General features: G+C 40.6%; 2 protein-coding genes across 2 annotated transcripts; both read left to right on the forward strand.

Moving 5' to 3' along the window:
* Nucleotides 1-5,454: 5,454 nt before the first annotated feature.
* LOC139310273 (keratin, type II cytoskeletal 7-like) lies at nucleotides 5,455-15,567 on the forward strand. The gene is made up of 9 exons (XM_070934434.1): nucleotides 5,455-6,048; nucleotides 8,488-8,699; nucleotides 10,139-10,199; nucleotides 11,036-11,131; nucleotides 11,998-12,162; nucleotides 12,285-12,410; nucleotides 13,731-13,951; nucleotides 14,413-14,441; nucleotides 15,137-15,567. Exons 1-9 carry the CDS (start codon nucleotides 5,455-5,457, stop codon nucleotides 15,565-15,567), a joined length of 1,935 nt encoding a protein of 644 aa, XP_070790535.1.
* Nucleotides 15,568-45,341: 29,774 nt separating this feature from the next.
* On the forward strand, nucleotides 45,342-59,383 carry LOC139312800 (keratin, type II cytoskeletal 7-like). The gene is made up of 9 exons (XM_070937893.1): nucleotides 45,342-45,824; nucleotides 48,456-48,667; nucleotides 50,024-50,084; nucleotides 51,604-51,699; nucleotides 53,211-53,375; nucleotides 53,957-54,082; nucleotides 55,683-55,903; nucleotides 57,330-57,358; nucleotides 58,650-59,383. Exons 1-9 carry the CDS (start codon nucleotides 45,342-45,344, stop codon nucleotides 59,381-59,383), a joined length of 2,127 nt encoding a protein of 708 aa, XP_070793994.1.
* Nucleotides 59,384-72,089: the final 12,706 nt, after the last annotated feature.

Genomic DNA, 72,089 nt, shown 5'->3' on the forward strand with positions numbered 1-72,089 from the left:
TTGGTATTGTATGAAAGTGTTAAAAAGAGTGGGGTTAGTTAGTGTCATCTTCATGCATGTTATCAACTTAGCAATTAATAATGTTTCTGAAACACTATGAGACCCTGGAAACTTCTAAATTGGTCTTCCACCTTTTCGCTTTCTGTCTCAGAACATGTTGCCTATTCAAGGCAAACAAATAATCTGGAAATTTCACACACTATTTCCCATGGAAGATTTGTGCTCAATATCAATTCAACACTACCTATAAGTTCATAATATCAATTCATTTTCTAAATTTGATGAATAAACAAACAAGCAAACAAGCAAGCAAGCAAGCAAACAAACAAACAAGAATACCATGTTCATCCAACACTTTTGGGAGCATATTTATTATTTCTAACATATTATTATCCCATCAGAGTGTAATATCAGAGAACATGCAGCCAATCCTTCCAAATTCAGTGTGGAACAATGAGACAATTTTTAAAGCAGCATTCAAAATTCTACCACTCCTGCCAGTCCTTTCCTCAGCCAGTAGAAGACTCTTATCAATCTTAAGAAGTTCTCCAACTCTGCAAAACTGCATTTGAGTGGTGGTTTATTATTTGTTAAATCTTGGCATGTTATCAAGACCACTTCCACACATGTTTCAGTATGTTGGAAAATCTCTTTGAGGAGTCTTTGAGGATTCTCTTTAAGGAGTCCCTTACTTTGATCTTTCTTTCAGTCTAACTTAGCAAAGCTATAAATATGAAAGGAAGAAGGAAGCTATGTACCTGCCTTGAGCTCCTGGAAGAAAAGTGGATATAAATGTAACAAATTAACATTAAGAACTACAATGGGGGAAAGGCACGACCCACATTTTAGTGATTTTCTGATGAACCTGTTTGATGATGATGATGATTGTCATTCAAAGAATATCAGAAAGCAAGTTAATCCTCCAAGAACAATATGGTGCTGCTCTTTGGAGATGACCTTGCAGTATTCCAGGGATTCTACACAGCAGTCAATCATTTGTTGTGGTTAGCCTACCATGAGCTGAAGTGGACTGGTGTGTTCAAAGTGACATAGCATAGAAAATGTACTCTGGACATGGAGTAGAAATGTACGCAGAACGGGAGTTTAATTGGGGACAATATCATCCATTTTGGTCCTCCAAAAATGGTTGTCAGGCGATGCTGATAATGGGGCAACCGGACATTCAGGATCTACTCTCTCAAATATCAATTTCATGTGATGTCAAAGGATTTTTGTTAAAAAGTGATAGATATCCAAGCCATTGCCTGAGGTGATGTTACATCACTTGGAACCTGCAAAAGTTGGCCATCAAAGCTATAGTGTTGCTACCTAAAACATCTTTGGTAGGATGTGAAACAAATCACGTTTCGGTGGTTGATATCCTGGATCATGGGAGACATGGACAATGGGATCAGTCTCTATTTTAAAACATAGGTGAGAACTACTGCACAGTATTTGGACAAGGCAATTCATTAACATGACTAGGTCATTGTGCCTCCTTCTGATCCCACTCTGGAAAATTTTAAATACAGCAGTTAAAACTCTAAACTAAAGACTGGCTTCATTCTCTGAATCCTTCCTATATAAGCAAGCATGGAAATAATGTAGGACATGACTTTTGTTGCTGTTGTTGTTGTGACGGAAGGAGACAACCATGATAGATTTTAATAATTGCTGGATGGCAGCATCCATTTTCAAAAAAAAAAAAAAAAGTCCCAGGCCAATCATACATTTATGCATAAGTATGAGACTACCCTTTACCCATCTACAAGGTAGTCTCTCCCTACTGAAATGAGAGTCTGGAAACTTTACTAGCCATAAACAATATAATATTGCAGTGGATGTTGGTTCCTCCTGCAAGAAGTTGGTGAGCCTGGCAGTTCTTCTCCATCGCAAACAAATTAACCCATGCAGGCATGAAGGATTAACATGGCAAATGAACCCTTGTCTGCAGACATTGAGGAAAACAAATGCTGCCTGGGGCAGCCCAGAAGGGAAATATCCTTTTAATAGTGGGGAGTTGCCTGAAACAAGGTGTGATAGAATCACAGAACAACTTCCTCCTGTTGCCCCAGAGATGCTGGACTTGGTGGCTCCAAAGCAGGACATGTGCCTTGAAAAAAAAATAATGGCTGGGGAAGCAGCAACCGGCCCCTCATGGAAAATTGCCCCTCCAAAACCAAAACAATCAAAACGCTTCTTCTGAAACAATGATAAGGAAAAAAATTACATATAGTCTTGTGCCTTAAGTACTACCAGATTTTGCACCATGGAGCTACCCTTATTATGAAAAGAGATTGACATGAAAAAAAAAATCCACACTACAAATTTGTCACCACGAATAAATGAATACGGTTGACTACATACAGATTTAAACACAGATGGGGCTCTACACAGATGGAGAAAAACTATATAGTTCTCAGACTGATTTTTTTTTAATGTGCCATCAAGTTGGTGTAATTTCTTAGTGGCCACATAAATTGATTTTTGCCATGATGTTGCTTCCCTAACTTGGTTTTCCTTTGGTATGCCAATTGCCATTGTAATTGAGTCCATCCACATTCCTGCTGGTCATCCTCTTCTTCTCTTTTCTTTGGCCTTTCCCAACTTGAGATCTTTCTCCAAAGAGCTAAGTCAGGGGTCGGTAACCCATGGCTCTGGAGCCGCATGTGGCTCTTTCATCCCTTTGCTGTGGCTCCCTGTTGCTGGCTGGCTCCACAAGTGATAGGGCTTTCAGTTAGGACAGTAGAGGAAAAAGGATGTCGCGCTAGGAGAACTCTCTATGGTGGAGGAACTGACTTCCAATCGGCAGAGGAAAAAGGATGCCATGCTAGGAGGAGACTCTATGGTGGGGGAACTGGATTTCTGGTCAGCAGAGGAAAAAGGACACCTTGCTAGGAGGAGAGTATGATGGGGACTTCCGGTCAGCTCCAGAATTGAATGGGGGCTTCCGGTTAGGATCTTTGTGACTCTTTGAGTGTTTAAGGTTGCCAACCCCTGAGCTAAATGCTCAAATATTGTGTCCAAAGTAGGATAATTTGAGCCTGATCTTTTGTTTCTTGAGTCAGCACTCTGGGAGTTGAGTGGTTCCATGATCCATTTGTTTCTTTTCTTGACTGTCAGTGGTATTCTCAGAACTCTTTTCCACTCCAAAGTTCAAAAAGCATCAATACTCTTCCTACCCTTCTTCTTCAAAGACCAAACCCAAATTTTGCTTCCATAGAGCCACAGGGAATAATATCATGGCTTGCATTATTTTCATGTTTGCAGGTCATGGGATATGAATATCTTTTCCAAGGCCTTTATGACTGCCCTATCAAATGCTGGTCTGTGATGTAATATTTCTTAACTGCATGTTCTTTTACTATTGATGGTTGATCCTAAAAGGCAGATATTATTTGTGAATTTGGGTAAACCATTATAAAAGATAAGACCCAACCCAAATCTTCATTCTGTTTGTGACTAAAGAAGTGTCCTTTTCCCTGTCCTACAATGCAACAATTTGTCTTTTCATTCTACATTCTGCATACAATAAGTTGTGTAATGAAAGTGTACCTGTGTATGTATGTATGTATGTGTGTGTGTGTATGTATGCATGTATGTATGTGTATATATATGTACCACATGCAGGGGAATTTTCTCTAAATATTTCACTTTGCAAAGTGATTTTTGTGGAAAAACTGTGGAAAAATCACATCTTTTAAGTGGTACTGATTTCTCATTTTATGTTAGTGAATAATTAGCTTGTTGGGCTTTAGATAGAACGTTTCAATTATCTTGCTTATCTGATCACCAAAATCCAATTAATGGTCCAATTCCTGAAAAGAAGATGAGACAGCTGCCAAATTGTGCAAGGGTGTACATTGTTGTGGCACACTATAGGTTCATATGATAACATAGAAACAAATACCACCTCTGCTCAGTTTCCAATCAAATAAGTCTCCAGACAATTTATCTGGAAACACTTCACTTACCTTCAATATCACTGATCATTTGTCAAGGATCAGTTCATGAAAATCAAAAAAGTTCAAAAAAAATATATGGTGAAGCTCTAGAGATGAAAACAATTTGATGAGAGCATGAAGGCTAAACCATGTACTTGTGGGAGGTAGGTATGTCTAGTCTAGCAAAGAGAAGGACTAGGGGATGACATGATAGCAGTCTTCCAATATTTGAGGGACTGTCACAGAGAGGAAGGGGTCCACCCATTCTCCAAAGCATCTGAGGACGGGACAAAAAGCAATGAATGGAAGATTATTAAAGAGAACTCCAACCTAGAACAAAGGAGAAATCTCCTGACAGTGAGAATAACTAATGTTGCCACCAGAACTTGTGGGTGTTCCATCACTAGATGTTTCAAGAAGAGATTGGACAAGCATTTTTCCAGAATGGTAAGGGACAAGAAGATTTCCAAGGCATCTTCCAACCCTATTATTCTATAATAATCAAATCATTAAAATTATTACAAATTTAAAGCGAGGGATGTAAGTTACTATGGCTCATCTTTGAAAATAAATTTCTTTTGAAAGAATTGGAAAAAAAAAAACTACTTTCCTTCACAGATAGTATCAAATTATCAGAATTATCTCCATTCAAGTAGTATATAGTAATTTTGGCTAAAATATGCCATGGAATTGCTGGGAAATTCTAGACATCTTGTGGAAATATTTATTTTGCTTCAATTTGTTGGCATAGGCAGCCTTGGTGGTGGTGGTAGGGGCGAGGCAAGGGTCACATGTGCTTTACATCACTGTAGCATAAACTGTGTGTCTTACATATTTCCAAGTGACATCACAATGTAAGATGGTAGAGCTTGCATTGGGACGTCATAATGCAAGTTTCAGCATTTTGGCATCATCGAGGTTAGGAACCGATGCCTTGTTGGGTTTGTTTGGTCCAATGGGAGCGTCACTGATTTATGTAACTTTGAACAGGAAGCCCTAAAACTGAAAGCTGGGTAATCTTCACTCTTGCCTGAGACAAGGTGCTGAAATGTCGAAGTTTCAGAAGGCAAAATGCAAAGGACTTTTCTGAAATCATTTAGCCCAGGCCTAATTGCCATATGGAAAACAGTTTAATTAGGTCACTCAAAGATCACCATCAAGAGCCATGCAAGCCAAGCAACATTTTTCCATTTCAGATTATTTCATCCGCATCACGTTAGCTTTTCTTTGAAGTCTTTTTCATTTGCACATTGGGGGGGGGGGAATAAAAATAAAATGCGCCTGCATGTTGACTATTTATGCTTCCTAAGGAAAGGAAGCATAATCTTCCTAACCTGATGGCTATTTTGTAGCCCAGCCCAGATCCCAGAAGGTATATATAGAATAATTCCTGATGTGAGCAGGAAAAGACTTTGCTTCTCTCTTTAAGCCTCTCTCTTCCTCTTTGGCAGCTCTGTTGGCAGCTCACTTCTTTTTCAACCGCTTGGGTTCTATCTTTTCCTTAGCCAACATGATCCGGCAATGCTGCACCTCTAAATCCCTTAATGGGAGACGGAATTATATTTCTAGCGGTGGGCTCCATGCAGGCAACAGTGTGTCCTCCTTCCGCCACCTTGAGCATAGCAGGAAATACTCCGGAGCAAACCTGAGTAGTGGGCAGGGCTATGGAGCTGCGCCTTTTGGCTACAGTGTTGGGCCGGTGGGCTTTGGTGCTGGAATTGGAAAGAACGAGGGATTTAGCAGTCAAAGTGCAGGGACCAATAGCCAAACCAGAGCAGCTGGCAACCAAAGCAGCGGCCATCACAGGCACGAAGCATTCAGCAGCCAGAGTCTTGGTGGCGGGAATAGTCATGGCAGACGCTATCGGCCAGAAGACTTCAGTTCTCGAAGTCTGGGTGGCAGTGGCAGCAGAAGTGGTCTTGGTGTGAACTACGAGTCCCTTGGCCGCTTTGGGGAAGGGAGGGGCATCCACACAGTCCGAGTCAACCAAAACCTGTTGCAGCCTCTTAGGATCCAGATTGATCCAGAGATTTCTCGAGTGAAGGAGGAGGAGCGGGAGCAGATCAAAACCCTGAATGATAAGTTTGTCTCCTTCATTGATAAGGTGAGAAGAGTGAACGGTAAGGCTGGTCTGTCGTGTTCTGATACAAAGCTCTCTTTGGGCATTCTAATTAGAGAATGTTCTTTATACCAAGTGGACTAAGTATGAGCTGTGGTGGCGCAGTGGTTAGAGTGCAGTACTGCAGGCTACTTCTGCTGACTGCCGGCTGCCTCTAATTTGGCAGTTCAAATCTCACCAGGCTCAAGGTTGACTCAGCCTTCCATCCTTCCGAGGTCGGTAAAATGAGGACCGAGATTGTTGGGGGCAATATGCTGACTCTGTAAATATGCTTAGAGAGGGCTGTAAAGCACTGTAAAGTGGTATATAAGTTTAAGTGCTATTGTTATTGCTGTGTACTGAATGACAGTGTTTGTATCATTCAATTACACCAAATTCTTTTTCTTTTTGGAGCTTGTGTTGTTTTCCTCCGATGGCATCTTCCCTTTCTCCAATTTTGCACACACGAATATTAGCACCATCTAAAATGGCAACTGCGCATGCGCTAGCCTCAACATTAACCTAATCCATTTACAACTTGCACTAAATCTAGAATCAAATGATTACAACTTGCACAAATCGTGACTTACCTGTATATGGGAAAAAAACAACAATGGACCACTTGTTAGAGATCCTTTTTAAAGCAATGACCTTTTTTGGGGAGGACATGCATATGGCTTTTGAGTGATGCACAGTCCTATTCACCCATACATAGGATTTTTGGAGGGTTATTATTATTTTTTGTATGTATGTCTTTGAGTTAGTTTTTTGATGGTGACTGCCTTAACCAGTCTCTCCATCTTTTTCTCGTTGAGATTTTTCAGAAATAGATTGCCACTGCCTCCTTCTTAAGGCTGAGAGAGAGTGACTGGCTCAAGGTCACCCAGTTGGTTTCATGTCTAAGGTGCGGCTAGAATTCACCATCTCCTGGTTTCCAGCCTGGTGCCTTAACTGCTACAGTAAACAGGCTCTTATCCATAGATCTGGAGAGTTTCAACTTTTAAAATGCATTTACTATTAAATTGATTTGAAATTGTGGCTATACAGGTAGTCCTCGACTTACAACAGTTCGTTTAGTGACTGTTCCAAGTTACAACATCACTGAAAAAAGTGACTTATGATCATTTTTCACACTTACAACTGTTGTAGTTATCCCCATGGTCACATGATTTACATTTAGATGGTTGGCAACTGACTTACATTTATGACGGTTGCAGTGTCCAGGAGTCCTGTGATCCCCTTTTGCGACCTTCTGATAAGCAAAGTCAATGGGGAAGCCAGATTCACTTAACAACCGTGTTATTAATTTAATAACTGCAGTGATTCACTTAACAAATGTGGCAAGAAAAGTCGTAAAAGGGTCAAAATTCACATAAGAAATATCTTACTTAGCAACATAAATTTGGGGCTCAATTGTGGTTGTAAGTCGAGGACTACCTGTATTTCTCCTTGTCCTGTCAAGATGTATTTCTCAACTCCTTTTTACAGCTTTTTGGTGGATTAACCAAATGGAAACAGCTCTACAATATCTTTTGGGGAGTTATTCTACATTTGTCTATGTGTCGACTGCAATTGACCCATCGTCTCACACACACACACACACACACACACACACACACACACACACACACACAGATCAGAGTAGTTCTACCAGTAGAAAGTGTTCAACAGAAAGTCACAGCTAATCCAGCTTTGGTTAGAATCCTGTATGCGTTAGTTAGGGAGGAAGGCGTTGCAAACGCTGAGTATTGCAAATTGCCGTCTTTTTCCAATGATACAGTGGAAATTCTGCCCTTCTCTAATTCATTGCTGCAACTTTTAAGTAAATTATTCTCAAGTAACCTGAGAATATTTTTAGGGGTTGATTTTGCATAACTGATGCTCAGAGCAGTGATGTAAACATTTGGATGTGTGTTCTTTCTTTCTTTCCTTCTTTCTTTCTTTCTTTCTTTCTTTCTTTCTTTCTTTCTTTCTTTCTTTCTTTCTTTCCTTCCTTCCTTCCTTCCTTCCTTCCTTCCTTCCTTCCTTCCTTCCTTCCTTCCTTCCTTCCTTCCTTCCTTCTTTCTTTCTTTCTTTCTTTCTTTCTTTCTTTCTTTCTTTCTTTCTTTCCCGATTTCAATCCTCTAGATCAGGGGTGTCAAACGTATGTCATCATAGCAGCGTCATGTGATGTATCGCAACTTTCCCCCCCTTCGCTAAACTGGGCGTAGGCATGGCCAGTGTGTAATGCATCCGGTCCGCGACACCCCTGCTCTAGATCATCCAAGACATGAAATTGTAATGCCTAGTTTTTTTCCAAAACAATAATATGAATAACAAGAGGAAGAATAATCCTTCTTTCAGTCAAAGAGTAGCTCCTTTATCTTCCTCATGTAATATAGATCCTAAGAATCTGTTGATAGTCTGAAACAGTAGAAGATCATCTAGACACTTTCCTCATTACAGGTCAAGCACTTGGAGCAACAGAATAAGCTTTTGGAAACCAAATGGAACTGCCTGCAGCAGCAAGAGCCTGTGGAAAAGGCCAACATTCAGCCCCTCTTTGAAAATTACATCACATGCTTGAAGCATCAACTGCACCGGCTGCTAAAAGAGCGGGAACAGCTGCAATTGGAGCAGTCAAAATTCCAAGATATGGTTGAAGAATTCAAAAGCAGGTAATCAAGCGAGAGGCTGAAGCAGGTGGGAAGAAGGTAAGCTTCCCAAGGCCCACCCATGTTAAAAAGTAGTTGGGGGGGGATCCTTGAAAAATGGAATTGTGTTCTCTCTTCAATATGGATCTGCCTTTTCGTTCTTAGTAGCAAGCATAGACACGGTCTACCCATGGTCAGGTGGACTCTGCCGTTCGTATATAGCTGTAGGGTAACAGGAGTTCCTGCCTGAATATAGATCTTCTTTTTCCCACCATGGGTGGGTGAGAGAGGGACCTCATTATCTATTATCTATTAGAGTCGTGGTGGCGCAGTGCAGTACTGCAGGCTACTTCTGCTGACTGCTGATTGCCAGCAGTTTGGCAGTTCAAGTCCCACAGGCTCAAGGTTGACTCATCCTTCCATCCTTCTGAGGTTGGTAAAATGAGGACTCAGATTGTTGGGGGCAATCTACTGAGTCTGAAACCACTTAGAGAGGACTGTAAAGCATTGTGAAATGGTATATAAGTCTAAGTGCTATTGCTACTGCTATTATAGCACAGTGGCTATTATCTCTTGCATTGTTTCTAATCTCTTTAAAGCAGAAATCCATAACCTGGGGCCCAGAGCAATGTGTGCCCTCCAAAAACTTGAGGGTAGTTCTCAGGTTCCCTCCCCAAATTGCCATCTGCTAATAATTGCTAATGTGACAGCAGAAGAAGTTAATTGCTACCTGCCCTGGGGAAGTGGGAGGGGCAATCATATCCAATGTGCTTAATCGTGTTAATTTAATTCAGTGCTAATTTAAAAGGAGAGGAATCAAAGTTAAGTTTGTGTTGGTTTTATTTATTTAGTTAGTTATAAAATTTATTCTCGTAGTTGTTGTTGTTTTTTGGTCAAAGTCCCATTGACTTAGGGTGAAAGGCACACTTTAAGTCTAACCAACCCAAAAAGTCTGGCTGGTAGAGCAGACTTGGGCAGCATTAAAAATTATTGCACATTTTGCACCACTCTCTTTCATACAGAGAAGGTTGGGGTGGAGCACTGGCGGAAGGTCATAACAGGATTCCCAGCTTTTGAGGAATGAAGTTCTACATTTCTTTCCCCAAAGCATGCTATGTGTTTGTCCTAATATCTCCACATCCTTCTTCAAATCTGGAAACTGTTTGTAGACCTAGTGTTAGACGGAGTCTGTCCTTTTGAGATAATTGAGATTCTTTGAAATAATTCATTATCTGTACAATAGCCAAGAGGATCCTAATCCAGCCAATGAAACCTCTCCCCTCATTCTGCTCCAGACATCAAAGGTCAGGAGGCAAAAGTTTCAAGCTCACACTCTGCCCCACAATCCTGATATTCACTCACACAAAATTTTGCAATTCAATTGATTTGTGTATATCTTGTGTGTATATTTGTTTGTTAAAGCTCTTCGATATTTCCTTCCCACCCCACCTCCCCACCTCAAGGTATGAAGAAGAAATCAACCATCGGTTGGGTGCAGAAAATAATTTTGTGCTGTTAAAAAAGGTTAGATATTTTCTGGTTCTCAAAACAGTGTAATTAAAATGATTCAGCCCTCACCCAATATGTTCACACTTGTAAGCATTATAATGCTGAAACAGATGGAATGTAGGTTTATTGCAATAAAAATAAAGGCCTGTGGAATTTACTTGAGGTCAATATGAGCCCCTTTGCAACATTTTTAGACAGGGTGCAAATTGATTTCATTCATTCATGCATTCATTCATTCGTTCATTCATTCATTCACTCATTCATTCATTCATTCATTCATTCATAACATACATACATACATATATTTTGGTGCTCTTCCGTCATTAATCCCTGATAGCATATAGAGTGGAGATCAGGAGTCATGCTCCTTTCCTATCCCTTCCAGCTTATCATTCCTTGTTGATGGTGATATGCTCTGTCAATTTTGAGAGTTCACTAGAGGAAGAGATACAGAACAAGCAGCCCAATCCTCTTTACTGGTGTTCAAATTTTCAGTGCTTGGAAATCATGTTTGGTTTTTCTCATGATAGGTCCCAGGCTGACAAAAGCATTTCCAATAAAGCAGTTGACCAGTGAGATGCCAGTCTACTGCAAGAGAAAACCACCTAGCCAATGCTGATTAAGAGGCTTAATGGGACTAATTGTCCAATATATTGAGGGGGGACCAGACTAGGAAAAATCCTCTATTGGACAATAATAATGAGAAACTAAAGGTTGATTTGATCACCAACCACATCAATTTCATGGGTAAAGAATGTGGAAAAGATCTGTAGGGGACACGTAATAAAATGTTTTGAAAAATGAGTTTTGTGCTGTTAAGATAAATGGTACTTTCCTGTCATGCTTTTCAGGATGTTGATGTTGGGTATAGCAACAAAGTTGATCTAGAAGTGAAAGTGGAATCCCTCAGACAGGAGCTCAACTTCATCCGATGTGTCTTCGAAGCTGTAAGGATCCCCTACATATGTGGTTTATTCCTCCTGCAATGAAAAGATTCTTGATCTCTGCTTCCCTTGGGTTACTTTCTTTCGTTTTACTTTTTACCAGGAATTGGCCAAAAGAAAGAGGAGAATCTGATTTGTTTTTCCATAACCCACAGCAGAGAGGTGGAAAAGATCCAACTCTATCCCAAGTATTTAGTATTAGAAGAATCCAAGGAAGAAAAAGGACTTGGATTTGTGCGTCCACTGTACACATTGCAGTAAATCCTCTTGAAGAGTTTCCCTGGATACTTAAAATTGGGGTATCATTATTGACTACCATAAATAATGGAAGGTTTTAATTATAAACCAAGTTCATATATACAGTTAAAGAATTTACAAATATCTGCATCAGAGGATAGGTAAAGCAGAATAGGGTCCTATTTTGCTGGAATCTTTCCAGGCTCATCAGGCCCTATAATTATGAGAGTGATGTGACCACCTCAGGTGATATTTTATAAAAGGACCAGGGAGACTCTGGGATATTCTTTCTGAGCATCAGGACTGCTCTTCAAAGTTAAATGATATAGTTATGGAAATCTTACAGTCTGATATGGCCCCTGAAACTTTTCCTGCCACTATTGCTGAAATAGGTGTCATGTATTGCAAATCAAGCCAGCTCCTCCTAGGAGTGGTGAATGGTGCTACAGGCTTCTCTAGAGTCTTTAAGGGGAGGGGCTAAAATGATGAGGGAAATGCTATAATTGATAAATGGATCATTTGCTCAAAGGAAAAGATGCTAATCTTTCTAACATGTCTTCTTCTGTTGGGATAGGAGTTTCCTGCATTATTCAGAAGTACTTTCAACATCTCTTGCAACTTCTTCTTGACAGGAAATAGAAAGCTTACAGGCAGCAAATGCAGAAACCAGTGTCATTGTGTCAATGGACAACAGTCGAGTCCTTGACTTGGAGGGAATAATTCACTCAGTGAGATCTCAGTATGAAGAAATTGCCCAGAAGAGCAAGGATGAGGTCAATGCTCTGTATGAAAACAAGGTAGGCTTGGCTTAAAACTTACTTTCCCTAGGGGGAAATGAGTGTTTTTATTGAAATTAGTAGAAACCAAAGTTACAAAGCCACAACAAAAACAAAAGCATAAGCCTTCTCCTGTATTTCAGTATAAAGAACTACAGAACACATGGGGACATTGTTGCAACAATCTCAGCAATGGCCATCACGAAATCCAAGACCTTACCCGTATGGTCCAGAGACGCAAAAGTGAAGTGGAAAGTACCAAAAAACAGGTAAAAGAAGCTGATCTAAATTCGGAGTAGACAAAAATGTGCTCTGCCAGATATTAGCACTAGCAGTTATGGGTGCCCATAGAAAGGTACATGTCACTGCTCCATGAGCTGTATTGGTTGCCGGTTTCTTTCCAGATCCAATTCAAGGTGCTGATTTTGACCTTTAAAGCACTACATGGCAGGAGGACAAGTTGTTTGAAGGACTTCCCAGTTACATCTACCCTTCCCATCGAGTCCAGCAGGAGGGCCATGTTATAGGTTCCCTATGCTAAGGAGCTGCATCCGATGGGACCTCGGGGATGAACCTTTATTGTCCTGGCACCTGCCCTCTGGAACAACCTCCCCACCCCCACCAATGTTGAGATTATTTATTTATTTATTTATTTATTTATTTATTTATTTATTTATGCATTTATTTATTTATTTACATTTCATTTCATATTTTTAAAGTGCCCATCTTCCCTCAAATATTAAGTCCAATACTATTGACCTTTTGGAAATCTCCTTTTAGCAGGCCTTGGGATCCCTTGGTAACAGGGAGGCCACAAGTGTGGTTGCATTATACATCCTCCCGTCATGATCTTGTTTATATGATTGTTTTAATTAGTTCATTTTATTGAATGCCATCCAGAGACGTACTTGTGGACAGGCAGCTATACTTGTATAAATCTGATGAACAAGTAAATGTGAATTTAGTGGGAATTTTTGCAGTGTTAATTTTATAGATTAAGTATACAGTACTGGTTATCTCATTAGATTCCCCCATCAAGTTCTTACTTACGCTTGTTCCTGCTTGGCTTCCAAGTTCAGACTAGATTGGATTTGTTCAGGTGGTATGGCTTTACATAGTATTAAGAATTTAGCATATATTTTGATCATTCTGAAATGGGATGCTATCGGGGCTATCATCGTTAAATGTGATCCCCAGAGTCCCTCCAAAATATACTATCGAATGATCATTTTCAATATGCAGAAAGGGCAAATGACAAATGACATGGGGGCTCAGCAGATTAAATGTATAATTAAATTTCACTTCAAACACATTTGACCTATCATCCTGTCCTTTTCTTCTTGGGGGTGCCATCTAAAGACCAACTTTCTCCTCATCCCTGGAAGAATTGATAGCACATTTAAGGATCATTGACATTCAGACATCTGATTGATGGATTTAGAGAAAGACCATACTTTCTTATTTCCCCACCCCACAGTCAATTTATGCCTCTGTGTTTAACTCCCCCTTTCTCCCCTCTCCATGTCCTGCTGAGGAAGTTCAAGTTGTCCCAAGTTCATTCTTTCTTTTTTGGTCTGGCTCTTTTCAAGATCGACGCCCTACAGACATCTATTGCTGACGACGAGCAGCGGGGAGAGAGTGCTTTGAAAGATGCCAAATTAAAGCTCATTGAGGTGGAGAACAATCTGCAGAGCTCGAAAGACGAACTAGCTCGCCTGCTGAGAGATTACCAGAATTTGCTGAATCTCAAGATTTCCCTGGATATTGAGATTGCCATGTATAAGTCACTTCTGGAGGGAGAAGAGAACAGGTAAGTGGGTTAAAAAAAAAAATCAAATGGCCAAAAAAAAAAAAAAAAGACCCCCGCAAACCACATAGCTACAGATTGTTAATGTTCTTGTGGGAAGGACACCTGGTCATATTTCAGGACTGCAATATACTGTAATAAAAAAAAAATACTAAATGAATCAGCTGATACTTCAAGTATAGAGAAGAGCTGCAATTTAAATGGCTTTTCACTGTTTATGGCCAATTCTTCACTTCTAATAAATTCTAGATTGCGGTCAGAGGGGATTAAAAAAAAATACAGGGCAAATACACTAATATACAGCATTTGAACCTACCAGCTGTCCTAAAAGATCACTATTCAAAAAGGAGCTGGGAAAATATTGAAACATTTGAAACTCCATCAGCCATCTCCTTTGTGGGTACTGATATCTGGGATACAGAACTAATTTCTTGGGACATTAATTCATTCTCTTTTCTCCACAGGATATCTAATGCTCCTCCTGTCAACATATGTAAGTACCTTTGAAAAGCACATGTGTATTGTCATGAACATTGCCTGATGCGATAGATAGATAGATAGATAGATAGATAGATAGATAGATAGATAGATAGATAGATGATAGATAGATAGATAGAGATAGATGATAGATAGATGATAGAAAGAAAGAAAGAAAGAAAGAAAGAAAGAAAGAAAGAAAGAAAGAAAGAAAGAAAGAAAGAAAGAAAGAAAGAAAGAATTCTTTATTGGCCAAGTATGATTGGACACACAAGGAATTTGTCTTTGGTGCATATGCTCTCAGTGTACACAAAAAGAAAAGATACATCTGTCAAGAGGTACAACACTTAATGATAGTCATAGGGTACAAATAAGCAATCAAATCATATTAGGAAACAGTCAATATAAATCGTAAGGATACAAGCAACAAAGTTACAGTCATACAGCCATAAGTGGGAGGAGATGGGTGATAGGAACAATGAGAAGACTAATAGTAATAGTAGTGCAGATTTAGTGAATAGTTTGACAGTGTTGAGGGATTATTTGTTTAGCAGGGTGATGGCGTTTGGGAAAAAACTGTTCTTGTGTCTAGTTGTTCTGGTGTGCAGTGCTCTATAGCGTCGTTTTGAGGGTAGGAGTATCCTTGGATTACAAAAAAAAAAAAAAATGTTATTCAGCATTGCTTCTCCGCCCCCCCTCCCATTCATATAGCTGTTATAGGTTCTTCCAACAACTCTGTAGCTGGTGGACGTTCTTATGGTGGGACAATTGGAAGGAGACAAAGAAGCCTCAACAGCAGTGGAAGATCCAGCTCTAGAAGTGGAGATCATGGCAGCAAACCTGCACTTAGGAGCGGAGACAGCCTTTCTAAATCCTCCATAAGCTCTGGGTTTGGACAAAGTGGTAGCCCTACCGCCGTCCCATCTACTTCTAAGAATTCTGATCTGGCAAATGTGGGAAGTCCTGGAAGTGGATTGTATGGTTCTAAGAGTAGAGGATACAGCAGCACAAACACCACACATATTTCCGCAACTACCGGGGTTTCTAGCAAAGGTGGCTCCGGAGGGATCTCTGTGAGTGGCAGCTATAACATCCAAAGCAGTGGAGGATACTCTGGGGATGATTACAGCAGTCATTATTAGAACATGGCACAAATGACATCTCAACATTCTCCACCTCTTTGTGAGCAAAACCGTAACAAACTCTAGAAACTAAGCAAGGGAGGGAAAATTTCACTAAACTTCTGCAGGGGGAAGTTTCCCAGTAAGTTCCCCATGTAAGAATAATCATTCGCTGTGACAGTGGCACAGCTTTTCCAGTTTGCTTCTGGAACTCTTTGTTCCTATCACTGCAGGGGATGGGATTAGCAATTGCATTGATAAGCTTTTTTTTTTTTTTAAAAAAAAAACTCCACAAAACCCTGAATATTGAGCGTGTTTATGTGTGTGTGTGTGTGAAGTATATCTAGAATGATGTCAGTTGGCCATGTTAGGAAAAACATGGGTAGGAACAGGGATGGGGAAGGAAAGGGAAGACTTTCCAAACTAGTAGAGTTCTTCAGAAGATATTTTAAAGGATTAAAGGATTAGTCCAAGAGCAGCAGGTGTTTTCCGCTAACATATTTATATAAAGAAGCCTCATTTAATCATTCCCCTGCCTCCCCCCCAATGAAAACCAACAGTTTAGCACAGAAGTCCAATATTCCTTTAATAGTATATCCCCACAATTTCTAAGACAGAGTTTAGGTCTTTCAAATATATAACCTTTTAACAGAGCTATAGTTACATCTCTCTGTGGTAGCCCAGTAGGTCGTTTCCTAGGAGTTGCAGGTATGGAGAATGTCAACAAAAAGTACAAAAATAACATCTGAATTACACTTCAAATTTCTGGTCCCATGCTTATGGGAGAACATGTAACACATGGCTATTGTCCAACTGTCTGCCATTGCTACTGGGACAAAAAAAAAAATCCTCCTATTTTCTTTGTCTTGCATGTCTCGTGTCATTTTTCCAAATGAGATAGCATTTCATTCTTTAGCTGTAAAAAATCTGAAGTGTCCAAGAATGAATGTCTAAAATGTACCACCTCTGATGGTGTCTTTGAACCATGAGAAGACAGAAAGTGGCTTCCTATGTTTCGAATGAATGTGTACCAGAGGTGGTATTCAGCAGGTTCTGACCAGTTCTGGAGAACCGGTCGCAGAAATTTTGAGTAGTTTGGAGAACCGGTAAATACCACCTCTGACTGGCTCCGCCCCGATCTATTTTCTGCCTCCCGAGTCCCAGCTGATCTGGAGGAAATGGGGATTTTACAGTAACCTTCCCCTGCCATGCCCACCAAGCCATGCCCACAGAACCAGTAGTAAAACATTTTGAATCCCACCACTGATGTGTACGATGCTTCTCAGATTTGATTATACATTTAAATGCTGCATACCTGACCAATTAACTAAATCTGAATAAATTACACTTTTCCATACAAAAAGCAATACTTGCAAGTGACAGTAACACCTGAGGTTTTGGGGCCACAGAATTCAAGATACTGATTCTTTTTTTTTTTTTTTTTTTGGAAAGCAGAAACAAAACAGTGCTTTTCTACCGGATGGAAATAGTTATTCGAATATGTATTCTACAAGCAGCTTTGCTGAATTTCTTGGCATGAAAAATCCTCTGTTCTTAGGTATTAAACCTAGCAGAGGTTTAGCCCATATTTATTTAACTTTCTTATGCTTAAAAAAAGTTTATGAAAAATCATTTCTGGGACATTTTGCAAGGTTTCACTGCAGTAATCCTATGGGGGTTATAGTAGCTGCAGCAATGCGCCTGGATACTATGCTAAAGTCAGAGCCAGAATTCTATTAAGAACTCAAGGAAAAGCAAACAGAATGTGGTTGTGAATATGAATGGTGCGAAGATCAATTGTGTGTAGCCTGTTAGAGCACCTGTTCATCTTTTTAGGTTTAGGGGACAATGTTGGTTTTAAGGATCTAGGCTGGGTTCTATGAATAGCTACTCTGATGGAACAATATCTTTTAAAAGTATTTTTACTCTGGGGAAAGAGTGATCTGTTCTTGTTTCTAAGACATACAGGTGTGAATTGCATTAGCAACCCCTTTTTCCTCACGTTGTAATTGTCACTTACAAACTGCCTTTATAGCCTCTGCATGGGCCACTTCCTGTCTTATCCCATATTAGTTAGTAATATGCATAGATGCATTGATTAAATCATGGTGCAGAAAAATTTGTGGGGGGATGGGTTTATGTGTATTCTACTCATAAAAATGTGTCCCCTCCCCTTTTTCTGTTGCATGCAAGTTAGAGCTGGCCTGCATTTAAAAAAAAATGTTCTGCCACAGTCTGAACCAGCCAAAATTGTCATAATCTTGTATTACATGTTGAGATGAGGAAGGCAAGTGTTACTCTTTGCTTGAGAATGTGCCTTAATTCCTTCAGTAGTTAATTCTATGCTCTATTTATCTAAAGAAATAAATTCTTCGTGCTTTTCTGAATCAAATACTCTTTCTGGCTTCAAGATTTTCTTATCAGCATTTATAATTGGCAGCAGATATTTGATCAAGGTCAAAAGAGAGTAAATAACAGAAGAATTCAAAAGACTTTCCTGTCAGAAGCCCAATTCGTTTTCCATATGCATCGCTGAAAGTTTTTGTACAACTATGCTTGTATTGCATTTATGAATAAAGCTGAGCTTTTTTTCTTAGAAATGGGAAATGGCCCCGAGATCATTCACATCAATCAATCAATCACTCAATCAATGAATGCCGGGTGTGCATGTCAAAATACATGCTTTGGAACATGCTATGAAGCAACTTGTACCTCACAAAATGGTGCATGATACTGTATATATTGTGGGAAGAGGCACCATGTGCAGATAGCAATATATGTATAAAACTTATATTTCGCTGATAAAGAAATAAAGGGAGACTAGTATAGATCTATTTCATGCAATTTAGCTCTCATCAGCTAGCCATACCCTTACTCGGATTAGAACTTGGGCTTCCTTCTTGAAAATGGTTTGTTGTGAATGTGACTGCTTGAGGGCTCCTGGATTGGAGCTGAAAGGCAAAAGGGAGCAGAATGCTCCCTCCCACATGTTGGGGTAAACCAGATGTCTCGATAGAAAAACACTTAATCTTTCCCCTGGCTCAAGCTGATAAAGGGAGGAGAACTTGTGGCTCAGAGGTTAATTCAATTGCCTAACATGCAGGAAGCCCAAGTTCGAATCCAACTAAGGGTATGGCTAGCTGATGAGAGCTACATAGCTTGAAATAGATCTATACTAGTCTCCCTTTATTTCTTTTGTGAGAATGGCTGATGGTCGGATTCCGAAAGATCTCCTGTATGGAGAATTAGTGCAGGGAAAGCGCCTCAGAGGGAGACCACAGCTGCGATATAAGGATATCTGCAAGAGGGACCTAAAGGCCCTGGGAATGGACATTAACAACTGGGAAACCTTGACCTCCGATCGTTCAGCTTGGAGGCTAAAGACGCAGCATGGCCTTCTCCAATTCAAAGAAACATTTGTTCAGCAGGCTGAGGCAAAGAGGCAGTCCCGAAACCAGCGAAATCTGGGGGCTGGGAAGGGGACAGAATGTATCTGCCCTCAGTGTGGAAGGGATTGCCACTCTTGAATTGGCCTTTTCAGTCACACTAGATGCTGTTTTAGGACCTCTTTCCAGAGCACGATACCATAGTCTCTTGAGACTGAAGGATGCTAATATAAAACACACACACACACACACACTACTGCAGTTTCTCATGTGAAACATGTGAAACATTGTAGAAAGGATGCATGCAGGTAAAATACATAAACAAAATTCATACTAATGAAAAATGAATCATAGAATAATAGAGCTGAAAGGGACCTTAGAGGTAGTCCAATCATCTGCCCAAGGCAGAGGACTTTATTCCGTCCCAGACAAATGATTGTCCAATCTTTTCTTGAAAACCTCCAGTGATGGAGCGCCCACAACTCCAGAAAACAGGCTATTCCACTGATTAATTATTCTGCCAGGAACTTTCTTTTTAGTTCCAGATTGGACTTCTCTTTAACCAGCTTCCACCCATTGCTTCTTGTCCTGCCTTCAGGTTCTATGGAAAATAAATTGGCCCTCTCTTTTCTGTGACAGCCCCTCAAGTATGGAAGACAGCTATCATGTCACCTCTAATCCTTCTCTTTGTTAAGCTAAGCCTACCCAGCTCCCTTCATCGTATGACTTATCCTGCAGACCCCTCATCATCTTTGTTGCTCTTCTCTGCACTCTTCCTAGGATCTCTGCATCTTTATTTTATTGTGGAGACCAAAACTGGATGGATCAGCTTTGAAGCATGCTGGTTCTAGATTCCCTGCATCAAACACAAACTTGGTGAGATAATTAGAATCCCATTCATGACTTCATGATTCTGATGTGCTTACCAGCAGACCGATGAAACTGGATTGTGTCCTGGAAATCGTAACTTAAATGCCAGCAAACAAGTCAAAGAACATTTTCAGCACCTCTGCAACAACTAGCAATACTTAGCACCATCTAGTGGGAAACGAAGGGCCCACATAGATAACTTACAGAAAAAAAATGATTTAAATTAAATCTCATATATATTCCTCCCCTGATTTCAAAAGTCTGCCATTTACCTTGTCGATCTTACCCCTTACATTTTTCTGTTCCTTTGAAGTTTTTAAATTCAGTTTTATTCATGATATCTATAGGTCTCTTCCCTATTTACTTTTTTTTTTTTTGCTTTTCCTACTTTTCTTTCTGGTTTTTTTTCCTTGATTACATTTATAAATATTTAGTAAAGTAAAAAAAAAATGTAGTGAATTGTAGTTAAAATGTGGACATCTCCAAGCCTAGGAATAGCTGGCATTAATTGCCACATGGAAAGAGTGTCTGGATGGTGCTTGTAAGATTGGGTGCTCTGATTTCTAAAGCTGTCACTTTATGGACCTAATGACCTCTAGATGGCAGCTAAACTTAGCTGCAAAGTAAAAATGGAATTTGGACGTGTGAAAGGGTTTTTCAGGTGTGGACTGCTCTAAGTCATTTCTATAAAGTTCTGGACCTAGTGAGTAATGGAGCTGTCAGTCAATTGACCACTAGATGACGCCAAAGAGACAGAATATTTGTAACTCTTGACTTCCTCCAGATTTCTGAATAGTGATGCAGTGATTGGATCAAATGGTTTATATTTTAATACGCTGCTATACTACTCCAGCTTTGTCTCACTCTGAACAGCAGTAGTAGTTTGCAAGCCTCAATGGCTAGATTGACACATCATATAAAATATAATAAATAAATAAATAAATAAATAAATAAATAAATAAATAAATAAATATAAGATCTCATCCATATGGCCTGCTTACTATTACCTGAAGTTGCCCCACTTAACACTATTTTTGGAGGTTACCGTCTTCACAATGGAGCATCCATCTTGTAGACTGCCCACAGCCAAGACAGGATGAAGCCAATCCAAAGCATCCAAGGTTAAAGTGTTTATTCACTGACAATAGAATAGAATAACAGAGTTGGAAGGGACCTTGGAGGTCTTCTAGTCCAACCCTCTGCCCAGGCAGGAAACCTAAACTACTTTAGATAAATGGTTATCCAACAACTTCCTAAAAATTTCCAGTATTGGAGCACAATAGCCGAAGGTCTCTATAGGGATATTCTAATTTGCATGGAGGAGTCATCTTAACTGATTCTTGTGTCAATCTGGGATGCCCAAACCACCATTGATCATTTAGAAAAGCAGGAGAAGGAAAATAAAACAAAGACAGCCACATTGAGGACACATTGATATCTGGTTATGTTGAATGATGGAATTATTATTATTATTATTTTAAAAAGTCTGTTACAAGAACTGATGGTGTATTGAGAAAGGAAATCCCCACCACACACTTATAGAAGTGCAAGACTAATGTCTTTTGAATTACACTTTCAATTTTGTGCGTTAATCCAGGAATGTGCTGATCAATTTAGGGGTTACTGAATATTTCTAATTAGGTCGTAAAATGCAAAATAAAAGAGAAACAAAAATAAACAAAAAACACTACAGAGGAGGAGGAAAAAGGAACATAAGAGAGTGATTATTCATTGAAGAAAGGAAATCTAATTGTAATATAGAAGCTAAAATAAAAAAAAAATGATCTCCCCAATTAATTAACAGAAAAGAGCCACAGTGGTGCAGTGGTTAGAATGCAGTACTGCAGGCTACTTCTGCTAACTGCCAGATGACTGCAATTTGGCAGTTCGAATCTCACCAGGCTCAAGGTTGCCTCAGCCTTCCATCCTTCCGAGGTGGGTAAAATGAAGACCCAGATTGTTGGGGGTAATAGGCTGACTCTCTAGACTGTTTAGAAAGAGCTGTAAAGCACTGTGAAGCAGTATAAAAAAATATTTAAAAGATCCATATAATAATTATAGATATTGATATAAAATTAATTTAATCTTTAATATTATCATGAAATAATGGCCATATAAAACTGTATTCTTCTTAATTTTAGAACAATGACTTTTCAAAAATAAGCAAAAGGCTCATGTTCTGGAGCCAATCCTTAAAATCAGAAGAACAATTTTCTTTCTAGAGCATGTCTTCAAAATGATGGTTGGCCTATCTTTAGACTGCTATCTAGTAGTTGTCTGGATTTGTGCAGTCAAAATGTAGCCACTAAGTAAGTCTCATTGAAGAGCAGTAACTTGAAGCTATTTGTACCAGGTTAGATTTTACAGTGGAAAAATAAATTAATTCTTTAAAAAATATTAAAATGAATTTCCCACCAGCTAGGCCCGTGATGGCGAACCTATGGCACGGGTGCCATAGGTGGCATGTGGAGCCATATCGGTGGGCCCGCGAGCTCAGCTCCGGCATGCATGCATGCACCGGCCAGCTGATTTTTGGGCCTTCTGGGCCCACCAGAAGTCAGGAAACACACTGTTTCTGGCCTCCAGAGGGCCTCTGGTAGGGTGGGAAAGGCCGTTTTCGCCCTCCCCAGGCTCCTAGAAAGGCTCTGGAGCCTGGGGAGAGCGAAAAACAGGCCTACCATGCCATCATCATTTTGCAGTCTGTAGACTAAGAGGTCTGGTCAACTAACTTAGAATAGAATAGAACCATAGGGCTGAAGGGACCTTAGAGATTTTCTAGTCCGTTATCTTTTTGCACGAAGACTGATGCAAAGAAAGAATTAAGTAGTTCTGCTTTCTCCCTGCTGCTGGTCACCATCTTGCCATCTTTTCCCATTAGCAAAAAGATCATTTCCTTGACTTTCTTCTTGTTCCTTACATGTTGAAAGACACTTTTTTTTTTTTTTTGGCATTTATTGCAAGTCTGAGTTTATTTTTAACACTTGTTTTAAAAATAGAGGAAAGAAAAGAAAAACATGGCTGCAGAAAGTGGGAGTCCCATCTCCTGAGCCCAGGAATTACATAAAAGGGGGCAGCCTTGTAGCAGATCAGCTGGGCTACTTATAGCTATGCTGATTGTTGTATCGTATAAGATCACCTCAAGGCTCCCCCTCCTTACACTATGGATGGTTCCAAGGGGAGTCTTCTGTTTTCCTAGGGAAAGCCCACTTTGCTGAATAGAGGTTGACAGATATATTTGATATAGGTAGTCCTCAATTTACAAAAGTTCACTTAGTGACCATTCAAAGTTACAATGGCACTGAAAAAAATGACTTATGACCATTTTTCACACTTATGACCTTTTTGCATCCCCATGATCCAGTGATGAAAATTCAGATGCTTGGCAACTGGTTCATACTTGCTATGTCCCATGGTCATGCGATCCCCTTTTGTGAACTTCTGACAAGCAAAATCAATGGGGAAGCCAGAATTCACTTAACAATTATGTTATTCACTTATCAACTCCTGCGATTCACTTAACAACTATTGGTAAGAAAGGTTGTAAAATGGGGCAAAATTCATTGAACAAATGTCTCACTTAACCACAGAAATTTTGGGCTCAATTGTGGTCGTATGCTGAGGACTATCTGTACTTCGATGTGAGCACTGCTAATCGAAGTAGGTGCTGAACTCAACACCAGATATGGTCTCAAGGGAATCAGGTTCGGAAATAAGCCCTGTCAAGTCAAGTCTTACTTTTATATTCTGCATGATGGTGGCTGGTTCAAGTTTCCCCACAGTAAAATGAATGAATGTGCACCAAGCTTCTTTTGATAGGCTCATCCAAATATTTACTAAGGAGGCAGGGCTCTAAATGCAATTATTTTTCTCTCTGCCTGCCTCATTCTACCCCCTTTTGCCAACTTGCTTTTGCTAATGCCTGGTGGCATGCAGTTCAATATTCAAGCTATAAGGCTCCAACCTGAGATTCAAATATAGCTCTGATGTCAATCATTTCTTACACAAACTATAAGGTAAACGTAAAAGTTCCCCTCGCAGATACGTGCTAGTCGTTCCCACCTCTAGGAAGCGATGCTCATCTCCGCTTCAAAGTCGAAGAGCCAGCGCTGTCCGAAGACGTCTCCGTGGTCATGTGGCCAGCATGACAAAAACGCCAAAGGCGCACGGAACGCTGTTACCTTCCCACCAAAGATGGTCCCTATTTTTCTACTTGCATTTTTTACGTGCTTTCAAACTGCTAGGTTGGCAGAAGCTGGAACAAGTAACAGGAGCTCATCTCGTTACACGGCACTAGGGATTCGAACCACTGAACTGCCAACCTTTCATTTGACAAGCTCAGCATCTTAGCCACTGAGCCACCACATCCCTACTATAACACAACACTATAACAAACTATAACACCTCCTTAATGCTGAAGAAAATCTGCTACTGCAAATTCTGCATATAGCAGTGCCCAGCTTCAAAGCCTGCATCCCTTTCCCCTGTCCTTACCTTACAGTAGAATGAGAACTGCTCATTTCTCTATGAAGGCATCACCAGTCTATTCTCCGGCCCATCATTCCATATCTTGCCAGCACAGGCCCTCCCAGCTGTATTGCTAATAACAGACATAGATATTGCTAGCAATACAACCAAACTGACAGAATCAAATTCAGAGAAGGTGCAAGGGTTGTGTTCTGTTCTGCTTGGCATCCCTTGGTATCAACAATGGGGGAAGGACAGTCCTTCCTAGATGAGCTCAAGTTTGTCCAGCCCTCCCAGAAACTCAGGGATCAGATGTACCAAAGCACAAACCTCTAGCACTCCAGAAAAAAACACTGAAAAGAAAAACAAATTCTGGGATGATCAAAAGAATTTTTGAAAGTCTGCATTTTTAACTAGGAGCAGGATAACACATTGGTTCAGATGAGTTATTTACAGGCTCCTTGTTACCTTTTAGGCATTTATAGATTGTACCTTTGCTGTGTTTTAGACTGTAAATTTGCTGTGTTGACATTTCCACAACCCTAATCTCCCTTCCCCAAAAGTAGAGGTTTGGGGAAAGATGTCAAAATGTATTGTAATATATTGTAATGTAATGGATGGAAACTAATCAAGGAGAGAAGCAACCTGGAACTAAGAAGAAATTTCCTGACAATTAATCAATGGAACAATTTACCTCCAGAAATGCTCCAACACTGGACGTTTTTAAGAAGAGATTGGACAACCATTTGTCTGAAATGCTATAAGGTTTCCTGCCTCAGCAGGGGGTTGAACTAGAAGACCTCCAAGTTCCCATCCAACTCGATTGAAAAATCAGCCAATCAATCTCTGGTGGGGAGCATTAAGTAATACATGAAAAGAAAGGTTCTCAAGGTTTACTCAAAGGTTTTCTCCTTTACAACCAACCACCAAGGAAACCCAAAAGATTGCACACCTCAGAGGAGGTCAGTCACACTGCTGCTGGGCTATGTTTCAGCGTTCCAAGTAATGTACCCATTGAAAGCAGAACTCAGAGGCAGGCAGATTCCTCAAAGAACATGTTTATTGGATACATCATATCGGCACAGCTGGTGAAAACCAACTCTAACAGTTCCCACTATTAATTAAAAGAGTAAAACTCCCCCCCCCAGGGGTCACCGGTCACATTGTCCAATGAAGATGGATGGCAGGCTCCTCTCCTCCTTCCACAGCCACCTGTTACAATGACCTTGGTTCCCTAGGAAAACTTTTTGTTTTGACTGTAGCTGGGCTATCTGCTTCCCCCTTCCCTTCCCCCTCTCATGTTGCGTGGCAACTATGAGGCAGCACAAGATGGCTTCAGCCAGGTTCGCTTCAGAGTTGACACTATGTTTTCCTTTGGCAAGTGGCAGATGTAGTGGGAAGCACCACCCCACAAGCACTTGAAAAATATAGCAAGCTCTTGATCTTTAGCAATGCCTCAAACTTAGCTTTCTAAGGTAGTATGTGCAAATCATATCTGTGGTCTGTGATGCCACAAAATTAAAGACATAGTCACCTTTCATTGGAAAGGTCAAAATCTGCCAGTTATGATGGAGAAGACAAACACAGGTTGTTGTGTATTTAAGAGTTAATTTCCCCTTCTTCAGATATTTAAATAGTTTCTATTGTACACGTTGGAAAGAAACAGAATGGATTATGATGCTCTTTTTCATTTTTTCATATACATTCTTTCTCTCTGCATCCCTCTAACTGAGGGATGAAGGTGTCCTTTGGACCATTTTTAAAGGATCTATCTCAGTGATGGTGAACCTTTTTGGCACTGAGTGCCCAAACCGGAATGTGTGCGTGTGTGTGTGCCAGAAACAAAGGCCATCTGGCTGGCACGCATGTGCACGCCGGAAACCAGAAGAGCAGCTGGTGATGGCATGCGTGCCCACAGAGAGGTCTCTGCGTGCCACCTCTGGCACGCTTGCCAAAGGTTCACTGTCACGGATCTATTTTCTCTTTTTTTTTCATCTGCAATCCAGAACAAGGAATCTTAAACACATTTTTAGCTGTTACCCTTTCAAAAGAGTGTTTTGTTTCTTCTCCCGACATAATTTTTGCCATAGACACAATCTAGGATACTTCTTCAGTGAAGAAACAGGGGTGGGAGCTGCCTAGTGTCAAAATGTCCCATTAAATTTCTGTGGGCACAGCTGCCATCCTCTATTGACTGGACACTGCCCTCCAGGGCCATTCTGACTTACGCAGCAGAAGAGACTGGATATGTGGCTTCCGCAGAGCCAGCATCTGCTTGGATAAGGTCTGCTTGATGCTTCAAAAAGGGCCATTATACAGCATTAGCAGTGCTTTGAAAAATCACCGGACCAGTTTTTAAAATACAGGTTTATGTTCTTCGGAAAGAATGCTAAGCCTGTCATTACAGCCATAGTCCTAGAGTGATATAAGCCAGCTGTGTGTTCCTGGTTCGGTCTCCAATCAGTTTCCTGCTGTGCCGGTTGACACACATTTTTAATGGTTGCACTATTTAGTGTTTGTGTGTCGGTCTATAACAGTGCCACTTTCTTACTCCTATTCCATTTGATACTTCCAAGTACCTCCAACCACAAGGAGAGAAATGGATTTCTTGGTCACTTGCTACTGGCACAACCATTCATTTGCAGCCATCTATACAATAAATATGGGGCACGCGATGGCTCAGTGGTTAAAGAGGCTGAGCTTATCAGCTGGAAAGCCAACAGACCATGTTCGAGACCCAAGCGCGCATGACGGGATGAGTTCCCATCCTTGCCCCAACTCCTGCCTACCTAGCAGTTTGAAAGCATGCAAATGCAGGTAGATAAATAGATACCAGTTTGGTGGGAAGGTAACAGTGTTCCATGTGCCTCAGTGTTCAGTTAGGCTGGCCACATGATCACGGAAGTATCTTCAGACAATGCTGGCTCCCTCGGCTAAGAAACAGAGATGAGCACCGCCCCTTGGAGTAGGGCATGACTGGACAGGGGAAACCTTTACCTTTATACAATAAATTGAGATATTGTTGTGGCCCGCCAGTGGCCTGCGCGGATTGTGGCTGATCCCGACGACGAGGAGGCTGGTGTGGTGTCGCGTCAGCAGCCTGCACAGCTGGCACTCATGTTGGACAGTGAGGAGGCTGAAGAGGATGTGGTGCCAGAGGCAGAGACTCAGCCAGGGCCTTCAGGACCTCCAGAGGCTCCTTCAAGTGGAGAGAGCGAAGTGGAGGAGCCTCTTCTCAATGCTCGAGCACGCAGGGCTGCCAAAAGACAGGAGTGGCTACTCAGGAGGAGGAGATCTCCTCGAGAGTAAGGCTTGAGGATAATTGGCCACTCCCTTAGCCTATTTAAGTCACACACGGTTAGTAAGTTTCTTGCTGGAAACAACTTGTAATTATCATCAGAGCATTTTTGGAACAGTCTTATTGTATTTTGTTTTCTGGGCTGGTTGCCAACCTTTGCCGGACTTTGGTTTATTCTTGCTACTTAATAAATTTGATAAGGAGCGTTGGTGTGTGTCATTATCCTAGGAAATCCGGAGCTGGGGCAGAACAGATATTCAATTATACAAAGATGTTTTCATCAGGGCAAATTACTATTGAATTCCGTAATAAGTAACTGTGAACTGATGGTTCACTGGCACAGAGGAGAATCGAGCAAACCTTCTTGCAACCTTCCTCTATGCCTTTGACCTCTCACTTAGCCTATCTTGAATTTAGGCCTAGTGCTTAACAAGCTCACTCTCACTCATTCAGACAAAAGGGGTTAAAACTTCCACCTCAAGAACCACCTACATTCATAAAGAACATTTTCCCACCAGCAGGTGATACTCACTAAAAGGGAAAGTACCGTAAAGCTGGGGAAACCCACCAATTGCATTTCTTAATTTGTCCCACATTAAAACTCTAAGGACAACATCATTCTCTAGCCTGGATTCTGATGCACACAAGAGTATTCGCAGAACAATTTAAGCAAGTATATTTTTCTGCCAAGGCTGGAAAATGGCATTTGCACATAGCTAAAGGAAGAGTTTATCGTATTTTTCAGAGTATAAGACGCACCTTTTTCCCCCAAAAAAGAGGGTGAAAATCTTATACTCCAAATGTAGCCCCGCCCAGCTTCTCAAACGGAGGTTTCAGAGGCTGAAAAAAGCATCAGAAAAGAAGCTTCAGAAAAGAAGCCCCCAAACAGAGCTTCAGAGGCTTTTTTCCTGAAGCTCTGTTTTCGGAGGCTTTCAGAGGCAGGAAAAAAACAGTTTCAGAAGTTTCAGAGGCAAAAAAAAAAAAAAAGCAAAAAAAAAAAGCAAGGCACAGAACTCACAACCAAGGAATCTGTTGCTAAAATTCACCTGTGGGAACAGCTGATTGGGGGTATTCCGGGAGGCCAATCCTCCTGCCAATCAGCTTTTTTCTTATTTTCCTCCCCAAAAACTAAGGTACGTCTTATACTCCGGTGCATTTTATACTCTGAAAAATACGGTAAATGACCAGGAGACCAGGTTAGAAGAATATTTTCCCCTCCAGAATATTTCAGTGCCTATTGTTGACATATATATGGTTCATTTTTTTTTAATAATATATGTTGACTGCTTTCACAGGAGTGATTAAAATCTATTCCATCAGCACAGGGAAAGGAGTTGTTTTTTGCCTCCTAGCTATCTCATAATGGCAAGATGTTTGGTTAAAAAATAGCACCGTGCAATCCTCAATTATGTGTGCACATGTGTACGAAAGAAGTAGACCTTCTTTTGGACATCAAAGAATCCTTTGCTTCTGGTTCTACTTGTTTTAGTCTGGTTTGCTTGGTTAAATTTTGAGTTGGGTTCCTGGACATTTATACCTTACGCTGAAAACAGACAAGCCTAAGAGAAGTCCACTGGAGGCCAGTTTCTGATTCCATGAATCATTTCTCCTTGTCCTTCATGTAAAGCAGATGTGCATAATGAATTATTGACTTTTGATTATGTACAAGTCAGTATCAACTCTCTGTGATCCCACAGACAGATTTTCACCAGGACAATCTGTTTCCAGCTGGTCCTTCAGGTCTTCCAATGATACCCCCAACGTTGCTGTAATTGAGTCCATCACTTTGCTGCTGGTCATCCTCTTCTCATTCCTTTCACTTTTCCCAGCATTGTAGACTTTTCCAAAGAACCAGGTCTTCACATAATGTGTCTGAAGCAGGATAATTTGAGCCTAGTCATTTGTACCTTGACTAAGAATTCAAGTTTGATTTGTTCATTGATCCATTTGTTTGGCTTTCTTGTCTACCCATGGTATTCTCAACACTCTTCTCCAATAGTAAACTTCAAAAATGTCAATATTTTTTTTTTTCTATTTAGCTTCTTCAAAGTCCAACTTTCACTTCTGTAGGGTGTCCCAGAGGAAATGCACCATGAATAATAGTAGTGTTGTTTTTTCCTGAATCTACTAGTTGTCTGTGGGTTGGCGCTAGATTTCAGTATCTGAAAATATTCCTTAAGTGGTGTTTATCCAGTGAGAAAAATAGTTATTTTTTTGTCAATTCTGCTTTCTCTCTTTCCAGAGAGAAAAGAAGGGATTGCAGGAGGAGAAATGGACGATAATAATAATAATAATAATAATAATAATAATAATAATAATAATAATAATAATAATAATATCCTTCCACCTTCTGCTAGCCTGCAAAGAACATGGTATTCTTCTGGATTAGACAAGGCTGTTTTGGATTCCCAACATTATTAGGTTATTGTATTTTTAACATTTCTATATATTGCTTTTCAGGCACCTAGGTGGTATAAACAGTAGTAAAAAGGGAATAAGCCAGGGGTGAAATCCAGTAGGTTCTGACAGGTTCTGGAGAACTGGTAGCAGAAATTTTGAGCAGTTCGAAGAACTGGTAGCAGAAATTGGGAATGGAGATTTTGCAGTATCCTTCCCCTGGAGTGGGGTGGGAATGGAGATTTTGCAGTATCCGTCACCCGACATGCCCACCAAACAATATCATGCCTACCAAGCCACGCCCACAGAACCGATAGTAAAAAAAATTGGATTTCACCACTGGAATAAACTCATTGTATCTAATCTCATAAAGCAGAAAAACAACCAAATCACAAACAATGAGACAGAAACAATAAAAAAAAAAAACCACACATTTAAACCTTTTGAGAAAATAAGAGTGTCTTGGTCTGACTTGAAAATGATGCAGAACAATTGAACTAACAGGCATCAGGGTATATTCTGTTCTGAAAGATTGCATTGTTTCCCCAGAATAATGTTATAGATTTCTCCAGCATCTTTATGCTAAGGAAAGTGTGCAATATAACAACAATAATAAGTAAGAAGGGAAAAATAACTTTTGCAGATATTATATAATTATTATAATGGCTAATTATAATAACAACATTCATGATATGAACACTAAAAAAAACCCTGTCTATTTTTTTTTCTTTTTTCTTTCTCCCAGAATACAACAGTTGGTTTTTAAAACTATGAGACTGAGTGGGAATAGACTCCCACAAACTGAGCTTAACACAGAGAGACTATATGGGTGTATTATTTTGCTGGCAAGGCAATTGCCTTGCGATTTTCTTGCTCCTTGCTTCATCATGCCAACTCATGGCAATTGGGGGCTTTATGTTTCTGACCTAATTTTCTTTCTATTCCTCAAAGTCAGTGGTGGGTTTCAAATTTTTTTACTACTGGTAAATAGTAGTAAATACTGGGGCATGGCTTGGTGGGCGTGGCAGGGGAAGGATGCTGTAAAATCTCCATTCCCTCCCCAATCCAGGGGAAGGTTACTGCAAAATCCCCATTTCCTCCCGATCAGCTGGGACTTGGGAGGCAGAGAATAGATGGGGGGGGGGGGAGAGTCAGAATTTTTACTACTGGTTCTTTGAACTACTCAAAATTTCCGCTACCGGTTCTCCAGAACTGGTTAGAACCTGCTGAAACCCACCTCTGCTCAAAGGGTTTTCCTTCCCATTTCCTTTCCCGTTATCAGATTTAGATCCTTAAGCCATGCAACCAGTAAAGCTGTCTAAGAAAAGCAAATCCTGTCCAGGTCCTATTTCCTGCATCTTTTTTTTTTTCAGGTGGCACTCTTCTCCAGCTGAAAAACTCTTGGCTCTTTCAGCAATAATTATAATCCCAAATCTTGAGACACTGCTCTTTTCTGATGAGGGATTATCACTTTCCTGGAGACTACTTTAAGCTGCATCTGTCTCTAACTAAGTGTAATAACCTGTCTGTAACTAATGATAACTAATAGTCTCTTGCTTGTGCACACCCCCTCTAGTGCCCTTAAGTGCATTGCATCATTTTAGCAATTATATTAAGAATAACTTGAAAATAAAAATACACAGAAATCAAAAGTTATTATTCTTCAGCCAAGTTTTATAAAAACAAGATTAGGATAAATGTATACTTGTGCCTTGGAATGCAATTTTGTCTTCTAAGGTCTGGCGACTGGAATAGAAGAACCAGGTGTTAGTCACCAAGTGGAACTTACTCTTGGAGTAGGTGCCCCCTTTTCAGGAGAGATCTGAAAGCCCTCCTTGAAAACTCTCTCCACTGTTTATGCAGGAAGACTGAGATGAGTAGAAGGAGCAGCTGAAATAAGAACTGTGGGATGAGCAGTAGTGGGTCGAGGAGCTAAACCACTGGTGTTGCTTGATTGGGTTGGTGAAGTATCATTTTGCATGGAGGATTTAACAAAATAGATCAAGGCATGTATGGAGTATTTATCCTGAAATATATCTTTTCTGCTTGGGAAAGACATATTAATGATTAAAGACTTATTTATGAAAACACACACTTTTAGAAATCTGATTTTTGGGTGAGTTCTGAGATACATGACTTGATTTCTCTTGCTTGGCAACTAATTAGTCTTCAGGTAGAGTTCTGCAGGGTTAGGTCCAGGGGTGGGTTCTACTTACCTTTACTACTGGTTCACAACGGGGCCGCACGCATGCACAGAAGCGTTCTGATGATGCTGAGGTCATTGGGCGGAGCCTTCCGCCGGTTTTACTACCGGTTCTATAGAACCGGTGCGAACCGGGGGCAACTCACCACTGGTTAGGTCATATGTCTTGGAAGGTGTCATCAGTGCATGGATCAGTTTAAATCTTTTTTTAAAATATTGGGAAGATTATGCCTGGTTTTAGATGAACCTATGGCCTGATCCAGCAAAGTTCTTCTTAAGTTCTTCAAATCCTACAGACCATGAACTTTGATGCTTCTTTCCTTGCTTGCAATTTGTGTTTGCAATTTGTGTAAAAATAAGCACTTGTGCACATTTAATAGGGGCAGATGCAACAGAAATCCAAAATAACTTTCTAAAATTCCAGATAGAGATAGATCGATAGATAGATAGATAGACAGACAGACAGACAGACAGACAGACAGACAGACAGACAGACAGACAGACAATCAGTTAAAAATATAATTTAAATCAGATAACAGAAGTTCCCCCAACAATTTACACTTCTCTTAAAGGGTCTACTTCAAATTTCTCTTTAAAAGTTCAGGGAAATTGTAGGAACTGCAAAGATGGGTTTTCCACACAATCTAAAACACACATATGTCCATAGAGAGAAAAAGAGAGATTGTAGAATAATTCATGAGTCTATTTCAATGGATTCATGTCCTGGACAGATGAAGATTTATAGGTGTTTGGGACTGTGAAATTGTGACTTGTCATCTTTCTCTCTTGTAGACAAACAGATATAAGGAGCCAACCAACCAGCATGAGTGGTGGGGGGAATTTTGCTACCAATCCTCACATTTATTACCTTCACAAATGTGTAAAGTAGAAGAAACCGGAAGTAATATAGTAAACACAGTTTCACTTAGTTATGCCATATGAACAACTCCCCCCCCCCCAGAACTGGCTGAACATTTCAGCCTCATCCCTTTCACAGATATTGATATCAACCTGAGATTATACCTCTAATGCGGATGGATTCTCAGGGAAAAGGGTGAATTATGAGTGTTCATTTGTCAGCAACTCCTTGGAGAAGCTGCAGCTTTTATTGGGAAATTATTGTGCGTAATTTCCATATCAGTTTGCACCCAACATATTTTCAGTCAATTCTCCTATCCCAAACTGAGTAAGCACACCCACCACTCATTCAATTAGCAAAAAAGTATACAGCTTGGTGTTTCTTTGTTAGATATTAGTAACACACATCAGGCAAAAATAGAAAGAGAAAAGGATTTGAACGACCAAGAGGCAGAAAGTGGACTTAACGTCAATGATAGACATGATCTATCTATATTTCAAAGGGACATACACTGTAATTATCATGAACAGTCTCAAAGGGAGTGGCCTTTGTTTATTCTGATCTTAACCTTTTTTCTTTTTTCAAAGAATAAAGGTGGAAAGTAGGACACCAGGTGATCCCTGCCTTGTTCTGCACTGTGAAGGAAACAATTTGGTAGAGTGAGTTGAGGTATCAGCAACTAACATAAGAAGATACACGAGATTTAAAGAGATGATGGTAGGTGAGAGGTCTGAACCCAGGCCTACACCAAGTCCCCTTCCCTCCTTGGAATCCAGCTTTGCCATGTAGTATAAAATATTACAGTACAGAAGGAGGAAGCCAGCTACTTAGTAAATGGAGCTATGTGGCGATAGAAAGAGATGTATCTTGCACCTAGTGTTTCTCCTAGAGCCGTGATGGCGAACCTATGACACGCATGCCCAAAGTGGCGCATGAAGCCATGTTGCCTGGCATGCACGGCCTCGCATGTTTGTCTTCCAGGTTTTTGGTGCGCATGCATGCACAATGATAAGCTGTCTTTCACACGCGTGGCAGTGCCAAAAACTGGTGTGCACACGCACTCCGGCCAGATGAATGTCGGGTGCGCATGTGCACTAGAACCCGGAAGTTTGGTTTTTCCAAAGCATGGCCCCAACAAGTGCGAGTGTGCGCAAAGTTTCTGCACAACCGTTTTGGCACTCAGTGCCGAAAAGGTTTGCCATCACTGTCCTAGAGACTTAAGTCTGCCTTGTTCTTGCAGCCTTATTTTTAATGGGCCATAATAGAACTGATGAAAGAAGTATCTCCTGAAAGGTAACATCTCTGTATAGGAGTAAATAATTTTGAATAGATCCTTAGGGATTAAAGATGGTACTAGTCAACCATAATAAAACTGCACAAAGGTTACTCATAATTCTTGTCCCTTTAATGAAGATTTAGCATTAGATCTGGAATTAGATGTCAAATTATCAGTGATCTGAAGACCAACCAGCTCAAGGCTGCAAGCCTGAGTCAGATGATACAGAAACTCCAGTGGAAAATGAATTAGATCAATAAACAGGTAAATACAAAGGAAATCTATTAGCATTGCTAGCTAAATTGACTGCAGTGGGATTTGTACTAGGAATCTTTCACTATTAATGGAAAACCAGTTTGACTGTTGTAAATGTTCATTGCCTTTCAGGCAGAGCTGTTATAATGCCGTAAAATTTAATTAAGTAAGAGGACACTCCCATCCAACTATGTACAAACAATGTAGCACACTAAAATCTGAAAAACAGCTGCATTTGTCTGGTCTGGCATTCTATTGCTAAGCTACATCTCAATGTGTACGCATTAATGCAGATTTGTGCATGTGCACAACACTCAACAGTATACATGAGCAGCAAAAACGTATATTCATCTCTCATGTGCATAGCTCCTCATATGGATAGCATCTAAATATTTGGAAGGGTGCAGTTCTGTTATATAGTGTGTTATAAGTTTATCTAGGGGATAAGCAGGGGTAGGTTCTACTTACCTTTACTACTGGTTCAGAACGGGAGCGCGCATGCTTCTGCACATGCGCAGATTGTCCATTATGACGTCTGGACATGTGGGCGGAGCCTCCCACTGCTTTTACTACTGGTTCACAAGAACCGGACAGAACCACTGGGGATAAGGCATCAGAATAGAAACTGACAGACTGTGAGTTCTAGTCCTGCCTTAAGCATAAACTCAGCTGGGTGACTTTGGGCCAATCACTCTCTTTCAGCCCTAGAAAGCAGGCAAGGGCAAATCACTTCTGAAAAACCTTGCCAAAAATCTGCAGGGATTTGTCCAGGCAGTCTTTGAGAATCAGACATGATGGAACTGAAGGGGGAAAAAAAACAACAGTTGTACTATAAATTCAAGTGGGATAATGCTGAATTATAATAGAGCTGGTATGTACCCAATATGAAGTATACATATTCCAACTTCCAACCTTTCACATTAGAACATCTCTGGATATATGGACCTCAATTCCCAGCACTCTTAGCTATGGTCATGTTGGTTGGAGAACTCTGAGAGTAGAAGCAAGTGTCTTTTAATTTCTTAATTTATACATATAGGCTATCAAAAATTATCATAAGAATTACATAAAAATTAACAGTGCAACCAGGTAATGGGCCTCCAATTACTTTCAGGGCTCCACTTAGGGAATATCTTTCATGAGGTTGGCATTCTGGTGGGGAGGTAGGGAGGAATCAGAGCTCTATACCAGATAGGAGGGACCAATCCTGCAGCAGGCCAATTAGAGCCCTGCAGGCCACCAGATTCCCTTAGGCTCCTCTGCCAGGTGAATCAGGATGTTTGACCAGAGGTTCTCTTGGGTTTCCCACTTTGTTCTGGCTTGAGTCTGACTCAACAGCAGGATGGTAGACAGTTGTGAGTATATGCCCTCCATGACCAATAAGCATAGCATTTTAGAGTTGGGCAAAGAGGTTATGTGGATGGTCCCTGTTTTCTGATCTTGATCAGTGGGGGTTGAGACCATCCTGGCTCTACAGCTCATCAGTGTAAGAGACCTTAAATTAGCCTTCTGTTCTTCCTGGTGGCAACCGCATCCCTTTGGGTGGCAAATCTCCAGCACCACCAAAGGATTAAGGAAGCCCTAGTAGTGAACTAAAGGAAGACTGTTGAGAAAATCTCTCCTCCAGCAACATCTTAAGTGCAGGCACCAAGGATTGAAGTACAAGTAAATAAAACCAGTGGGTGAGCCTTGTTTGGACTAATACCTCCTCTACACCCATTCAGTCATGATCAAAGTAAGACAAACAGAATCACAAGTGCCTACTTGTGAGTCACAAGTAGGAACTTTCTCCTCTTCCTTTTGTTTAAGCAACAAATAACTCAGACTTCCAGATTCCCTTTTGGGTAGTAATGGCAGAATAACTGTTACTGTTATTTCACTGTTTCGCACTCTGAGACTTGTGCTAAATCAGGACGAAACACCTCTTCTGTTGGATCTGATGGGATGAGCAGACATAATTGGAGAAGAAGCAGTCCCTCAACTATCCCAGCCCCATGCCATAATGGGCTTTAAAGGTCAAAACCAGCACCTTGAATTGCACCCAGAAGCAAACCAGCAACCAAAGCTGCTCACAGAGCAGAGGTATAAAGTGTGCCATTCCCACACATAGCTACCTATGCCACCACATTTTATACCAACTGAAGGTTCCAAACAACTCTTCAAGAGCAGTCTCATTTAGACTGCTTCTCCACCTTTTGGCTAAGATCAAGTGTAGGCTGCATTACAGTAGTCCACAAAGGAAGCGATCAGGGAATGAGTGATTGTAGCAAATGTTGTTGGACGCTGTTGGCTTATGAAGGAAAACAGTACCTCAAGATTATTTATTTATTTATCATATGGCAAATACATGACTTATAGTAGTTCAATTGAAAAAAAATCAGACATTGGGCCGGTGTAGGCTCTTGATGGACATTCGGACACAATGTGATGGATATTTTGTCGAGGAGCACCACAGTCACACTGAGGGGTAGAGACAAGATCTCACTTGAACAATGAGTCCTGGCAGACACCATGTTGGGTATGGATCCTGGTCAGAGTTAACCAAAGCTGGCGAGGAAGGTCAAAACCTGGCACTTTTTGTGTAGGTTCATCTATGTAATTGCCTGTATCTGGGCGTTCAGCAGCTCATTTGGCTTTCCACTGTGTGTTGATGTCAAAGTTGTTAGACAGCTGTTTGAGCAAGTGCCAGAGAGGGCTTCCTGGATTTAAGCCTGCCAATGTCCATTGCCATGTATATAGAAAGCCAGGAGTTCTACAAAGATATCTGGCTGCCAACTGTTGTTAACTGCCAACTCTTCAATGTAGTCTGGCTGCCATGTGTTGCTAGTCATTTGATTCACACTACTGTGCTATACAGGGGGCACCGTGAGGAGGCAAACTAACATCACACCCCAAAGTACCTCAAGATTAAGAGCAATTACAGGAGACCTAAGCCTCCATTTCATGTGCTACGAACAAAATAAAGGAAAAATTGTAAGGAACATGACCCCCCAAAACATATTGTCAGAGCATCATAATTCTAACATTATAAAATGATCGTATTTCAATTCCTGATATAGGTTACATAAAAGTATATCCCTCTGCTTCCCTTCTGTTTTAATTAAATTGAACACTTTTAACTAAAACCAGTTTATTTTATTTATTTATTTATTTATTTATTTATTTATTTATTTATTTATTTAATCAAATTTCTATACCGCCCTACTCCCAAAGGACTCAGGGCGGTGAACAGCCAAGATAAAATACAGATAATACAAATATTAAAAATCCCTTAAAATTATTAAATATTTTGGCCGAAACACAGATTAAAACACCCAATTTATAAAATCACGAATTAAAAAATTTAAAAATTTAAAAGAGGGGAGTTAGGCCAGGCCAGCTTGCTGAAATAGAAAAGTTTTGAGAGCACGGCGAAACGTGCGCAGGTCCGGGATCCTCCGTATCTCTGGGGGGAGCTCGTTCCAGATGGTAGGTGCCCCCACAGAGAAGGCTCTCCCCCTGGGGGCCGCCAGTCAACACTGTTTGGCCGACGGCACCCTGAGGAGCCCCTCTCTATGGGAGCGTACTGGTCGGTGAGAGGCTATTGGTAGCAGAAGGCGGTCTCGTAGATACCCCGGTCCAATGCCATGGAGCGCTCTAAAGGTGGTAACCAAAACCTTGAAGCGCACCCGGAAGACCACCGGGAGCCAGTGCAGCTCGCGCAGGAGGGGGGTCACATGGGAGCGCCACGTCGCTCCCATAACCACCCGCGCGGCCGCATTCTGGACCAGCTGGAGCCTCCAGGTGCTCCTCAAGGGGATCCCCATGTAGAGAGCATTGCAGTAGTCCAAGCGGGAAGTAACAAGAGCATGAGTGACCGTATTTAACGAGTCCCGATCCAGAAAGGGATGCAACTGGCGAATCAGGCGGACCTGATAAAAAGTCCCCCTGGCCACGGCCGTCATGTGCTCTTCTAAAGACAGCTGTGAGTCCAGGAGGACACCCAAGTTGCGAACCCTCTCCGTGGGGGCCAATGACTCGCCCCCAATAGTCAGTGATGGCACCAACTGACTATATCGGGATGTCGGAAACCACAGCCACTCGGTCTTGGATGGGTTGAGCCTGAGTTTGTTTCTCCCCATCCAGATCCGCACGGCCTCCAGGCACCGGGACATCACTTCAAGGGCATCATTGGGGTGGTCCGGGGTGGAGATGTACAGCTGAGTATCATCAGCGTACTGATGGTACTTCACCCCGAAACCACGGATGATCTCACCCAGCGGCTTCACATAAATGTTGAACAGAAGGGGCGAGAGGACCGACCCTTGTGGCACCCCACATACAAGGGGCCTCGGGGTCGACCTCTGCCCCCCTGTCAACACAGACTGCGACCGGTCAGAGAGAAAGGAGGAGAATCACCGTAGGATGGTGCCCCCCACCCCTAACTCCTCTAGCCGGTGCAGCATGATACCATGGTCGATGGTATCAAAAGCCGCTGAGAGGTCTAATAGGACCAGGACAGAGGAACAACCCCTGTCCCGAGCCCTCCAGAGATCATCAACCAACGCGACCAATGCCGTTTCCGTGCTGTACCCAGGCCTGAAGCCCGACTGGAACGGATCCAGATATGACGATTCATCCAGGTACTGGGGGAGCTGTCGCGCTACCACACTCTCAACAACCTTCGCAACGAAGCGAAGGTTGGAGACTGGATGATAATTTGCCAACACTGCCGGGTCCAGGGAAGGCTTCTTGAGGAGAGGCCTCACCACCGCCTCTTTCAAGGCGGCAGGGAAGACACCCTCACTCAAGGAAGCATTTATAATCCCCTGGAGCCAGCCTCGTGTAACCTCCCGAGAGGCCAGCACCAACCAGGAGGGACACGGGTCCAGTAAACATGTGGCTGCGCTCAGTCTACCCAGTATCCTGTCCACGTCTTCGGGCGTCACAGAATCAAACTCTTCCCAGATAATACTCACAAGACCTGCCTCTGTCCTCCCCGCTGAATCTACCCAGTCAGAGTCCAGGTGTTCCTGAATCTGAGCGATTTTGTCATACAGATACTGTACAAAATCCTCGGCTCTACCCTCCAAGGGGTCCTCCCGCGCTTCCTGGTGGAGCAGGGAGCGGGTCACCCTAAACAGGGCGGCCGGGCGATTATCTGATGATGCAATAAGAGTGGCAAAATAGTTATACTTCGCCACTTTTATCGCCACCAGGTAGGTCTTAATATGAGACCTTACCAGTGTTCGGTCAGATTCAGAATGGCTGGCCCTCCAACCACTCTCCAGGCATCTTTTCTGGCGCTTCATCTCCCTCAGCTCCTCGGTGAACCAAGGAGCCAGGCGAGATTGACGCCGGGTCAGAGGCCGCAAAGGCACGACCCGATCCAAAGCTCCAGCGGCCGCCCTATCCCAGGCGGCCACCAGTTCCTCAGTCGAGCCGTGTGCCAGAGCCTCAGGAAATGGCCCAAGCTCCATCTGGAACCTATCAGGATCCATCAGGCGCCTGGGGCAGTACCACCTCGATGGTTCCGCCTCCCTGCGGCGGGGTGCGGCGGTTCGAAGGTCAAAGCGAAGGAGGGAGTGATCTGACCATGACAAGGGCTCGATCACTATATCCCCTATCTCAAGATCACTCAACCACTGACCAGAGACAAAAACTAGGTCTAGCGTGTTTCCCCCCGTGTGAGTAGGGCCATGAACTAACTGGGACAGGTCCATGGCCGTCATGGAAGCCATGAACTTGAAGTTTAAAATTCAAGCTGTGCTTAGACTTGGGAGGATATACCGCTGAATCTGTTTATCCATTCTAAATGTCCCAAAGTTATTGAATTGAGATTTTCAGAAATGTTACTTCACTCTAGTTGAACAGTTTGTGAATATCCCTACTTTTTTTGTTTTTGACATCCCAACCATCCCCTCAAAATATTGGAAGAGTATTTTCAAGACCATTCCATATCATTATAATAGCTCTGTTAATGTAGTTAAGTAGATAATTGTATTTTTTTTTTCCAACTCTGGGAGACATTACAGAAGAAAAGAGATTTCCACCCCAGAGGCATGGGTGTTCACAGCAATGTCAAAATGATGCACAATGTCATGGCAAGAACCCTGCCCTGCTTTTCTAACCCTATGTCTGATGCAATTCTGTGAGTCATGAGGTTGCGTCAGAGGTGGGTTTCACATACGTTTACCACCAGTTTGCCGCACACCGAAAATGTGAGTGCATGAGGTTCTTTACTGGAGAACTGGTAGCGGAAATTTTGAGTAGTTCGGAGAACCAGTAAATACCACCTCTGGCTGGCCCCGCCCCCATCTATTCTCTGCCTCCCGAGTCCCAGCTGATCAGGAGGCTGCCGAGTCCCAGCTGATCAAGAGGCGTGGCTTGGTGGGCTGCCACACCCACCAAGCCATGCCATGCCCACCAAGCCACGCCCACAGAACCGGTAGTAAAAAAATTTTGAATCCCACCACTGAGTCATCTACAAGATACAGTGTAAGAACTGCAACAACCACTAAGTAGGACAAACAGGCAGAAGACTGGCAGAACTGGCATCCATGAACACCAACTGGCAGTCAGAAGACATGAGGAAAATTCTTTCATTTCACAACCTGTAGACAGATCTAACCATATTTTCAGTTGGGAAAATGCGACAATCTTGGACCAGGCCAAGTCCAAAAATGCCAGGGATTTTCTAGAAGGATTTCTGGCCCTCTGACAAACCAGTTATCAATAGACACATAGACATTTTGTATAGACTATGCAAAAGAGACACTCCACCAATCCCAAAGAGAAAAAGACTCCAGCACCTCTCCATCAGTAATCAGCACTCGGATCAGCATAGATTAACTCCAAGGTTAACTTCAGACCAACAATCAAGCAAGTAATATCCTAATCAAGAAACTGCCAAAGAGTCATTGGTAAACAGCCCAATGAAAGAATCCCTAAGACCGCCCCCATTCACACAGACAGGCAAATCACCAGAATATAAACTGACAGCAAACAGCATTCCTCACTAGCACTGATGAGGTTACCTAATTAGGGTTATGAAACGTCTACAAGAAAACAAGCAAGTTCAAAGCGCACCAAGGAACCCCTTATTTCAACCCTGAGTTACAAATATTCTCCTTTATTGAAACGAGATTTATTTAACAGCCACATGATTCACTTAACAACTTCATTGGTTTGTTTAACAATGTAATAAAATTGGGTGCAACTCACTTAACATCTGACCTGGTTAGCAACGGAAATTTCAATCCCAATTGTGGTCGTACGTTGACTACCTGCACAATATATACTTCTGTTCGGCTGTTCCCAGTTTATTTTTGTCTCAGTTTGACATACTGTTTGTGTTGTATTGCAGGATGCGTGGTGCATATGAGTTCCGTGTTTTCTTGAAAACTGATCGAAAAATGGATGTGAATCTTAAATGTAGAAAACATAGAAACAGGGACCTACAAAATAAACTCACATGAATGTAAAAGAGACTCCACCACAAAGGAATTACTTGGTGGTAAACTCTATTAGTAGTCTGGCTCCTACAGTCCATAATATTGAAAATGAGTATGTGCTTAATTTGAATGCTAGAAGTGCTTAGTGTTGGGAGGATACTAATATTTTAACTACTGCCTATGTGGGAAGAATAAAACGAATGAGTTTTCCTTCAACTCTAAAATCCCATCATCAAAGAATAATTTGTGCCTTGGTGTCCTGAATACATGTATCCCAAGTATGCTGATAATACGTGTTTATAAAAGGTCAGTATTAAAAGAAAGACTTCATTTTTCCCTTTTCCACCTCTGTTCCCAGTTTTAATCCAGCTCCACACCCTTATAGATGAACTAAGGATTTAAATTTAAATTTCCCTTTCTCTCAAGTTTATAATGACTTATATGTCAGAGTGAATGGAGTGGAAGGTGATACAATAAAGGAAATTGAATGGCATGTTAAATGTAGTTGGCAGGCATTCGGCAGGCTAAGCATAACTTTCAGGAACAACCTCACCTCTATGCCTGAAGAGAAAAGTGTGTGCTACCTGCTCTACCATATGCCAGTAAAACATGGACACTAACCTCACAATCAATACAAAAGCTACCTGTGGCACAAAGAGCCATGGAAAGCTACGTGCTTGGTTTTACAAGACAAGATAGAAAGACCTGCGCATGGATTAGAGAACAAACCAGAGCTGGGTTTCAGCAGGTTCTGACCAGTTCTGGAGAACCGGTAGCGGAAATTTTGAGAAGTTCGGAGAACCGGTAAATACCACCTCTGACTGGCCCCCCCTCCATCTATTCTCTGCCTGTCAAATCCCAGCTGATCAGGAGGAAATGGGGATTTTGCACTAACCTTCACCTGGAGTGGGGAGGGAATGAAGATTTTTTTTTTTATTGAAAAGTTTTACAGAAAAAAAGATTTTCCCCCCAATATTCCCCCCACCCTTTTCCCTCCCCACCACCATCCCCACACCCCTTCCCCGCATCCCACCCTCCCCCCAGACTTCCCAGAGCAAAATACAGGGTATTTCAGTTAACAATCATAAGCTAAATAACCTATCTATCCTTAGACTACAAAATCCCCCCCGAAACCTTAACTCCACTATAGATAATATAATACTTCTAAAACTTAACATTCATTCATAAGCTATTTGATGTTTTCTTGTCTGATACTTATTTTGAATATAATCAATCCATCTTCTCCATTCCGATACGTATCTTTCTTGTGTATAGTCCCTCAAATACGCTGAAATTTTCGCCATTTCCGCTAAATTCGTTACTTTTAGCATCCACTCTTCAATAGTAGGCAAAGAGTCCTTCTTCCAGTATTGCACTACCAACAGCCTAGCTGCTGATATTAAATTTAAAATCAGTTTGGTCTCTAATGCTGTACAATCCGTAGTTATACCCAATAAAAACAATTGCGGAGTAAATTTCAACCTTTTTTTCAAGATGTTCTGCATCACCCACCAAATTTTTATTCAAAATGCTTTGATTTTCTTACAAGTCCACCATATATGATAATAAGTTGCATCGTCACATTCACATCTCCAACATTTAGCTTGCAAATTTGGGTACATACATGATAATTTTTTAAGATCTAAATGCCATCTATAAAACATTTTATAAAAATTTTCTCTTTGGTTTTGTGCTTGCGTAAATTTAACATTTCTAACCCAAATCTTTTCCCATGTTTCTATCATCACTGGTTCCTGAAAGTTTTGCGCCCATTTTATCATACAATCTTTAACCAATTCCGTTTCTGAATCTATTTCCAGTAACGCATTATACAACCTTTTAATATGCATTTGACTTTGATCTCTAATCTGTTTTACCAAGTTTTCCTCATTTTGCATAACACCAATTTTTTTATCTTCCCTCCATCTAGCTTGAAGCTGACCATACTGAAACCAAGTGTAGATTATCCCTTCTTCTTTCAATACATTTAAGGCTTTCAATTGCAATTTACCCCTTTCCATAAAAATAAGATCTTTATAAGTAATCACCTCCTGTTTTTGTTCTATACTTATATTTTCTATTGCATGTCTGGGATTTGCCCATATAGGTATCTTGTAGTTTAACTTATATTGATACTTTTTCCAAACCCTCAGCAAGGTGAGGGAATGGAGATTTTACAGTATCCTTCCCCTGGAGTGGGGTGGGAATGGAGATTTTACAGTAGCCTTCCCCTACCATGCCCACCAAGCCATGCCATGCCCACCAAGCCATGCCATGCCCACCAAGCCATGCCCACAGAACTGGTATTAAAAAAATTGTAAACCACCACTGGAACAAACCAAAGTATAAGATATCAGCAAGAGAGTAAAAGAATTGAAATGGAAATGGGCTGGCTACATAATCAGAAGAACTGAGGGCAGCTGGACCAAGGCAGTCATAGAATGGATCCCAGTTGATAAAAAGCATCCATGAAAGAGACCTAAAACAAGATGGATCGATGACATCCACAAGTATTGCGGGCCCAATTGGCAAAAGAAAGCTCAGGACTCTATGGGTTGGAAACATACAGAAGAAGCCTTCATCTTGCACTGGATAGACAATGGCTAAAATGATGATGATCATGATGATGGTGATGATCATGATCATGATGATAGGCCAGAGTAGGGTTTGCTATGATTGAAAATACAGAGCACTATTTTGTGAAGTGGGTTTCATAAAACTATTCTTTATGGGAATTTTGTGTCGGTGTTTACTTGTGTTTGTGAGTCTTAGGAGAAGGAACCTTAACTTCTATGTTAGTCATGAAGTGTAAGAATAGGATTCTTAGGAGATAGGACAATAAAATTATAAATAGGATTTCTACTAATGTTCTCCTTCTTGGTATGTACTGATTTCATCAAGAGATTTTTTTCCCCCTTGTTATGCATGTTTTTACTGATACTACCATAAATTATTTGGTAGTAGTAAAATAGGATCTTAACAAGAGAGAGCTGAGCTGCAGTGTTGCAGAACATGCATACTCTCGGTTTACCAAATGTGGTCAGTAAAGGAAGAAAAAACTTCCTTCACTTTCTTTGTAGCCTATAATAATGTGAGGGAAACAATTTTCAGACATCATGTGTTCTGAAGAAAGCTTGCAAACAAAGCAATTCCTATCTGCACTTTGAAAAGCACTTCTGTCCCTGAGGCAAGCCAAACCTGCGAAAGTTCCTAAATTAAAATGCTAAACCAATCAAGGACACCTCCACAAGTGTATATAAGCATTTGCTTTGAGGTCGTGAGCTAGAGGGCTGCACTCTCAGCTTTGCTTCTGTGGCACCTGTTCCCTTGGCTCAACCATCCCGTCTTGTCCCAATGACTCACCAGGTGTCAGCAACCAGGAATACCTTCCTAAGGGGAACGGGGTTCAGCTCTGCCTCTGCTTTCGGTGGACTTAGTGGACATAGGACCTATGCCACCTCCCTGTACCATCCCATAGTCAGCAGAGGTGGGGTCCATGGTTTCAGCAGCCAAAGTCTTTCCAGCTTGGGTGGAAGAGGAAGAATTGTGCCTGGTGGTTACGAACTTGGATATTATGGTGGCTACAACAATGGTTGTGTACGTCATGGTAGTCCTGCCTTTGTTGGCCCAGTGGGTCATTACGGTCCAGTTGGAAGCAGTGGGGTTTTCGGCGGATACGCGAACGGCAGGGGGGATGGCATCCATGAAGTTAGAATCAACGAGAAGCTTCTGAAGCCATTGCACGTGGGAGTTGACCCTCAAGAACATATTCTACGAGATCATGAAAGGGAAGAGATGAAGAACCTCAACAACCAGTTTGCCACCTTCATTGATAAGGTGAGGAAATAGGTTTCTCTTTGACTTGAAGTTTTTTTAAAAAAAGGTGTAAAATCCCATGAGATATGTTAACTGTTTCACTGGGTATCATTTGAGCTTTTGGCATACATTATCTTATCTCTTCATATACTTTGGTCCATTCTTTTTTTAAAAAAAGTCTGAATTTCCACGTTTTCTCTAATGCCCATTTTTATGAGATTGTTTAGGCATCGAATTAAAAGCAAAACAATGTAAGTAACTCAGAATTTAATATGTTGATCACTTGGTTACTTCAGTTAGAGAACAGTTCTAAAATGGAGAGATCCATAGCAGAGCTTCTGCTGCTTCCTAAGTAATCTTGGTCTGTGTTAGCTAAGAGTACAAAGTATGGCTCTGGGGAGATCTTCTTTCTCCATTCATATTGGTTTACTTGTGAAGCCATTCAATATGCCACCTATAACACTGGAACAATTTCTTGTTCTGTTGGAGGAAGTACCAGGAAGTGAGGGTGTAGACTCCTGATGAGCTTGATCATCCGTGAAACACAGAAGCCAAGCTACTGTACCCTCTTTGATTTATACCATTGCAAGCTTTTGGGGGCTACTGATGGGAAAAATTCCCACTGTTACTCAAATATGACCTCTTTGGGCTTCTATTTTTTCTCTAAGGAGAGATTGCAACATAGAGCTAAAGTCTAAGTGTTTACTTTTCAAAGTTGGCACCTAATATTATTGACTCAGAATTATTCAATAAAGACCAATGTTGAAAAACTGCTTTTTTTGAAATGCGAATCTGCTGCATAAGCCAAAATCTTGTGCCCAGTCATTATCAGCCCCCCATGTATTGAATCATTAGTCTGTCATTCCAAATTCTACATCATGTCATCATTTAATTTTTTTTTAAAAAAAATCATCCTTCAAATATCCATTTATTTTGTGCCCAAATTTCCTTATCATGCAATTTTGTATACAACTTTCCTATGTATGCATCTATCTATCTATCTATCTGTCTATCTATCTATCTCTCATCTATCTATCTATCTATCTATCTATCTATCTATCTATCTATCTATCTATCTAATCATCATTATCTATCATCTATTTGTCTGTCTGTCTGTCTATCATGTACACACACACACAGAGAGAGAGAGTTTCTCCAAATACAACATGTATTTTTTTGAGCCAGAAATATGTCAGATATTAGCAGACTCTTGGCTTATATTTCTACTCGTGTAGCAATGGATTTCATTGAGATTGCTAAGATACCATAGAAGAAACAAGATGGTTCCTTTATCTGGCATTGTTATTTTCATCTGATCTTTTAGACTTTTCATTTAGCTCTCTATTCTTTTTCTTCCTACTTGGAATTTTAACTTACTTTTCTAGATGAGTGCACTGAAAGAACTTGCCTCTTGGAAAGGATTTTCATTTTCAAATGAAACTAGTTTTAGTGTTCCGTACAGTGATGTTGACTGGAAAAGCAAATCAAGAATGCAGAATATGTGCTCTTTTAACATGCTTTGGGTGATTATATTTTGTAATACCACATAATGCACTCTTGCCTAGTATGATGTATGCCAGATGAGTTGGACTTTGGGTCTCAGCCCAAGCACACTTGCTGCGAACTATGAGAGATGTGTTCCAATTATTGATATTTATTTATATTTTCTTTATATCTATTTCTACAAATGCCCATCTCAGGAGTGCAGCTCTGGGAAGCTAACAAGAATTAAAATAAAATATAAACACAATATATAAAAAATATTGTTCCCAACCGATTAGTACAATGTGGCTCATGAAAACATCCTTCATCAATGGTGTGGGCTCCCTTGCTCTTCTGGCCCCCAGGCCTGGGGAAATTAATATGGAAAATTTCAATAATGAAAAAGAATTCATATTTTGACTTCTCTACAAACCTTTGTTAAACATTTTACAGGCAGCGGCACAGAGACTCAGGCTTTCTAGAGTTATTCATACGTGATTTACATTGCTAGCAAAAATATGTTTTGTAATGTGCATTGTTATTTGTGCTTAATATGCATTTTGATGTAAATGTTTATGCTACTTAAAATATCATTGGACTATACAGTACACTTCAATACTAATAAAGTTTGTAACTCGGCTTACTCAAAGAGAAAAGGGTTCCAGCATCAACCAAGCAAATCACTGCGATGCCAAACTGATGATGCATGAGTGATGATTAGGTCACTCAGATGCCACCATTAGGTCTTTGTACTCCAAAATCTTTTTGGAATCACAATAGGTGATGGTGACATTGACCGCATGTGTATTTGGGTCCCCCATTCCTTCTCTGCAGATACCCAATATGCCTCATTGTTTGTCTTGGAAGTGTATATCCTAAAGCTCCAGAACTTCAGAAGATTGGACTCTGGTCCCAGAGATCTCTAGAGGTTAAGAAATTGTAATGTGTACTATGACAGTGCACTGACAATAAAGATCTGAATTGACAGAAAGTAAGACATTAGTAAACACATGATCACAGAGAAATCATATCCGTAATGAACTACATTTAATTTTAATGAATTTATATAGAACGAAAAGCAGACAAAAGTAAATTTCGTTTTAGAGCTAAAGTCAAGTCTTGAATCGTTATCTAATTTATGCTATTATTGGATTCTGGTTTATGAAATAGGTCCGAAACCTAGAGATGCAGAACAAAGTCCTTGAGACCAAATGGAACCTTTTGCAAGAACAGATCATTCCAGCCAAGAAAAGCCTTGAACCATGTTACGAAAACTTCATCAGCAACATGAGAAAGGAACTGCAATGTATATTAAATACCCAGGAGCATCTAAGAAATGAAAATGTTGCCATTGACCAGCTGGTGGAGGACTTCAAGTGCAAGTAATGTAATGGTGATCAGGAGGAGGTGGAGGAGGAGGAGGAAAATAATGTGGGGAAAAAAGATATATTCTGAGTCTCTGATTCTTTAATGTTCTCAGCTGGAGTACCCATTGGCACTAGCATGGAACTAGATAACTCATTTTATTCAATATTTTTGAAGCACGTAGCAATTGTCTCAATTAAAAAGAGGAGACGAGCTACACAAATTGAAATAACGTTTTTTTTTTCAACTTTTGTTTTCTTTCCTTGTGAACTGGAAAATATTTAAAAGATTTAAAAAGAGAGTTAAAGCAAGGTGGAATTAAAGTAATATAATCTACAGGAGGTAATGTCCTATAATGCATTCATAAAACTCTCTAAAATTCTGAATAAGCTCGAAATTATGTTTTCCATAGTCCTCAGTTCTCAAGTCTCATCTTCTGCAATACTTCCTTATTGTTTGATTATAAGAACTTTTAAACATGCTTCTTAGATACATTTTTGTTCTCCAGCCCAAACGGAATTGCCTTTTTAAAACTTTCCAGCATAATTTAGACACTTGATTAAAATATCCAAAAATAGCTGATGAATTATGATCAGTATTTAGAAGTTTCATAAATTCATTCCAGTTGTTCTACAGTACAAAGAAAACTGCCCTGAACAGCGTTTATTAAATAAATAAATATTTTATGCTCTTTCTGCTAAAGAATGCCTAATGGCACTTGAATATTCAATATTTTGTCCATGTCTCATGACAATTTACATGACTTTTTTTTTTTTTGAAACATGGAAGCCAATCAAATAACCACAAGAAGGGATACATTAACTGGCTAGGGAGCAATGCTCCATTGGATGGAATAAAATATTTTGGATTATTTTACAAAAGTAATAGAGTAGCAATCTCTTTAAAATTTATATCCTGCCATTATAAATAATTCAAGGTGGTAAACATACCTAATATTCCTCCTTCTCTGTTTTCCCTACAATAACAATCCTGTGAGGTAGATAAGGTTGAAAGAAACTGACTGGTCTAAAGTCACCCAACGAACTTTCATGCCTAAGGTGTTGTGAACTCACTGTCTCCTGGTTTCTAGACTGTGCCTTAACCACTAGACCAAACCAGCTCTATATTAAATACAGCATATGTCTATGTTATTAACATTATATAATATATATCTCATGCACTTCAATTACATAAAAAAGAAAATGATAACTAATGCACAAGAAAATGAATGGGCAAGGGCATTCAAAATATGTAAATAGCCTAAGCAATTTACTTTATATCGTTTTATGGGAAAGGTAGTCTTTATCCTTTTTTGGCTTGTGGTGAGAGAGTCATGCTTCAAATGGTACAGAGCTCTTATTCCATGTTTCCAGATATGAACAGGAATTCAAAAGACGCACAGATGCAGAAAATGAATTTGTGCTGCTCAAGAAGGTAAGATTTCTGGATTAATGCCTTAAACTAACCAAAATTCTACTGCAAAAGAAGGCTTGCCTGCCTGCCTGCCTGCCTTCTTTCCTGCCTTCCTGCTTTCCCAGGGACCAAACCCATTCTCTATTGCTGTAAGACATCACTTGCCATATTCCCCAATGAGTGATTCTCAAGGTGCTATTTTACCTTTGATAGATGGGCCTCTCTCTTTTTTTCAGCAGGAAACGAAAGGCATCCTCACATTTTCCTCATAGAGAAAACACACAAAGTGGACTGTTTTTGTCCTAACCTCTATCAAAAGTAAATCAGCGTGCCTGTATCCAGAACACTGGGAACAGTTCAGATCCCCACATTTTGAGAAGCATACTAGAGCTGGAACAAATACAGTAGAGGGAAATCAAACACAAACTAAAGAGGGCTTCACTCACGCCCACTAAAGGCCTGGGTGACGATCCTTTAAGACACCAATAGGGTGAGGGGGGGCTGTTCAAATTTCAGGAAAATCTCATTCCAGAGGGCAGAGAAAGTGCTCTTCCAGGGTCCTGATACATGACATTTTTAAATCAAAGAACCAGAGCATGCCAACTCTGCCAGATAGGATTGGCCAGGCAGATACTATGGAAGACAGGCAGTCACTCAAGTAACCAGGCCTGATGCCATGTTGGGCTTTATAGGTAATGATCAGAAACTTGAATAACATCTGGAAGTAAACTGGCAACTAGTGCAGCTCACAAAGTAGAGGTGTTAAATGAGCATACCAAGGCAAGCTCATCATTGCCCACAGTGCTGCATTCTGAACCAACTGCAGCTTCTGAATAGTCTATATCAGGGGTGTCAACTCACATCATCATGGCATCATCATGTGATGTATCAGAACTTTTTCCCCCTTCGCTAAACCGGGCGTAGGCATGGCCAGCACATGATGCATCCAGCCTACAGGCCGGGACTTTGACAGCCCTGGCTTGTATGGATGGTGTGAACAGAGCTGTGAGGTGACTTAAGACATGAGCGATTGTCTCAAAGGCGCCCTGGTCTAAGAAAGATTGCAACTGGCACACCAGATTAAGGCCTTCCTGGACACAGTTGCTTTCCTGGACATAGTTGCCAGTCCAAGGAGAACCCCCAAATTATGCGCCATCCTTGAATGGGGAAGGTAGTGTGGAATATTTTAACCAACTTTCCATTTCTACTTCAACAGACTTACTTGCTGCCTGTTTTCATAATTTCTGCTCTATTTTGAGCAATCCAAGAATTCACCAGCTTTAAAACTGATTTACTTTTCCTCATGAGTCAGCAGCCTCTCCAGTGTTGTGAATTGAGGGCATTCAGTTAAGTCAAGACTGGCTAGACCCTTTGGGATATGCACCTGTGTCTTTAAGTGGAAGTGTCAGGCTCTACTAATCTCCTTACCCTCCCCCCCCCAAGGATCTACCCTCCTGCTCTGCCTAATGATAGGGTTGCCTGGACATAGACAATATTTCCAAACTGAAAAATGTTTAATTATCTATTCTATCATCTTCAGGATGTAGACTCCATTTCTCTGAGCAAGTCAGAACTGGAAGGGAAAGTACATTTGCTCAGCGGAGAATTGGAATTTCGCAGTGGTATCTACGCAGAGGTAAGAACAACCCTGAGATTATTTTAGATAGAATTGACTCATAGGGGAAAGAATATGAACATTGACTCCTGTCCAAACAAGCTTTCTTGCTAATTTGGATTTCCTATGCCACCAGCCATAGGACCAGGAAGGACCAGGAAGGACAGGACTCCTTCTTATGGTGTTCTGTAATTTTCTAAAGAAAAGCAGCTGGGTGAAAATTAGATTCATAGGCATTTGTTTCAGGTTCTAGTATTCATTGTTTCTCCCAAAATAAGACATCCCCTGATAATTATCCCAATTGGGCTTTTGACACATGGCAATAAAACCAAGCACTTATTTCAGGGTTCAAAAAAATATAAGACAGGGTCTTACTTTTGGGGAAACACGGATATATAAAAAGCAATGCCCACCGATGCACAGGAAATGACAAGATACAAAGAAAGGAGAAAGGAAATCTCTTAGAAGCAGCTCCAACTCTGTCAGAATAATTTGCGAAGGGGCCCGTTAGTTGGGTTTACTATTAGCTGATTAATCATCATGGTCACAGTTTATATTTATTTGTTTTGTGGATGTTTTTCTTCTTTTTAATGTCCTTTTAATTGTTTTAATTCTTTTGTAAACCACCCAGAATCATTTGGCTGTAGAAATTAGATAAATAAATTAGCTTTCCTATGAGTGCAACCAATCCATGCTCCTAGAGTTTTTTTTTTTTTTTTTTAATTTGATTTATATGCCGCCCTTCTCCGGAGACTCAGGGCGGCTTACAATGCGTTAAGCAATAGAGTTGGGTTGAAGTATCTCAGAATATACTTCCCTCAAATGGTTTGAGCTTCTATAGGAGTGAATGTCCCTCTCAGTATTCTTAATTTTTTTTTATACAATGGTAACCAACATTTTTATTTCCAGCATGCCTCAAAACAACCTAGCCGTGAGCAATAAGGTGCTTCTTGAGGCTTAATAGCAGTAGCATTTTATATACCGCTTCACAGTGTTTTATAGCCCTCTCTGAGCGGTTTACAAATGTCAGCATATTGCCCCCAACAATCTGGGTCCTCATTTTTCCAACCTTGGAAGGATGGAAGGCTGAGTCAACCTTGAGCAAGTTAGGATCGAACTTCTGTCTATGGGCAGAGTTTGCTTGCAATACTGCAATACTGAAGCAATGGAAGGCCTGGGGCACCATCTTGCTTAGGACATCAGTTGGTCTTAATCTGGCCTGGTACAAGCCCAGTGGGAAGGATTTTCAAAGACAGGAGGAATATACAGTATATACTATAGAGCATCAGAGGTTTCATCAGGAAAATAATCAGTTGTAGTTGCAACGTTCTTATTAAAAGATGAAGAATATGCTTCACTAAATCAGCTTTCACACATGATACTTTCACATATTTCATTTAACCTAGTAGCTTTAGGGAAGCTCCTGTTGCAGTCAAGTCATATGCCATGGTTTGGTTTTATGTTAATGTAACGCTGGAGGTGCAAGAGCCTTTCCTACCTGGTTCAGCCACAGATTTTCAATGATTTTGCAGGAATTAGCACAGCTCAGTAACAATGTTTTTGACACCAACATCCTCTTGCAAATGGACAACAGCCGAGACTTGGACATTGACTACATCATCAAAAACGTGGAAGCATGGTATCAAAACGTTGCCCAAGGGAGCAAAGAAGAAGTTAATACTTTTTATGAAAACCGAGTAAGTTATGGGGGTTTGGGGTCTTCGCATCTGTTTGGAAAACTAGATGGGTCTTATGGAATTCATTCCATTTTTCAATTCCTTTCCCTGACATTCTCCAAAACATCTACTTGGCATGTTCCAGAGGAACAATACTTAATTCATGAAATATTAATGCATGCTCCTTTTTTTCTGTCCCACCATTTTTGTCTTGACCCTGTTCTCTTTAGCATGTCCAGGGGTGGGTTCTACTTACCTTTACTATCGGTTCGCAGCGGGGCCGTGTGCGCACTCTTCTGCACATGCGCAGAAGCGTTTTGATGACATCATGGTCAGTGGGCGGAGCCTCCTGCTGGTTTTACTATCAGTTCTAGAGAACCAGTGCGAACCGGGGGCAACTCACCACTGAGCATGTCCCTTAGGTCAAAACAGGCTGAAATTGGGTGCGTGTGTATGTGTGTGTATGTGTGTGTGTGCCTAGAACTACTACTGAGGATTTTTGCTTATTCCTCACAATCCAATAGGAATTTATCAAGATGTAAATGGCACATTCCATGTGGTGCCAATATTATTAACATTTTTTTTTTTGTCTTGGATATTAGTTCCAGGAGCTTCAGCAACAAAGAGGCAAATATTCTCAAACTCTGAAGATCAACCAGCAAGAGATTGCAGATCTGACACGTCTGGTTCATAAATTGCAGTCTGAATATGATATTATTAAAAAGCAGGTAGGGGCAACCCTGGTGGGTTATTCCTCATCTAGGACCTGTTTGTTTCAATATACCCATTGAAGTTATTTCTGGAAACCTCATTGTGGAGTCCAAACTTGTCAATTTTTTTGTGAACATTTCCACTTGGGTTAAAATATGCTGTTTATGTCCAGCACTTAGGAAAACATTGGCAATTTGTGGAAATTGCTGTGTTTGTTTGTTTTTTTTAATCTCAGCTGCCCTCCATAAATAGCATTATCACATCTGCGTACTGACACTATGGCTTCACACATGATAGGAATATTTATATCCTCTGTTTATGTCAGACAACAGGCTTTCTTTGAGGTAAAATACTTTAACCAAGAATAAAAGCAAGCTTGGGCATCTATGGGAATATCCGTGATATCACACATGTATTATTTGCACCGTAATATCACAATGCGACTGACCTGAATTGTGTAATTTACATCGTTTGTGCGTGATGGCATTGTGACAGGCTTGCTGTCATCATGGCTTCCATCAAAATCCTATAAATATAAAATTCCCTTTTTTCCCGCTAGATGTAAAGGTAGTGCTAATTTTAACAGATTCTCTTTTCTGCGATTGTTCTTGATTGGTTCCATTATGAGACTATAATCCTCCTGTTTGGTAGAGGACAATCTTTATTTGAATTGGTAATTTAAGGCCCCTTCTGTTTGAGGAATCTTCAACTAAGGTCAAATTTAAAGATAAGGAACCAGAAGATGGCAAGGCAGGGGCCTTGAAGTTGTCCATCAATGGTCAATACCTGAGCAACAGGCTTAGTACTCATGGTGGTTGCCTAGTTAGTTTTCTTCTCCCAAATTGAGTTGTGATCTATTTTTATGGACAGGGAAGCTATTACTCACAAGTACGTCTTTTAGGCAAATCTATGTTATTTTTTGTCTCCTTTATTTGGGATTCGTTTTTCATTTTCTCAATAATGGATGATTTGCCAGTCAATTCCCTTGAGCCAAACTTGTGAGCCAAGAAATTGAAAGTCGAGAAATAGAGCTGAAAACCAATATAAAGAATGAAAGAAAGCACTTCCGTTTGTATGGCTATTGCTTCAGCTGGGTTTCCATATTTTTAATATTTATTGTCCTTACTATAGGATTCTAAATTCCTCTTGCTTTTTGAACAATTTGGATTTTGTGGCCAAGTTCTTTGTGTTTTTCATTTTTTACATCCTATTCCAACTTTTCTGTCTGTATTAGTCGCTTCATTTTCTCTCTCGTCCTATCAAGTCCTCCTGGACAGTAGTTCTTCCTCTTCTCTTTCTTTTCTCTCTCGTTGCAATTATGGTGATTTTCCCTTCTTTTTTTAATGTTGATGTTGCTTTCATTTCTCCCTTCAGATGTTTTCAAGCTAATGCCTTCTCCCAATTCTAAATTAAAAACACCAAAATGCTTCTCAGTTCTTAGCCTTGACTCTCTCTTTTTTTTTTTTTTGCTATTGGCTTTCCCTTCAAGTCCGCAATCTGACATGTTAAAAATATGGTTTTTTTTCCTTATTTGCATTATTACAAATTGGCATGCATTGCAGTGCCATTTTCCCATTTGTTGATTCAGTATCGACTTTGCTTGTCTGTTCTGAACAGGTTAATACTTTCCAAACATCCATTTGTGAGGTTGAGCAGCATGGAGACTGTACCCTGAAAGATGCCCGGGATAAGCATATTGATCTGCAAACTGCTGTTCAGAAGGCCAAGGATGACTTAGCAAGGCTGCTAAGAGATTACCAAGAGCTTCTGAACACCAAGATCGCTCTTGACATTGAAATTGCTACCTATAAGACATTGCTGGAGGGAGAGGAGAGCAGGTGACTATGAATGACATTCAATATATCCAGGGGTGGGCTTCAAAAATTTTAGCAAAGGGTTCTCTGCCCGATTATTGGGTAGGCGTGGCCATGGTGGGTATGGCCTAGTCTGCCTCCTGCACCACAGTGGGGGGCGTTTTTGCCCTCCTCATGCTCCGGAGGCTTTCTTTGAGCCTCCGGGAGGGCGAAAACGGCCTCCACAGGCTCCAGAGGTCCTCTGGAGGCCAAACTTCCAGTAGGCCTGTTTTTTGCCCTCTCCAAGCCTCTGTGCATGCCCTGCACTTACCTGCATCCAAAACGGGCTGCGTGGGGACTCCTGGGAGGAGTGGGGAGGGGCAGGTGGGGCCAGCCAGGAGTGGGATTTGGAGGTTCTCTGAACTGCACAGAATCTTAGCTAGAGATTCTCCTGAACCCCTGTGAACCCCCAGAATGTGAAACTCCTTCTGATTCTTTTCTCCACCTTTTCACTCAGGCAACTTTGTCAGCTGAGAAGGAACCTAGTATTTCCCCGAGACAGAAATTTGTTCCTTAAATAAACCTTAGCCACAGGGCAAATTCTGTCTGGAAGTCTCTTGGAGATATTTTTCTTACGATAGGATTCCCGAGGATTTTCTTCATGGTCTCTAGCTTCTCTGAGGTGGGAATCTTTAAGCTAAAGTTAGTTTTGGCTTCCAGATCAGATCTCTGGCATGTCTATAATTAGGTCATGAAAGGTCATACCTTTGTATTCGTTCTTCCTACTGCCAGAAAAAAAAAATTGTGGTTTAAGACAGTTTTCCTTCCTCTGTCATTAGTGGACATAAACCAATAGGTGGATGTGTCAGGAATTAATAATGTATAAAGCTAGTCCTCAATTTATGGCCGTAATTGAGCCCAAAATTCCTGTTGCTAAGTGAGACAGTTCAGCAAATTTTGTCTCATATTATGACCTTTTTTGCCACAGTTGTTAAGTGAATCTCTCTGTTAAGTTACCAACAGAGTTGTCAAGTGAATCTCACTTATTTTGTCAGGAGGTCGCAAAGAAAGTCACATGACTCTGGGACCCTGTAAGAGTCATAAATATGAACCAGTTGCCAAGCATCCAAATTTTGATCACATAACCTTGGGGATGCTGCAACGGTCGTAAGTGTGAAAAACATAAGTCACCTTTTTCAGTGTCGTTGCAACTTCGAACAGACACTAAACGAATGGTTGTAAGTTAAAGGACTACCTGTATTTATGATTTTCAGCATAAGCGTATTCCAATAGCTTTATAAGCCAAACCCACCTCAAATAAAATGAAGAAAAATTAGCCAACTGCCTATTAATTACAATTACAAAATTACAATTACAAAAGGCCATGGGCAGGACAAGGATCTGGGTTATCTGTCTGAAGTAAGTCATAAGGCTATCTGATTGCAATAGAATCTTCTTTTTCTCCCCATAGGATACACTTAGGAAATCCTGTCTGTATAGGTAAGTAAAAAGCATGAAAATATGGTGGGTTATGTCATCAGTTATATGTTTGGTCTTCTTTTTAGCGACTGCACTTATGCTATAGTGTCAGTTTGAGCCAGCTGGTGTTAAGGCAGCAGACTGAAAATGGGGAGACTGTGAGTTCTAGTACCACCTTAGGCATAAAGCCAGCAGGGTGATCTTGGGCTTGTCCATCTCTCTAAACCACGGGTGTCAAACTCACCGTGTCACATTGCCGTCATGGAGCTGGGGTGGGTGTGACCTGCATGTGATGCATCTGGCCCGTGGGCCGCCAGTTTGACACCCCTGCTAAACCCTAGGAAGGAAGCAATGGCAACTCACTTCTGAAATTTTGCCAAGAAATCTGCAGGGACCTGTCCAGACATTCGTCACGAGTTAAAAACTGACTCAAAAGTACAAAACAACAACAACAGTTATGTTGGGAAAATCAAGATTAAGGACTGAACTGGTCCATGTTCATCAGTTGATGTGTGTACAATTTTCTTCCAGGCTGCAATAGTTATTATCTAAATCTTCCATCCTCTGTACATCTGCTTCATTATATATTATTACTTTCCTATTCAGCTATCAGTTAAGGTGGCTCACAACACTAAAAATAGAAAAGTTAAATCCAAATAGCCTTTGCACAATAACAATCCTGTTTTTTTTAAAAAAAGAAATACCAACAACCTAAACAAACTCAACTGTTAAAGGCCTGGCAGGAGAGATGCATTGGTTTTCTACCATGTTTCCCCAAAAATAAGACCCTGTTTTATATTTTTTGAACCCCAAAATAAGTGCTTGGCCTTATTTTCGGGGAGGTCTTATTATTTTGGGGTGCATGGAGCAAGATGGGGCTTCTCTTGCCATCTTATCTGATTTTCAGCTCTGCATTTAAATATTTTCAGGGAGGGCTTATTTTTGGAGGGATGCTTATTTTAGCGCATGCGCTCAAAAGCCCGATTGGGCTTATTATCAGGGGATGTCTTATTTTCGGGGAAACAGGGTAGCTAGTATGACCAAATGGTTGTCTTCTTATTTCTTATAATTGGTTTATTCTCATTTTTGTGAGGATTTTCTCTAGTGGACAAACTTTTTCTATAGCAAAGCTGTAATTTTTTTAGTTTACTTTGGAAGAAGAGTTAGAAGGGATTCATTTATCACTTTCATTACACATTCTTGAAAGTATTAAAGCAATAGTATTGCAAAGTTAAGTAGGAAATAGGTTTCCATAGCTCTCTGGATCTGTCCTCTGGCTCACACAAGTTGACTTTTCTACTTTTTCTTGCAGATGTGATCAAACCTGGGACAGAGAATGCAGCTGGATTCCCATTTTCAAGTGGATATGTGGGTGGAGGATATGATATGGGATTTGGTAAAGGGTATGGAATGGGAAGTCAGGGGAGAAGCAATAGGAACTACAGCTCCAGAAGTACTGGATTTGATCAAAGTAATGGAAGGAGCAATATAGCTACTGGGAATGTATCAGCAGATGCAGAGTTCTACCAAGGAAGAGGGCATAGCTATAGGAATGAGTCCTGCTCTGGTAATTCTTCTGCAGGCAGGCGCCGAGCCTCAACAGAAGAGGCTGGCAGAGGTGCCGGCCATGGCCCAGGTGCAGGATTCAGCACACGGACTGCCTATGGATCAGTCTGTGGTGGAGGAAGGGGATATAGGTCTACAACTGTGGTAGGGAATTACCCAGATGGAAACTACCCCCGCGGAGGTTATGAATCCTCAGGGATTGCTCCATTTGGGGATGCAAGGTGGTGCTCTACAGCAGGAGTCCCAATGGGGGTTGCAGCTGAAGGGAACCCAGCCTCTGTAGGAGTAGGTGCAGCAGGTGGTGTGTGTTACTCTAGCTCAGCAGGAGGTCCTGCAACAGTGTGTTACTCTGGATCACTAGGAACTCCTGCAGGGGTGTGTTATGCGGGACCAGCAGGAACATCTGCAGGGGTGCACTATGCTGGGCCAATAGGAAGTTCTGGAGGACTGTGCTACCCTACAGCTGTAAGACTTTTTTAAAGAGATTGGGACAGTCTTATTTTTAACTTTCAGTAATCAATCTATTATAAAGTTGGCCATAGACCCTGACAGCACACTAGAAATTCAGAAAAACTTCTCCTAAACCCTTTGGAACAATGTCCATGACTAGTAACCCATTCTGTATTTGTATTTTGGTGAATCCATTACTTTAAGCAAGATTCTATCAAGTCAACCATTTTTCCATGTATTTTTGGCACTGGCTTTTTTCTTAAACATACTCTTGCTAACATTTTATACTAATGTTTTATTCACAAATTCGTATTAACTTGGAAAACAAATGCATTGTTTTAGGAGAGGGGCTGCACTATTTTTAAAAACAGCTATTTAAACTAATTGACTTTTCACCCAAAATTTATTTTATAGTGATTACTATAGTTAATGCAAGCATACATTTGACATTCCAAAGTATTTATTCCCTTCTGGTGCTTAGATTAGATTGCTTTCCCTTTTGGACTTCTTGTGGTGATTGTGTGAGTCTGTTTAATAAGTGGAGTGTGCTAGTGTAAGTAGAAAGCAAAATGCTAAAAGGAGAACTTAATTCCAGAAATCAGGATTAACCATATTTCTGACAGATTAGTACTATAAATTGTACAATATGCATACCACACAATTATTGTCAAAGAAGCGCTGCCAAGGTGAAAAACAGATACAGAGATGCAGAGATCAGTAGATATAATGATGAAGGACAGAAAGAAAAGTACTAAAACTAAGAAGAAAATTTCACCTTTATGACTCTCAAAGATACTATACTAATATTCTTCTCCCTTCATATATATAATAAAGACTTATACATGCCTGGCCATGTAGAATAAAGTCTTCTACATGTCTGATCATAAAGAGAATGTTACTCCTTGTCACCTTCATGGATATTCTTTAAAAACATTTGAAAATCTCAACTAGTGGTTTTATTATTATTATTATTTTATTAATCATATTTCTATGCCGCCCACTCTCCGAGGACTCTGGGTGGCTTACAACAATTGACAGTATACTAAATAGCATATTGCCTCCAACAATCTGGATCCTCATTTTACCCACGTCAGAAGGATGGAAGGCTGAGTCAACCTTGAGCCAGTGATCTGCTGAACTAGCAGTCAACTGAAGTAGCTGCAGTACAGCACTCTAACCACTGCGCCACCTCGGCTCTTTTTCTAAGTATAGCCCATCTTTTTGGTCAGAATAACAACTACATAGTTGTCGAAGTTCCCTGGCCTTCCATACAAATGGTAGTTTTTGTCCCTGAAATCTGATCTAGGTGCACAAACTCTAATGAGTACAGCGACTTCAAAAGAACAAAAATCCATTCCAAGATATATTTTTTTTAAACCACTGTTTAGAATTCATTAGGTTGTAGAAGTTCTTTTTCTTGGAGTTGGATTCTCAAATATTCTGCTTTCTACAATTGAAGTGATTGAGGGTGTTGGCCATCTTGCCATGATGCATCATCTTTTGATAGTATTGCATTAGGGACTGCATGTTGTCAAAAAGCTTGTGTTATTCTCTCCAGCCAATGAATAAAGAATTAAAACACTTTCCAGTTACTTCTACCTGTGATTGATTTATTGATTGATTGATTATTTATTCATTTATTCATTTATTTCTCCTGCTGAGACTCATGGCGGTTTATAATAAAGCTCATAAGCAAATATCCATAAGCAGTTAAGATGTCATAGAATAATTTTATCCTATCACATGTCATTGAAGAATATTCTATTCTTTGTATTTCTGTTTCTAATAGAAATAAAAATAAACAAGTATGAATCCAATATTAAAAATACAAAACAATTGTGATAATGGTAATAAGAACCAGGGTGGATTTGATTTAAATCAAGTTGATTTAAATCACAATTTAAATCATGATTTAAATCACTAGTAAAAAGGCTTGATTTAAATCAACTCGATTTAAATCATAATTGTTAAAGAGCAACTGTCATCTCTGCTACTCCTTTGACCCACTGTTGACTCACCGATAGTCCCAGTGTTGCAGAATATACAGCCTCATGCTACATAACCAAGCTCCATTTCATGCTGAATAAATTAAATTATTTATGTATCTTAAATAGAAAACTATCTTACGATAGATTTTTACCCCAAAAGTTTTTTATTAAAATAAATTCAATAAAAATCAAAAAAATCTGATTTAAATAAAAAAAAATCTGATTTTTTTGATTTTTTTAAAAAAAAATCATTGATTTTCATCCACCCTGATAAGAACAGAGAAAAATGAATTCGTAATGAAAGCAGATACAAAAAAAAAAGTTAACTAAAGTTAAAGGAAATTTAAATAGTGATGGCAAGAACCAACTGTTTAATGAAATGATATGCGGAAGTAGAGCATTCTATCTTTAACAGCTTCCAGAGCACTAGAAGGCATGAAGCAAGTCTTAAATTCTAAGGGGAAGGTATAACATAGGATTGGAGCATTTTCTTGTTCCCTCAATTATGCTACTATAATGAATGAAGCTTAGGATAATCAGGAATTGTTTTTGAGAAAGACATTAGAAGACAGTATATATAGCTTGGGGTCGTGACTACTTCTTAGGCATTTATTTATTTATATAAAGTTAAATGGACTTACTTAACAATGAGATCCATAAAATGATGAGCCATGATTATTGTTTTGACTGTGAGAGACAGGATTATCAAGTTTCTTCTCAAAAATTATAACAGATATATATAAAAAATGGACCCATCAGCACTAGAAACTGAAAAGGACTAAAGACTAATATATATATGTGTGTGTGTGTGTGTGTGTGTGTGTGTGTGTACATACACACACACACACACACACACACATAAGCAGTTCAGCTCTTAGAATGAGAAATCCCAAACATCTTCCAAACTGCCTATCTTCCATAAAGGAAAAATAAAGAGAATGATGATGTCAAAATGATGCATCATGACAACCCTATGAAAATAACACAAATTACATATGATTTAAGTGTGTAATTCTCATCATTTGGAGAGATTTTATGTTATGACATCACCCCACTTCCCTTTCTTTGCAGAGAGTTTAATGAAGCAGACTTCACATAGATGCTGGGTGACACATACATTTCCTTCTTTTTCTAGAATAGGAATAGGAATAGGAATAGGAATAGGAATAGGAATAGGAATAGGAATAGGAATAGGATAGGATAGGATAGGATAGGATAGGATAGGATAGGATAGGATAGGATAGGATAGGATAGGACAGGACAGAACAGAACAGAACAGAACAGAACAGAACAGAACAGAACAGAATAATAACTACTGGCAATTTAAATCTACGCTAATCAGCATACATTCAAATGAGATTTTGTTGTGTACAGCTCTCAAAGGATAACCACCTCCAATGTACACTACATGAACATGACAAAAAATTATGCGTATACCCACATACACACACATATATGACCCAGAGAAACAAGACATTCTAGTTCTACATTTTCTTTTAGAAGTGGAGGGCTTTGTGGCTGATTTTTGAAAGGATAAGCTTGCTGTAGCATCATTTTCTACTGTAAACCCACAACTATTAAGAACCCATTGTGATTTCTCAATGGAGACAGACATACTCTGCGAGCATATTCATTTTTGGTATATTATCTATTATTTCAAAGTAATAAGTGGAGTAATACATAATAGTAATTAAAAATATTATTTCTGAATCTGGCTAACTGTTATTATAACAGAAGCTGGTGTTCAGTTCTGAATGAAATTTAAATTTCAGAAACTTTCCTCTGTATGGTGAGTTTGTACCAGGGGTGAAATCCAGCAGGTTCTGACAGGTTCTGGAAAACTGGTAGTGGAAATTTTGAACTCTTCAGAGAACTGGTAGCAGAAATTTTGAGTAGTTTGGAGAACCGGCAAATACCACCTCTGGCTGGCCCCAGAGTGGGGAGGGAATTGAGAGTTTGCAATATCCTTCCCCCAGGAGTGGGGAGGGAATGGGGATTTTGCAGTATCCTTCCCCTGCCATGCCCACCAAGCCACACCATGCCCACCAAGCCACGTCCACAGAACCGGTAGTAAAAAAAAAATTGGATTTCACTACTGGTTTGTACCCCAGGATCTGGCCAGATAAGATGAAGCAGAAACACTTATCTGTGGCAGAGACCTATTTATAAATATGTCTCCTCAGTGATAAAGTTAATAATTTATTCTATGTGCCAGTGGAACTCAAGTCTTTCTGCATTTGGCTTTGCTTCTGGGCATTTTTTCATTCTTCCGTACTGGTGTAGGGAAACATTTTTCAGGAATGCTTTATCCTCCACAAAAGAGTCGTCTTGCAGTGAGATGGGCAGCAAACAAATTTAATCAATAAATAAATATATAAAGAAAAAGATGTCTCTGAATTCCAAAGGTGCTTTTCCAAAAGGCACCTCCAAAAAGGCAACTGGGCCTTCTTAGTTTTTTCCTTGAAAATGTTTCGCTTGTCATCTAAGAAGCTTCTTCAGTCCTGAAGTGAACTGAACTGAACTGAACTGAACTGAAGAAGCTTCTTGGATGAGAAGCAAAACATTTTCAAGGAAAAAAACTAAGAAGGCCCAGTTGCCTTTTGGAAAAGCACCTTTGGGATAACCGTGACCTGGATTATTGAGAACCTCCTTATAAACATTACTCTGAATTGAATGTGACTCTCCAAAAAGACTCAGGCAGACAGCTTTATAAACTTGATTTAAAATCCTGTGCAATGCCACACCTGTCAATCTATAGTAGCCAATTCCAGCTGAAAGAATTCCTGGAAATTGCCCACATCACGACTTAACAATTATAGACATGTGATACATGTGCATATCTGTCTGCATTAATTGACCCTCCTCCCCATATGCCAAACATTTCCTTTTATGCTTTGAAAGCTTTCTCTCGCTCACACACAAATGTCCCTCAAGCTGACTTAAGCCTCTCCAATATGGCGGCCCTAATCATCTAATAAATTATTTTTGTGAGTGTAAGATTCTACGCTAGAGGTAGGCAATAGTATTTCAATTATAGGAATGCATTACCTTCTCAGCCCCAAGGTCATCAGCAAAACCAGAATTGTACATACACACAGACATGCATCACACATAGCATCAGTCCTTCATGGTAGACCAGACCAGAAACCAATGTCAACAAGATCAGGACTACTTTTTTTTAATAAAGCTATAATAATTCAATCTTGCAAAACTGGGTATGCTTTGTCCTCTCTCCCCTTATCTTTATGGGAACTTGGGAAGGGCTTTTTGAGACATTTACTCATATTACTTTCCTGGCATAGGCACAAGTCCCTTTAATTTGGCCATTATCTTGAGAGCAGCTCTTCCTGTGTCCTTCAAGGCTATTCCCTCTCCCCTCAACATATTCCTGTCTGCACCCAAACCCATATGTGTAGACCAGGGGTGGGGAACAATGGGCCTTTATGACTTGTGGACTTCAACTCCCAGAATTATTGAGCCAGCCATGCTGGCTCAGGAATTCTGGAAGTTGAAGTCCACAATCATAAAGAGGGCATTGTTCCCCACCTCTGCTATAGAGAGACATACTTATGTTTATCCAGACCTCTAGGCAAGTTTTCATTCTCTATTATCCTACTCATAGGGTTCAGAATATTGGCTGGATGTGGAAAATTGTTGTGAAACTATCATTTGTGAGAAGTGTTTTAGGTTACAATATAAACATTGCCTGAATTATGAGCTACCCTTTAGAACAGGGGGGAAGTAACATTTTTCAATGAAGCTATATTTCCCTTTTTAATTTCCCCCCCCTGCTTCACAGAACAATTTGACATCAAATAAGTGGAGCTGAATATTTTAGTACACTTCTTAACCTTTACATTTTGGTAGGCAGGACACCTGTGAGGCAAGTTAAAAATACTCAAAATATGACACACATTAAACAAAAAAGGAAGGGCTCTGATTGTTACCTTGATCTTTTTTTTCTCTCTCCCTCCCCAACTCTGCTTTGTGAAGGAGTTATGCAAACACATCACATATTTGAGATAACTCAACAGTTTGTTATGGCAAGGCGGTCATTTGCTTTATTCTTCATGATTTTTAATTTAAACACATCAGATCAAAACACTGTGGTTTTTCCCTTGAGTATTTTTTTTTCCTCACTCAGTTTTTACAAAGCCATGATAAGAACCTGGAAATATTGGTTGAGGTGGCAAGCAGGTCTGAAAATGCTGAGCCAGTCACTAGGAAATGCAAAAGTAGGAACAGATGAAAGGAAGAAAATGTAACAAGAAAAGTACTTTGGCTAAAAGCCTAGCCAACTAGGATCTTGGTGGCTAAGTCTAAACTATAATGAAGACAGCTAGAAAGTACAACCAGCATCTTTTCTTCCAAATGAAGATAATTCTAAAACTTATGAATTATAATACACTTAACCTAATTTTGATCATCAGTCGAGGACTACCTGTAGTCCTAAATAATGCCAGGATCAAAGTAGTCTCCAAAACAGTCTGGGCTATAGTGTGAGAGGCTAAATAAATCAAAGCAAATACATTAATTGAATTGAATTTAAGGTAACTAAGCTAATTTTTGAGTGATTTCCTTTGCCTCTCAGACCAAAGCTTTTTCCAGCCAGGGGATTGGAGGAATTACAATTTGTCAGGAGGGTACATCTGTCAAAAGAGTGACAACACAGAAGACAGGACTGAAGGCTATGAGCCAGGGGTGGGATTCAATTTTTTTTACTACCAGTTCTGTGGGTGTGGCTTGGTGGGAGTGGCTTATCTTGGGGGCGTGGCTTGGTGGGAGTGGCAGGGGAAGGATTCTGTAAAATCTCCAGTCCCTCCCTACTCCAGGGGAAGGATACTGCAAAATCCCTATTTCTTCCCGATCAGCTGGGACTTGGGAGATAGAGAATAGATGGGGGTGGGGCCAGTCGGAGGTGGTATTTACCGATTCTCCAAACTACTCAAAATTTCCGCTACCAGTTCTCCAGAACTGGTCAGAACCTACTAAATACCTCCTCTGCTTTGAGCCCTTCCCTGGGGGGGGGTGTTGAATCAATCAAAATCATATACACAGCCTAACCCTTGTAGAGGCTCAACGTTCCTCTTATGTACCTTTTCAATCACTTAATCCCCTTTCTCTCTCATGCAGTCATGGAGGCTGGGGGATACCTGTCAGCCTCAGGTTATCCACCATAGCCGTATGTTCCACACAGTTCAGGACATTTCATTTGAATTTGGGAAAAAGTCTTGAGGGAATTCAGAGGTTTCGGTGAAGGAGTGGTGGCAAAGTGGTTTTTTTTCCTGTCCTTTGACCAATACTTTTTTCTGGATGATCCAAGCTAAAATGTGAAGAAGTGAAATTAAAAATTGGAACATGTCTAAACATATTTTTTAAAATGCTAGAACATAGACTGTTGCTTTCCCACAGATGTCATTGGTTGGTGGCTAGTGCATGACAGGTAGACTGAAGAAATGAAGTCAGAGCCAAAACGTGATTGGGGATCCTGTATTCTCTGTGGCATTCCCTTCCTTCTCCTTGCTTCCTAAGCAACAATGTCAACAGGCCCCGAGAGGTCCGTTGCTCGGAGATTTGGAACTCACATCACTTGTGACCTGTGGGCAAAAGGCCTCAGCCCATTCACTTTAATCTTACAATTTCCACCAAACTCTCTTTAAGGATGTCAAGTTTTTGCTGTCTTCTCCTCTATATGAATACAGGTAATCCTCAATTTATGACCACAAATGAGCCCAACATTTCTGTTCCTAAGCAGATCGGTTGCTAAGTGAGTTTTGCCCCATTTTATGACCTTTCTTGCCACAGTTGTTAAGTAAATCACTGCAGTTCAAAGGTGGGTTTCAGCAGGTTCTGACCAGTTCTGGAGAACCTGTAGCGGAAATTTTGAGTAGTTTGGAGAACCAGTAGTAAAAATTCTGACTGGCCCCGCCCCCATCAATTCTCTGCCTCCCAAGTCTCAGCTGATCAGGAGGAAATGGAGATTTTGCAGTAACCTTCCCCTGCCACGCCCACCATGCCACGCCCACCAAACCACACCCACAGAACCAATATTTATTTTTTATTTATTTATTTGATTTGATTTATATATCGCCCTACTCCCGAAGGACTCAGGGCGGTGAACAGGCACAAGATAAAACACATAGAATACAAAAATTTAAGAGCAGAAGTAAAATCGAATTAAATCAATTTAGCCCAAGACAAATTTAAAACCCCAGGTTAAGAACAAATTAAAATTTACATTAAAATTTACATTAAAAAGAGAATGGGAGAGATTAGGCCAGACCAGCCTGGTGAAATAAAAAGGTCTTGAGAGCGCGGCGGAAGGTGCGTAGATCCGGGATCGTCCGTATCTCCGGGGGGAGCTCGTTCCAGATAGTAGGTGCCCCCACAGAGAAGGCTCTTCCCCTGGGGGCCGCCAGCCGACATTGTTTGGCCGACGGCATCCAGAGGAGTCCCTCTCTGTGAGAGCATACCAGCCAGTGGGAGGCCGTTTGCGGCAGCAGGCGGTCCCGTAAATAACCAGGCCCTAAGCCATGGAACGCTCTAAAGGTGGTAACCAAAACCTTGAAGCACACACGGAAGACCACCGGGAGCTAGTGCAGCTCGCGCAGGAGAGGTGTTACATGGGAGCGCCACGTCGCTCCCATAACCACCCGCGAAGCCGCACTCTGTGCCAGTTGGAGCCTCTGGGTGCTCCTCAAGGGGAGCCCCATGTAGAGAGCGTTACAATAGTCCAGGCGGGAAGTGACGAGGGCATGAGTGACCGTGTTTAAGGAGTCCCGATCCAGAAAGGGACGCAACTGGCGAATCAGGCGGACCTGATGGAAAATCCTCCCAGTCACGGCCGTCAAGTGCTCTTCTAAAGACAGCTGTGAATCCAGGAGGACGCCCAAGTTGCGAGCCCTCTCCGTAAAAAATTTTTTTGTAACCCACCACTGCCACAGTTGTTAAGTTAACAATATGGTTATTAAGTAAATCTGGCTTCCCCCATTGACTTTGTCAGAAGTATGCAAAAGGTGACCACATGACCCCGTGACACTGCAATCGTCATAAATGTGAGCCAGTTGACAAGCGTCTGAATTTTGATCAAGTGACGGTGGGGAGGCTGCCACGGCTGTAAGTGTGAAAAAGGGTCATGGGTCACTTTTTTCAGTGCCATTGTAATGATCACAAAACAAACTGTTGTAAGTCAAGGACTACCTGTATTCTGAGAATATGCATAACTATATTTCATTTCAGATTTCCTTCCTGTGTTTAATTGATAGACAGTCCAATGGAAATAAGCTCTAATTCCATTGGACAGTCTATCAATTAAATGCAGGAAGGATGAGCTGTTTCCACCACATTCATTCCATAAGAACCTCGTCTTTTACACTCCTGCTATGAAAACAACCTCATGTTAATTAAATGTTTTTCTAAAACTAACTCCTTGTAATTTACCGGGAAAAGCTTTGTTTGTTAACAGTCGGATGATAGTCTAGATTTTCAAGTCAATCCTTGGGATTGATGATATTATCTTCCAACCTGGGCTAAGCATCACAAAAAGGTTGCTTCATGAAGAGCAAGGTCCCATCAGATTGGTACTTTTGCCATCATGTGAGTATCTGAAGGTGTTTCACCTATTATCTGCTGTTTTCTTCTGAGAAGATCCACCCGCGAGTCCTTTCTTGGCCAAAAGACACAACCTGGAGGGACATTACTAGGTGCAGAATTTACAAATGAAAAGGAGGTTCAGCAGAAACTTGAATGGGCCTTTTAAAAAATGCAGTGAAGAATGGATGAAGAATACCTAGGCTGCAAATTACACACCTGAGCGTCTTGCTGGGCAGAAATAGCACTGACATTTGACACAAAGGGAAATTTTAAAGGGGATTTCAATGTAAAGGGGGAAAAAAACCCCAATCCAGCAGAAGTAAATTCAAAAAGAGACTTCCCAAGTAATAATCTGGAAATGTTAAATTTTGGCACAACACGGCCTTAGAGCCACCACCTGCTTTTAGATAAGTTTTACTTCACTTACTTGAACTGAAATGTTATAGGTTCTTCTGCTTGAGCAGGGGGCTGGACTAGAAGACCTCCAAGGTCCCTTCCAGCTCATTCTATTTTATTCTATTCTACTTCAGAATGCCATAAGCCAAGCAGACATGCTGCACTTGGGAGTCCTTGTACTCCTTCATTCTGCTAGGAAGAACCCTGGATTTCTGCACCAAAATCTAACCTGGAGTTTAAGGAGATCCCTATTCCCAGAATGTGCTCTCCGGAATGAGCCATATTAATAAAGTCCTGGCATAAACTCAGAGGTGGGCGTCAAATACTGTAACAACCAGTTCGCCCAGCACTAGAAATGTGAGCGTGCATGTGCCATCTGCGCATGCGTGCGGCATCACAAAACACGGGAATTCACTTGTGTGCGCCGTCCGCACATGCACCCAGCGTCGAACAACATAGGCCCATCTACAGATCGCAATTACTGGTTCGCCCAAACCGGTCTGAACCGGCAGCAGCCTACCACTGGATAAACTCCCTGCGACTTTTTCTTGCATTCCCAAACTGCTGCACCTCAAAGAAAACACAGCTCAGAGAAAGCCTGATTTCCTGCCCATATCAAAAATTCTCCTAGAAAGCAGAATTTTGCCAACTTTCCCTATGTCGTGATCTTTTCTTACAATGCGAGGAGATTTTTAGCTGCATTCACTATGAGATCTTCTCCACAACATCTAAACGTCTAGATTCCCCAGGTTAAAAATGACACACGTTGTCTGAGATTTTATATAGGCTCCATGACTATGTGGGTGTTTCCACCTACATGGAGCAAAGCTTTAAGCATGAATAAATTCACTCCAGGCAGAAACCTCCAACTTGCTTTGTCTAGAGAACTGGGTTGTGGAAACAGCTCTAGGTCAGTTGGTTTCCAAATGGATGAGCTTAGTTGTGGTCCAACATAACATTTGCAGATCAAAGGAACAACAAATAAGTTTCATAGATGGATGTGTCATCTCTGAGCAATTAGATTGTACGGTAAGAAAAGAACAGGTTTTAGTTCAGATGAAAAGTGGTCATTTATCCAAGTGCAGGGCGTGTGAACTAGTTTTATTTGATTCGGGGCTCACCCTTCCCACAGAAATAATTATTTGGGGAGTATTGTAGTATTCTTGCTAGAAATTTCCCAGAAAATTAAAATGTAGATTTTTAAAAAAATATTAAAAAAACACTTTAAATACTGAAAATGATATGACCATAGAATATTGAGGGATTTCTTTTCCCCAAACCATTGCAGATTTATTTATTTACTTACAAAATTTAGAGACCACCTATCTCACTCACAGAGCAGCTGTGTGTGTTTTAGTAAAGATAAAGAGCCTTGGTGTCGCAGCAGCCTAAAGCCCTGTTAAGTAACACCAGCTGCCTGCCAATTACTGCAAGTTCAAATCTCACCAGGCTCAAGGTTGACTCAGCCTTCCATCCTTTTGAGGTAGGTAAAATGAGGACCTGGATTGTGGGGGCAATAAGCTGACTTTGTATAAAAAAGAACACTGCTTGGGGGGGGGGGCAAAAGCCCTACTAAACAGGTATATACAAAAGTATGAAGGCTATTGCTTAATGCATTGTAAGCCACCCTGAGTCTCCGGAGAAGGGCAGCATATAAATCGAACCAATAAATAAATAAATAAATAAATAAATAAATAAATAAATAAATAAATAAATAAATAAATAGTGAGGATGTTTCCAGATGTAGCTTTCATTATTCAACTTTCCTCCTTCATTCATAGACTTGTGCTTATTGGCAAGATCGGGAAGTGAATTCAGATGAAGTTGTTTCCCATGTGATTATCTTCCTTTCTTTTCCTGTGGCTTTTTCCATCTTATTTTTCCCTTCCTTAAAAAGTTCTACCTTCAACAATCCCTTTGCACGCTTAACATTAAAATGCAGTTGTCTCTCTGTGAACCTCCTTGGCTTGAATTATTTCTTTTGGTACTGTACCGGAAGTACCAAAGGAAGTACCGGAAGATAGGATCCAATGCCGTTTAATGCCAGATGCTTCACATGAACTTTGAAACTAGAAGAAAAAGCAACCCGGTGCCCACTAGATGTTTTGTCTGACAACTCCCATCAAGTCTTCCTTTGGTATGTTGACTTGAGGGAGAAATCTAAATGATAAACAACCAAAGGGCACCAGGTTCTTCGCCCTAGTTATTTAATGTGATTAAAAAATAAAGGCTTTTCATCTGTAAATGGGTAAAAGGTGTTGATTTCATTTGCAATGGATTATCCATCTTATTAACCAGAGGGCCTGTTCAGCTCTGCAGCTTGTGAGTTTTGCAGGGTGGTTCCATATGAAATTCAGTCTACGCATCAATGTTATATTTCCCTTTTGATGTTTTTGTACACATTTCCACTTTTTTCCATGCTTAAATATATTCTTGCACACATTTTCCCCTCCAACAGGTGTTCCAACATTCTGAAAAATATATATCTCAACAAGCAATGAGTATTTTGGCTTTTTTAAAAAGTAAAGTTCCCTTGGAGTTGAGCAAGGCTCCTAGTAACTTCACGGGTACATACTGTATATGTAGGGTTTCATGTCCATAGATAGAACAGAAGGGGAGTCTCATTGTCTTCAAGCAAGAGTTTCCCCTAACTTTTCTAGCTTACTCCATGGAGAATTTCATGGTAGACTATCATTCACGGAGTAATCAGGTCAGAATCATTTTGGTTTTTCAAGTTCAGCCAGAACTTGGTTATCACA

This window comes from Pituophis catenifer, unplaced genomic scaffold (genome assembly GCF_029215685.1).
Source record: "Pituophis catenifer annectens isolate HBS135680 unplaced genomic scaffold, rPitCat1.0.hap2 SCAF_2, whole genome shotgun sequence".
Classification (NCBI taxonomy): Eukaryota; Metazoa; Chordata; class Lepidosauria; order Squamata; family Colubridae; genus Pituophis; species Pituophis catenifer.

What these genes read in the sequence shown, in the direction of transcription:
- LOC139312800 (XM_070937893.1), top strand. Translation starts at nt 45,342, where the DNA reads ATGACTCACCAGGTGTCAGCAACCAGGAATACCTTCCTAAGGGGAACG. An exon ending in TTGCCACCTTCATTGATAAG is followed by an intron (nt 45,825 to 48,455) that starts GTGAGGAAATAG and finishes TTTATGAAATAG; the next exon opens with GTCCGAAACCTAGAGATGCA. An exon ending in CTGGAGGGAGAGGAGAGCAG is followed by an intron (nt 55,904 to 57,329) that starts GTGACTATGAAT and finishes TTCTCCCCATAG; the next exon opens with GATACACTTAGGAAATCCTG.
- LOC139310273 (XM_070934434.1), top strand. Translation starts at nt 5,455, where the DNA reads ATGATCCGGCAATGCTGCACCTCTAAATCCCTTAATGGGAGACGGAAT. An exon ending in TTGTCTCCTTCATTGATAAG is followed by an intron (nt 6,049 to 8,487) that starts GTGAGAAGAGTG and finishes TCCTCATTACAG; the next exon opens with GTCAAGCACTTGGAGCAACA. An exon ending in CTGGAGGGAGAAGAGAACAG is followed by an intron (nt 13,952 to 14,412) that starts GTAAGTGGGTTA and finishes TTTTCTCCACAG; the next exon opens with GATATCTAATGCTCCTCCTG.